The sequence below is a fragment of the Vitis vinifera genome, chromosome 19, assembly GCF_030704535.1.
Source record: "Vitis vinifera cultivar Pinot Noir 40024 chromosome 19, ASM3070453v1".
Lineage (NCBI taxonomy): Eukaryota > Viridiplantae > Streptophyta > Magnoliopsida > Vitales > Vitaceae > Vitis > Vitis vinifera.
In genome coordinates this window covers 1,615,152-1,669,396 of record NC_081823.1, presented here as the reverse complement: position 1 = coordinate 1,669,396, position 54,245 = coordinate 1,615,152, and the positions used below count along the sequence as shown (strand labels likewise).

The window sequence follows — 54,245 nt, the reverse complement described above, 5'->3', positions numbered from 1 at the left end:
TAAGATCCTCTCTCTATGAAAATTTCCTTCAATCCAAACATCTAATATGAGGATTTCAAATTAATTTTTCTTTTTTAATCAAATTCCTCCCCTTTCAAACAAAATGTAAAATGAATTGTTGAGATTCAAAAGATGGTCGTCAACGTTTACCAACTTTCTCCACCAATATTATATCTTAATATTCTAATTAAATATTTTGAATTATTGAATCCTAATTTAAGTCCTCAAATAAATGGACTATTTTTTTTTTTGGAAAATAGCTTATGTCCCAAATAATAATAATAATAATAATAAATCTAAAAATAAGATAAATATTTATATGCAAGAATTTAGTTGTCGATTAATATCGATGATATGACAAGTAAAAGGGGCATTTTAAAGAATAATTAAATAACTCATTAAAGCACGTATTTCAAATTATTTTTAAATAGATGAAAATAATACCGATTTAAAAATTTTAAGGTTCATTTTTTACATATATCTTAAAATTATTGTGAACATTAAAGTTTGGGATTATCAAATACCTTCAAAATTATCATTACAATGAATACATTAGTATCTTTTAGTATTACAAAATTTTAAAAATATATATATTGTATGTCTTATCATACTTCTATATTCCAAAAAAGAAAAAGAAAAATTGATTTTTTCCAAATTTGGTAGCCCTAATTAATCCAAATTGACCTTGAAACCCTAGAGAACCCCATGTCATAACTCAAAAGTCATTATAACTAGTAAAACAAACTACCTAGAGCTGTCAAAGGCAAGGGTAAGGGTTGGGGAAGATGGTGAGGCAACCAACACCAACCCTTTACAGTCAACAGTCTGTTCACCCACAAACCCTTTTGCTTTCTTGCTACTTCTCACAAACCACCCCATTTCCCCAAACACCAAAAAAACTCACCAAGTCAAAGCCCAAAGCCCATTCTCAACATGCATGTGCCTGTAGCCCACTTTGTATGGGAATAACTTGTATGCAAAAACCACGCAAGTTTGGTGTGGTAGCTCATCTTCTCCCTCGCAGCCTTCTTCACATCTCACCCCAAACCTCTCCCTCTCCTTCTCATCTCTCCCATTGTTCTTCTTCTCCTCCATTTCCACCTCTATCTCCATGGAACTGCCAGTGAAGTCACCAGCTTCGCGTGCCCGGAAAGGGTCTTACAGGATAGAAACCAGGAGTTTGTCCTACAAGCTGGGCAGTAGGTATGATGAGGTGAAAAGGGTCTGTTGTGGTTGGGGTTCTGAGGAGGTTCCTGAGTTGATACTGAAGGGTGTGAGTTGTGAAGCTAGGCCTGGTGAGATCACTGCCATTGCTGGTCCTAGTGGGGCTGGGAAGACCACATTGCTTGAAGTTCTTGCTGGGAGGACATGTGGTAGAGTCTGTGGACAGGTGCTTGTGAATGATCAGGCCATGGATGCTGGACTTTTTCGTCGAAAATCGGGGTATGTGACTCAAGATGATGCATTGTTTCCATTGCTGACTGTTGAAGAAACTCTCATGTATAGTGCTCTTTTGAGGCTTCAGGGTGGGAGAAGAGAGGCTGGCAGTAGGGTGAAGGAGCTGATGAGGGAGCTTGGATTGGAACATGTTGCAGGTTCCAGGATTGGTGGGGGAGGATCAAATGGAGGCATTTCAGGTGGGGAGAGAAGAAGAGTTTCCATTGGAGCCGAATTAGTCCATGATCCTGCTGTTATTTTCATCGACGAACCGACTTCAGGGTTGGATTCAGCATCAGCTCTGCATCTGATCTTGCTGCTGAAAGCTACGATGGTTGGTCAAGGAAAGACTGTTGTTTTAACCATTCATCAGCCTGGTTTCCGAATCCTCGAGCTCGTTGACCGTCTCGTTTTGCTCTCAAATGGACTGGTTCTTCACAATGGATCATTGAATCTTCTTGAAGAGAGGCTAAAGTTTGCTGGTCATTGCATTCCTAGGCATGTCAATGTGCTTGAATTCGCCATTGATATTGCAGAAAACTTGGCTGTACAACCTTCAGAAGCTCCCAACAACCACTTGGCTCTAGATGAAAAGGGTTCTAAAGAAAAAAAAGATGCATGCGCCAGCTTATACAGAGAAGAAAAGCCTCCCTTCTACTCGAATTCTCGGTTTGAGGAGGTTTTGATCCTAGGACAAAGATTTTGCAGCATCATATTTAGAACCAAGCAGCTCTTTGCTGCTAGAATCATACAAGCCTTAGTAGCTGGACTGGTACTTGGGACTGTGTTCATTAACACCAACAATGATCAAGGGAAAATGGCCTTACAAGCGCGAATTGGTTTCTTCGCCTTCACTCTCACTTTCTTGCTATCTTCCACAACAGAAGGCCTCCCGATTTTCCTGCAAGAGAGAAGAATTTTGATGAGGGAGACCTCAAGAGGAGCTTATAGAGTATCCTCTTATGTTCTATCAAACACCCTCATCTTTCTTCCTTTCCTTTTGATGGTTTCCCTTCTATACGCCACTCCTGTCTACTGGCTTGTAGGTTTGAGGAGGGATATGGATGGATTCCTCTACTTCTCCCTTGTGGTTTGGCTTGTTGTCTTAATGTCGAATTCATTCGTCGCGTGTTTCAGTGCTCTTGTCCCAAACTTCATCATGGGGACCTCTGTGATTTCAGGGCTCATGGGGTCTTTCTTCCTCTTTTCTGGGTACTTCATAGCCGAGAAAAACATACCCAGTTACTGGATTTTCATGCACTACTTGAGCTTGTTCAAGTACCCATTTGAGTGCTTCATGATAAACGAGTACGGAGGAGAGGAAGGGAAGAAGAGATGTGTGGAAAAAGAGGGAGACCAATGTGGTTTGTTTGGGGATGGTTTCCTAAGACAGCAAGGCCTCGAAGAGCCACAGAAATGGAGCAATTTGGCTGTGATGCTAGGGTTCATCTTGGGATACAGGCTGCTCTGTTTTTTTATTCTGTTGTGTAGATGCTGCAGAAGTACTAGAAACTAGATACAATCCTTACAGTTACAACAGAGGAAGAAAATATATACTTGTTTCTGTTCTTTTCTTCTTTCTATTCAATTGTTTTTTTATCATCTTTATAATGTTTACAATCATTGATTAAAGCTTTCTGTCTGCATTTGTACCTGCTATAAAATCTGCATTGAATCTTCACATACTTAAAATCGGAAAACAGAAGGAAGCCGCAAGAAAGTGCATCAAACACTCAACAGTTCATCGCCTTTTTTCCATTCATTTGACAAGATCAAATACAATATCTAATTGGGAAGTTGTAGAGAGAAAGCATTTCTGAGCTTTGGAAGACTAGTTTGTCTAAAAGAATACACTCCAATAGAGTTAACATGAATTGGAAAATGAAAGAAAAAAAAATATGATGGGTTATACAAAATATACAAGATCAGGAGTCTCACAACAAGGGGAACAGAAGGTAAACAAGGTTGATTCTTTCCCAGGGCAAAACTGGGAATTCTCTCTGAAAAGGAATTGAGTACCTCCAAAACGCTAAAAAGAATGCCTAAGATTTTACCCGCTTCGATCATATATTGAATTGAAGGTCATTGTGGCAATTGAAGTGGGCATTCCTGATGACAATGATGAATTGTCCAGCTTGCCTGAGCCAGATGCTGTATCAGACTTGTATCTCTGGGCACCTCCAACTTTAATGCCCATGAGCTCAGAAATGAGGCCAGGTCTGGATATATTGTCATCCACATCTGCCTCTCCTGTTAGCATGCTGACCACAGTAGACATGGTTGGCCGGGATTTTGGCATGTCTTGGGTGCAGAGCAGACCAATCTTGAGGAATCTGCAAACCTCCTCAATGTCGAAATCCCCATTCAATGATGTGTCCACTGCATCTGCTAGCTCCCTTCTCTCATGAAGCTCCCATACCTGCACCAGAGAACCAATTCGCAGATATGATTATTTTGAATGACCACAAGAGTCCATTATGCAGTCTCCTCACAGAAAATCTGTACAATAATTAGGTGATTGATTGAGCAAAACTGCTCAAACATTTAAGCATTTTGAAGAATTTACATCATAAGCACAATATTTTTGCCTTGTTCTCTTAAAAAGAATCCATAAAAAAAGGTGCAAGACGTTGGGAGTTCAAGCCTCATGTGGGCAAGAATGGACATATGCATCTTGAGATGAGATCCAACAAATCAAAATTGCTCATCAAGCCTACATTTCCATTCCCAGGCACTATATGCTCCATGTAGAACGCAAGGGAAAACAAGCTCCTACAGCAGGAAATTCAATGCCTCTGTGCCTGTTAAAATCTTTGAAAGTAGGCACTTATTTACAGTTCTTAACATCTCAGCTGACAATCTTGGCACTAACTTCTTGTTTCCAGGCCACCCCATTTCATCAAGCACAGGTTAAGGTGTGTTAGACATGCTAAACATAACAACAACTGATTTAGATGATGATTACATGACAGCCTAATGTGAGAAAACCAAACCACAGGGCTCAAACCCCCCCTGCCATCAGAATTTCCCCAAGAAACCAAACCCGCATGAAATGGAGTTTAACACCACACATAAGGGTAATAGAAATATTATTGAGCTTCTTCTGAGATGGGAAATCAGATCTCACATATTGAGAATCAAATGAGTGGACCATATTAATCATCATGTACACTAGTTATAACATGCACAAGTATCAAATATTAAATGATTCCACCGCAATAAAAGCATTGCCGATCATTTCCATGATTCCATTGAGTATACAAGTAGCCTTTTAATGTGTAAAGCCCTCACCCCGAGTGACCATTAATCAAATGGGAATCATTTCCATGACCGATGGTACTGGACCAATATTAGGATTTCACGGAATATAGGTTATGTTCACCCTGCTTGATCTATACGTTCAAAAGCTTCAACAAACACAAGACCATTCAATTCACATTGGGCGTCCAAAGATGCCTTAAATAAAGAATAGTTTCAATATTAACCTGTCTGAACCTAAAATATTCCCGTTATCTTAAACCAACACAGTTTTTGTTTCAACGTTGCTAATTTGGAACATATAGTTTTTAGTTTTCTGGAGGAACAACTTCCATACTAAAATGTTATCCTGGACAACCTAGACAAACAACATTTCAGGATTTAAAACAGATAAAAACTATGAGCGTTCAAGAAATCCATACCATTTCAAGAAGAAAATGTTCCCCATAAGCTAACCGTGTATTCTTGTTGCTTCTCCCACAAACAATTTCCAAGAGGAGAACACCAAAACTGTAAATATCTGCTTTCCTCGTCAGCTGACCTCTTATTGCATACTCAGGGGCCAAATAACCTCTACAAACACCAAAATTGGATTCCCATAAATATAAACATGATGGAAAGAAAATTAAATGAAAAAGATAGATCCCAGGGCACTGCTCACTCATAGGGGCAGCACCTGCCTAATCTTTATCAACGAGTCCTAGCAAGCGTTTGGATTAAAAGTAGGGAAAAGTGGGTTTTGACTCACTAATTTGAAAAAATATAGAAAAAGTAACACCAACTTTTATAAATCAATTTTATCTTCATCTATTTAAAAATATTTTAAAATACATGCACTTTTTCACAATTGAGATAATTATTTCCTGAAATAACCTTTTACTTGTCAAGTCAATAATACCAATTGGCAATTTTGTTTTACCATGAGAACTAATTAAAATAAGAAATTTAAAAAATTAAAAATACAATTAAAATTTTTAAAAAAATTAAAGCTAAAAATATAAATATATAATATTAACTTTCATTTCGCTAAATCAAAATATGGATATCAAGAAAAAACTAAAAATACAATTTGAGTTAATATTTTATTTTATTTTTTAATTTTTAATATTTTTTGTTTTAATTGTATTTAATTTTTAAGTATTTTAGTTTTAATTGTATTTTTAATTTTTAAAATTTCTTATTTTATTGTTGATGTCAGCTAACATAATTTTTATTCAATTTCATTCAAAAAAGATGAAAAGATGAGTGGATTTATATAATATAGGATATAAAATTATTATTAATTAGGGAATTAAAAAAAATTATTTATCAATTGAAGATCCTCGACAATTTTTCCAAAATGATTTGTATTTCATATTATATAATAAAAAAATTAAAATATATTTATTTGAAAGATACTTTTATCAAATTAAAATGATAAATTAATTTTTTGATAATTTTATTTAATATTATCAAGTAAAAGGGTATTTCAATAAATAATTATTTGACTTATATGAAAAACTACATGTATTTTAAAATATTTTTAAATCAATGAAGATAAAATTGATTTATAAAAGTTAGGGTTTCTTTTTCTATATTTTTTCAAATTAGTGAGTCAAAACCCACTTTTCTCTTAAAAGTAAGCATCTAATTCTGGAAAGAAAAAAAAAGAAAAAAAAAAAGTAAGATGGTTAAGATGGTACAATCAGGTACCATCAGGACTATTTTAGTGGAGTAGACCTCTGAAGCAGGACTATTAAATGGCTAACCCAACCTTCCTCTCAATTGTACAACACATGCAAATTGTTGGAGTATTATCAAGAACATGTATTTTACATTCCATTTTTACAATCCCTTAAATAGCAGACTATTGAAAGTCACCATGATTAAATTTATTGATAATGATGAATATTATTGAATAAGATAAAATGAATCTCTGAACTTACGTTGTTCCAGCAACACGTGTACTAACATGAGTCTGGTCTTCTGGAATGAGCTTTGCTAGACCAAAATCAGAGATTTTGGGAGTCAGGTCTTTGTCAAGGAGGATATTGCTTGCTTTGATATCTCTATGAACAATATGCGGATGGACCTCCTCATGAAGAAATGCAAGCCCCCTTGCAACACCAATGCAAATTTTTGTTCGGGTTTTCCAACTAAATTGGATGCCACTGTGTCCTCCATCTATAAGAAAAGAGGATCTAAATTATAATCATGTCTAGATTATTAATGTAATAGGGTTTAATATCAGGAAGGTTCTGTGGGCTTACCCAAAAGAGTTTGTGCAAGGCTATTATTCTCAAGATAGCCATAGACCAAGATTCTTTGATCCTCGTCAACACAACAACCATACAACTCTACAAGGTTTTCATGCTCAATTACTGAGATCACACTTAACTCTGTCAAAAATTCTCGTAATCCTTGCCGTGACTGAGCTGAAAGCACCTTTATGGCCACAACGGTGCCATCTCTGAGTGTTCCCTGTCCATCCAAAAGTAATTTCAAAAGAAAGAATGTTATTGGAAAAGACAAATGGTCCACTCACTGTGCGAGCACGAACGATCACAGATATCTCTCATTCCTTAAAAATACATAGACAAGATCAGACAATGTTCAATTACCTTGTAGACGGAACCAAAACCTCCCTCCCCAATTTTATTAGCCAGACTAAAATCCTGTGTGGCAATTCGCAATTCTCTGTAACTGTACCTATTGACATTCTGGATTCCTGAAACCACTGCACCAATTTGAACTCGGTCAGAAGCTTATACATTTGTATATATGATCCATTTAACCTGTCAGAACTTTGAAGCAATTAAAGGAGACAACAAAACCGGTGTATCAGATGCTGACAGAGATGTTGTCTCAAATAAAACCAAGCAGAAGCAAGAATCACCCAAGATGCAAAGTCTGTGACCCTATGTTTAGTTAGATGATAATGCTGGAAAGTGAAATAGCAACTTTCCTGTAATGTGACAATTTCCCTACATTACAAGTGGCACAAGAGGCACAACTTTGCTAAGGAAGTGCAAGATTATGGAAGTCCTGCATCAAATAATTTCCCACAAATTCCATATGGAACTAAACTTCTAACGGAAACACAACATTTTCAGAGTGTTCCTTAACTGTCAAGTTAACCAAAGAAGCCTAATGGCAGGTTTGATTGTCCATCTATGACAATATAGCAACAAGTGGAGTTTCTAACCTGCAGACCACTTAGTAGAGCTTCAAGCATCTTATGGCTTCATATCGCAGATTTGAAACAAAAGGTTCATAAGATATTATTAGCCTCTTCCAGACCACAAATCCTCCTTGGAATTTGTAAATTCCACTTCTGTACAAACTACTTACATTCCAGTTTAGAAACACATAGGGGAGTTAACCTACTGTCAATATTCTAAATCAGCCATAATAGTTGGTATAACATGTCTGAATAGTAATTTACCATGCCTATACCGACCTTAGCTAATGAATTTCAGTTCTATGATGGAAACACCAAAATAATACTCACGATGATTAGGAAAAAGAGTAAAGAATAAAACTGTTTGGTTATGTACCGTCATCAACTTCTGCTGTTCGTGTAATTGAAGAAGCTACCTTCTTTCTAAAACAGAAAGAGAAACAAGTCATCACCAGCTTGTTTATGCCAATCAATAGCTAAACCAAACTACTGCCCTGTCAAATGAACCATTTAAGACAAACAAGTTATTATGGAAATTCACCAAAATCAGAGTTAGTACCTAACCTCTCTGAAATAAAATCAATTTTACCTTATCACAAGACCTATACCTCCAATCAAAAACTTCTTGAAAGAAAAAAAAGGGAATTAAATTTATTTCCCTCAATGCATCATAATAATAACAATAACAAAGGTAAATACCGATCATAGATTCGTAATCGACTTCAATAACAGCCAAGACAAAAACTGCCCCTCCAATAAATAACAATTAAACACAAAGATGCTATTTTGCAACATTAGTGATATGAGTTCCGATATTAAGTTTTTTTTAAAATTTTGTCCACATATAAGTTCTTCATGAAATGCCATCTGAAATCCTAACCTTAAATTTATTCACAAATGAACCAGAAGGAAGATACTTATGCAATACCTAAACTTTTGTGAAATTTAAATGAAAAGCTAAGGGACCTTTGTTAGCCTCTGATATCGGATTTTCTCGCAAAATAACTAAAGAAAATGGTGTAATCCCACAATATTTCTTCTATAGATCACCCCTTACAAAAATATAAGCTTAGGTTTTGATTGGGGGCCCCTCGGGCCGAAATGAAAATGATATTCTAGAGAACCATTCCCATATCTGAAAATGAAGTGACAAAAAGACAGTTCAACGTTTCATGAAAACTGACCATTTCCAGGTGCTCTTCCAAACCTGTCGCCTTTATTATTTTCACTACCAAATGGGTTACTTTCTTTTTCTTTTTCTTTTCCTTTTTCCCCCACTTTCCCAGAAACCAAACAGAACCTAAAAGTATACTACATCCAACTCAAATTCATGAAAAACCTGATTCTCCTTAATTAAGAGAAAAGAAGTTCTAATGGAAAGAGAAACATAGGAACACACAAATTATAACATGAATTATTATCAAATTCCAATAATGATTTTTGACTAAATCAAAATCCTCATTACTTTTTCCCCATAAAATATATAAAGAAAGTTAAAGACAAGGAAAAATACACAAGATTGAGCTAAAACTCTAACTTTTCCATATCAATCTGCATTGAATTGGTCAATCAAAATAAGAGCACCACTTTAAATCCCAAAAAAGCCACAATTACCATAAAACATTCAAACAAAAGGTGAAAAAATGAATGAAGATCGGAGGAAAAGAAAATCAAACTCTGAAACCGAAAATTTTCTTTATATACAACCAGGTAAAGCTAAAAACCCAGACCCAACTGGGTCTAGCACGCAAAATTGACCCAGTTGAGTTGGGATTTTTCTTTAAAAAAAAAAAATCATTTCTTTTGGAGAGAGGAGCACCAGAAACAAAGACCAACGATCTTGTTTTCTTCACTTTTCCTTCTTTTTCTCGGAAACCAAACAAGTAGATGCATAGCTCACCTGGGATTCTCTAAAACAGCAGAAAAAATCGAGAGAAGTAGAGATGACTAAGAATTGATTCAGCTTTGAAATGTTGTCCAACGTCCGCAGGGACGAGGAAAGACAGTAATGTCTGAGAAAGTCAACATCATTTGCTCATTCTCCCCTGCCGGCTCATTTATCTGCCAATAAATTCTTTTGAAAAATAATATATCTTTTTTAATTTATAAAAACTAATTTAATCCTTAAATATAAAAATTAATTTTTTGAATTATTCTTTATGAAAATGTGGCACGCTTATGTAAAAGTTTTTAAGGTATATTTTATTTTTTAAAATTATTCTTCAAAATAATTTATAAAAAAATAGCTAAAAATGACTCAAATGTATTTTAAAAAAATAATTCATTTTTCAAAATAAATTCTAAAAAACATTAGGAAATGTTTGATAATGGTTTTCCAAAACAGTTTTTGATAATATTTTTTGAAATTTATTTTATGATATTTTATAAAATAACATATTGTTCATAAATGTAAAATGTTTTCAATCTACTTTTAAATATGATTTAAAAATAAATTTATATCTAATGTTTTATTTTTAATCATTTTACATGTTTATATAATTATTTTTTAAAACAACCCTAAAAAAATCAAGTAAAAATAAAATAAAATAACTAAAAGATATTTTCTAAAATGTCCTATTTTTTGGAAAAAAAAATCATTTTTAGTTGTCAAACATTTTTTTTCCTTTTTAAACTGAAAACTATTCCACTTTTCTTTACCAAATAGCTATATATATATAATTATTAAATATATTTTTTAAATAAAAGACCGTTTGTTTTGGAAGTTGGTTGAACATGGTTATGTGAAACCAAAGTTTGGTTAATCTCGGTTTTAATGATAACAAAATAAAATTTGAAACTAATTATTATATTTCAAATATGATTAGACAGAAAAATTCTCAAAGTGGCAATCACAAAGATAAAATCAAGTCAAAGATAAATCAATAACAATAAAAAAATATAAAAAATAAGTGTTTTTCAAAACTTAAGTTTTATATGATATATTTGTAAGGTTGTTAGTGCACTAAATCTTTCATGTACTACATTATTAATTTATACATAAAAACCATCCAAAAGTAATTTTGTTTTAAATCCTTTAAAATTTGATGATTTCATATTTTCAAGTAAAACTTTGTGTCAAATGTTTTTCAAACTTGTTTAAAAGGTTTTAAGTTAAAAAATATGGTTGTTGAGTAAAAAACGGCTCAACTAATTAAACCGGATGATGAACTAGTTAACCTATTCAACTCAATCAATCAAATAGTGTAAAAATCTTCTCTCTCTTTCAAAATGCTTGTTCAACCGGTCGAGGTCCAGTCAAGAGGCGATCGAGGTCCGATCAATGGGAGATCGAGGTTTGGTTGAGGTCCAACGATCATCTGTCAAGTATTAAATGCAAACGATTAATCAACCGGTCAAACCCCCAACAGCTAGTTTGATCATTTTCCTCTATAAAAAGGTTACAATTTTCATTGTTTTAAGAGTTTAAACTTCCTAAACCTTTCTTGAATATATTTGAGCCTTGAAAAAATGTTTTTTAGTGCATCATTATTTTAAATTTTGCATATCATTAGTACACTTTTCAATCCTAGTTTTTCTTGTACATTTGAGTTTAAAGTTTTGTATTAGGATTTTGTAAGATTATTTATTATCTTTTGTAAACCTTTGAGAGGAAAAATCTAAATGTGAGATATCACTTAGGGATGCTCAAGTGTAGGGTATCACTTGAGGGATTGTTTAATCCCATGGTAAGATATAGGATAATATACATATCGATGTATCAAAAATTTATTTTTTATCAATTTTTTATTTTTAAATATACTCATTTTACAAAATATTTTTTATTATAAATTTAATTTATAATTAAAAAACTGAAAAAAAATATTTATAAAATAATATAATATATATAATTTATATTCATGTCATAAATTAAATATGAATATAATATAATATATAACATATCTCATTTGATATTCTACCATAGGATATGTATATTCAAGGATATCTGAAAATCATATCTTATCTAATAAGATATATATCATATCTCACCAACCAAACGTAACATAAAGGTTTAAATAGAAAATGGGTTTGGGACATGTTACCCCATCCCAACCTTGCCCCATTTATTGCAAATAATTTTCATTTCTATTCTATTAAAAAATTTTAAAAATTTAAGCAAAGTAGGGCAAGTATGATTTTTCCATACTCGCCTTGTCAGGTTAACTCTATTTTGAAATTTTTAATTTTAAAAAATATTTAAAACAAAAATTAATTACATCAAAATAAATATATTTTATAAATAAATAAAATATTATAATTTTTATAACTTATTTTATTATTATTATATATTAAAATAGAAAAAAAATCAAATTAAATTATTTTTTAAATTTAATTTTATATATAATCTAGATTGGCCAGACAAGACAATACAATACCCGAACTTGCCCCAAATTAAAATATATAAAAAAATCACAAATCCACCATAAACTTATTTATTCAAATGTCAAACTCGTCCCATTAAGAGTTGGGTGAAATAAGTATTTGAAAAAACTCGTCCCATTGTCATCCCTATAATGGATTAATAATATACATTAAATTTTATTTGAACTATAGTCTAAACAACAATTTTGTATTTGATAAACCTTTCATAATACTAAACTTAGAAAATATTCAACATTTATACCTAAAATTGGATAACAAAAAATTATTTAAAGCAAAGTATTAATTCACTTAAGTACAAAAATCTGATTCTTTACTCAAAAATCAAAATTTTTAAATAAATTATATTTAGAAATTAAATTTATTTATATGGCTTGCATGTGAACTCTCACATGACTTAAGTCCTCCATGTGCTTGAACAAGAAGAGTTCGTTCATACTCAAGGAATACCCTTAAAAGTAGCTTATAAAAGTCAAATAATAAAATATATTATCAACTTTAAAGCATAGGTTAGATTTAGGGTAAATCTTTTTGTCCAAGTAATCCTTTGTTTAATCTTCCTTGAACGTGTATAAAATATAAATATAATAAAGTTATAAAAAGATAATCAAAGATGATGAAATAATTGAAGATCGGAAATATTATAAACATAGATCAATGGTACAATCTAATGTCGGTCCATAAATTTACTTTGAAATTGGAAAAAGTCATAATATTTATAATCATATGATTTATACATATGGGACAATAAGCTTTTATTACATACGACTAGGAACAATTATATCATTTATGTCATATTTTTCTTCTCGTATTCACACCATTCAAGTAATTGTCATACATTTTATCTCTACTATTTTTAAAAGAATATATAAATATTTTTTTAAGTTATATTTTTTTATTTCTATATATAGTTTTGACAATGCTATGATAAGAAGTTAAGAAAGAAAAAAAAGAAAGGATTATTCTTGATGACTTTTGCTGCTTTGCATGATTTTGGATGATTTTTTAATGTTAAAAAATGAGGCATTATGTTTTTTATTTTGTTATAAAAAAAATAAAAAAATAAACCAAACAACCGAAAAAAGAGTATTAGGGCATGATTAGCAATTGTTTTCAACGACGGTTTTTTATTCTTTAGAATAAAAAAACCAAGAAAACAAGTTTAATGACCAAAAACTGTTTTTTATTTTCTATTTAAAAAAAAAAAATCAAACAACCATAAAAAGAGTATTAGGCATGTTTAGCAATTATTTTCAATAACCATTTTTTGTCCCCCACAACAAAAAAAAAAAAACCAGGAAAACAAGTTTGGTAACCAAAAACTATTTTTATTTTATATTTTTAAGAATAAATGAAAACATTTTTTTAGTTAATTTTTAAATTTTTCTAGTTGTATTTTGTTTTAAAAATTAATTATACAAATATATAGAATGATTAAAAATAAAGCACTAAATAGAAATTTTTGTGACCTGGATTCAACATTTGTCCCTATCATTCGTATGAAAGTGGAAAGATTAATGCTTTTTCTTAAAAATGATTTGGGAAACAATTTTTTATTTAATAGAAAATTTTCAAATATCAAAATCATCTTCTTTTAGAAAAAAAAAAAACATCAACGCTTTCATTGGTGTGAAACCCTGTTAAAATATGCTTCAAAATTCATCTTAATAATGAAAATGACAAATTTAAAAGTAATCCATGGAATATGATGGAATGGACATTGAATCCAAGACTTGTTTTTTCCCCACTTTGATATGAACCTTGGAAAAGACTATGTCAACCCACTATCAACATGTTCCCACGTGCAGACTAAAATTCTAAAAGTATTTCAACGACCACTAGTCTAAAAATAAAATAAAATAAAATAAAATAAATCTAAGTATCAAAAATTCACCTTGACCATGGACAAAGCCACACCCATCCCCATGCCATCTAATGCAACTTGAGGGGATCATCCCAAATCCAAATCAAAGCTCGACTTTGATTGAATAATCATTTAACTTTGAATTAATTTTTTTTAATTCAAATCAATTTTGGATTTAACTTTAATTAACGTTCAAGTATCCCAAACTCGATTATAATATTTTTATGAAACCTTATCATATATAATAATATTTATTTTCCAAGATGTGACTGGAAGAAGTTGACCTGTTGGAACCACCTCTACCCCGACATAATCCCACTTGGCCAACATAATCCCATTTAGCACATAAAAATAATAACAAAATAACAAAATATTTAAGAAGTGTTTTTAAAAACAACATATTTTCTGTTTCAAACATGCTCTTCTGTTTTTTTTATTCCAAAAAACAGAAAACTGTTTTTAAAAACAACAACCATGTTTGGTGTGAGTCCCTTTAAAAGAGTTTCCATTAAAAATACTACTCATAGAAACATTGCATTTAAAAGTTACTAAACTAAATTCACCCTGTATTTTAAACTTCATATTAACTTTACAAATAGAGGTGTACTTTTCTCCTTTTTCAAAATGGAGATCTCTCCACTCTGCGGTTGACTTGATGACAGAAAGGAGCTTTCACTAATCAATAGTGGTGAGTGGTAACCAGTAAAGACTCTCATTCTTTATGGAACCTTACCCTCACTTTGAATACAAAGTGGGCGGCTTTGTGGAAACTGGGGTTGACAATGAAAGAAATGAAAATAACAGATGGACTAAAAAATTTGAGGACTTATTCCATAAATTTGGACTCTGAATTGAGTTTAGGGGCAAAACATGGGAAGAAGCTATCGACATCATCATGCTGAGGGACAATCTATCTCTCAACCCATAAACCTTGGTTCTAAGACCAATTCTTGGTTCAGTGTTCAACAGATGTCCAACCCATCCGGGCAAGAGTAGTGAAGCTTCATAAGGTCTTTCAGTTCATGTGCAAGTAGCCTGCATCTTCACAAACATATTTATTTCACCAAGCCTCTCCAAGATATTGCCTAAATCGTTACGTCTTTCATGCAGGTCAAAGCTTACTCAACAAGGAATTTCACTACCTTAGAACCGTTATAATTACAGCCACCATTTACCAGAGCTTCGGTCGTCAATTCCCCTGTCATCAAGTCACCAACTTCCTTGACCTTTTGACAATGGGCAAGCGTATCAGCCCCATATATGGCCTTATGACTTTGCAGAGACCTATGTTTTTGGTAAACTGGATATATGGAATGGACATTGAATCCAAGACTTGTTTTTTCCCCACTCAGCATCCATCATGACACCCATCTCAGGATAAACTGGAAATATCATCAGAATGAGGAGCTACAACTGGGTGGATTAACTATGATCTTCTCTACTATAATATGAAATTATACAAAACCATACATCGAGTTCTGTTATTTGAAGCTCGTTTATTTATAAACAAGACTTCTGCGCATGGCCATGAACTGAACGACATATTCAAATATGCATTCAGATTTTCGTTTCAGTCTTTCTACTAACTTCAGCAGTAGTAGGGGGGAAATACTCTTTACTGGCTTGAGAAAAGCATTACCTTTGCAAGCTCTAGTGCTTTACCGTGGCCAAAGAACTTCTCAATGATTGCCAGTGCAAACTCCATGGAAGTTCCGGGGCCTCTGCTGGTAATGAGGTTGCCATCAACCAGAACCCTGTTCTCGATTTCACTCTGATCGGACAGCTTGCTACATAGTGCAGGAAAAGCTGTGGCCTTCTTGCCCTGGATAAGAGCAGATTATATTTCTCAAGTACAAGCACTGAATATAAGGAATCTAAAGCTGAAGTTCAAGAATTATTCAGTGGAAGGAACAATTTGGAATTCAGAAAATATATGGGACATGGTAAAGCAGAATATTGACAAGAATTTAATAAAAAAATGGGGAATAAATTTGGTGACATATATGAGGAACCCATTAGCATAAATAATGCCTAATTCAAGAATGATGAATATGTTATAAAATCCGGTTCTATAACATTGATGAATTCATGCATAGTTTTTTTTTTTAAATAATAATAATAATAATAATAATAACAACAATAATAATTTGGAGAATTTGGTCCCAATTATGAGAATAATGAATAAAAAAATCAGTAAACGATGCTACCTTGAGTAAGCCATGGGGCTCCAGGACGAGAGCTGGGGATGCACATATTGCTCCATATGGTTTATTTGACTCCCTCTGATTCTTTAGCAAATTCACCAGTTTTTCTGAGCTGGCAAATGCTTGGGCACCACCTAGTCCACCCTGCAAATATTTAGCATAAGATTAAGCTTAATTGGTTGGTAATGACAAATGGGAGATGAAAAACCCAACTTACTGGCAAGACGATTAGGTCATATGAAAGTTTAACAGCTTCATCAAGAAGCACATCTGCCACTAGTTTCACTTTTCGTGAAGCCACAATTTCTAATTTGTCTTCAACAGAGGCCACCACAACATTTGCCTTTGCTCGACGCAGAAAATCAATGATTATAACAGCTTCCATTTCTTCTGTGCCATTAGCAATAGGCACAAGAATCTGAAAGGAAACTAAAGTTAATTATCCACAACTCAAAGAACGGTTGCTTCCAATTAGGTGAAAATATCTGGAGTTATGAGACATATCATAATTATACAGTGGACAACAAGAAGCGGAAGATCAGATTCCATACCATCTCATTATTTAAGAATATCTGCAGTATTAGTATGCAAGTTTCATTTTAGAAATAATGCAAAAGTCACATGAGCCTAAGAAAAGGAAATACAGAACTTAGGCAACTTGTATTTGCATGTAAGCAATATATAAGTACAGTATGAACGCAACAGCTTTAATTCTGCTTAGTCAAACCACACTTGCCTGTGGAGTTGGGAGATATAAAAAATGTAAATTTGGGTGGATGAACAATAAAATATATTAAATTTGTGGTGATATCATCGAACCCGAAATGTAGGCTCTAAATATTGAATTTTATAATGCTGTTTCATTTTAGAGACATTAAGCATGATAATCTTGTGCTCGGAAGGATCCAGAAATTTATAAAATAAAAGGCATCCTAAAAGACTTCAACATCCCCATTCATTTACCTCTTCTTCTCCTTTTTATTTTTATTTTTTTCCATTTCATTTTATTCTACTTTTGTGCAACTAGAAAACTAGAATGTGAAGGAACTAGCGGGTTCCTATGAGACAAATGGAATAAAAACATAAAAAGCAGGAGATAGTGTCCACAACAGAAAACCATATTTAAATTTTAGAGGCCAAGTTGAAGCCCAGTCATAGAAAGAAGCAGAATACAAAGCCCTGGAAAAGTGAAGTAAAGAAGGGAGATATGGTGAGGAACAGTGGAGAATAAAGTGAAAAAAAAGGCCAAAAATATACAGGCAGATATCATGGCAATCAGTGAAACATGACCATGCATATAGCAGAGATGCATGCAGTTTTAAATAGACATCACTAAAACCAAATGCTTGGATAAATCATGCAGCAATAAGATATAACAAGCATAACCTGATGAAGGAGAAGAAGGATAAGAAAAAGAAAAACAAAGAAAGGAAGAGATGCAGAGCTCAAAACATTCATAACTGCACCATCCAAAATCTGCACATTGTATGGCAACTTGAGAGAGAAAAAGGGGGCACAGAAGGTGGGTTTTGGGCAAGTGTGTCGGTTATGGGTGTGCTTGGGGTTGTAGCTGTGAGGCGGGTAGTCAACGGGCCAGAGAATAGGAGAAAAAACAGAAGAAAAGGAGAAAAAACAGAAGCACTAAAAAATTATAACAGAAACTATCGAAATCTCACCTGAGGATTGTCACACTTCCAATCAATCGGATTTAGCTCAGCCATGATGAATTTATCCCCAAGATTGGAACACATCACCTGAATATACCAGGGGGGAAGATGTCTGTTACAACAGAATCTACAGAACAGCAAGAGCTTGAATAACATGAAATGCATATGCAGAAGTGCAACTAACTCGACAGATATGTAAGTCAAAACTATTTGTTGATAGATGTTTCCAGAAATCATGCATTGCAGTTCAACAATAGCAAAAGTTTAGCTTATAAATTGAGTGTTAAGGCAGCAGCTACAGTTTCCAACTATTCAGCATCAAATATCCCATTATGGTGAATGTTAAGATTATCACTCGAGGCTTATGACAGCAGACAGCATCAGAGAGTTCCGGTAATGACATATCACATTAAATTAGGACAGGAGCATACAAGTACATATGAGCACAACACAATATTGCTATTGCTGCCAACTCAATAGAGTAACTTCCTCAACCATGTATGTTTTAGTCAACCACAAGTTCAAACACCATAACCTCACCATATACAGCTACAACCTCTCACTTATCAATCACAGAAGCTAAAGCACTACTTCATTCAAGATGAGGGTCCAAGGGCTGAAACAGGAGTCCTGAACATCAACTTAAGGTAACAACTCAACATGCAACAATGAGCAAGAATAACCTAAACATGTACACATTGTAAGTTTTTCACTTGTCCAACCAGAAAATCTATCAAAACTCTTTCAAGGATTATTACAAAATTTGATAATATGCAAGGTACTGTAAACTATCATCTGGACTCAGGTAAACACCAGAAACTGTTCCCATAAGACAAAATTACCTGAATATAGTCAATGCAACATTATATCAAATTAATAACCACAGATTTGGACTGCAATACAGACAGCAGTGAATCAATTTGGTAGAAACATACTTGGACAGAAATGCAGTTTTGGGGACTCTCCTATTTGGTTAAGAAGAGGGGGGAATGAAATGGATTCCAGAAATCCCCTCATCCACATCTTTTAAAGGTTCTGGAGCCCAAATACAACATCAATGGTAAATAGACTACCAGTTTAATAGAAAGAATGATTCTTTCACATCAGCACAAATCTGAGAGATATTATGAGGCATTAGATCTGAGATGTGCTCTTCATGTGCACCAGTCCAGGGACCATGTTTTCAAGTATAGGTTCAATTAAGTATCAGTTGACCCCAATTCAACTAGATACTAGCAGTTTTGTATGCTTTAACATGCAAAAAATAGTGAAAAATCACAAATACATTTCATATTTTAACAATGGCATGAACTATACATCCAGTCATACAAAAAATAAAATAAAAAATTCAAACAGAATTATCATGCCTGGTTATCCCACTTTTACACAAGCAACCACTAGCAATATCTTGTCAAGCTATCAAGCTTTTGGGTGACTAAGGTGTTAAATATTGGATAGGATCTACATGCGATTACATTATTATATGCTCTTTCAACAGGAAGATAACAAATATTTCAGCGCCATCCTAGAAGTGTTTGTAACCAATATAAAAACTAACATCCATTTCTATGATCTAACATAATTTAGATTTTTTTTTTTGATAAGTACATAAAATTAATATTTAAAAGTGCCAAGAAGGGGATAACGTAATTTATATATCAAATGGTCCTTTGCCACACTCTAGCAAGTTCATAAATGTCTTCTTACCATTTTGCACTCAATGAACAAAAGCTTGATAGCTGGAGAGATTATATCCTCAGGAACTTTATTTTACCAATTTTTCACTTCCTAAAATCTTCATTAGCACCAAGTAAAGCACTGTATCAGTTATTATCATTAATACCCTTCCTAACACTCCCACCAAGTCATTTTGAGAGACAGATTTATTCCTTAGATTCATCAATAATTTTTATCACCCAAACTTAAGAATTTTTATCGGACCAAACTTTCCCAGAAAAGTCCACATATTCTGATGCACATGTAAAATATAATCAATGAAAATAAAGGACAAAAGCAGAAACTAAATACCAGTGGCCCAGAAACTTCATTAGCTTTCTCTTTTCCATATAATTGCTCAACCAAAGAGACTGAGAACTCCATAGTAGTGCCTGGTCCACGACTCGTCACAACTTTGCCATCCTGTTGGACTCTTGATTCAACTGTAGTTGCAGTGGAAGACAATTGCTCCATGAATGATGGATAACAGGTTGCCTATTGAAAACAAACATTGCAGTAACTAAGAAACTCGATGAGGTGAATCTCCAAGTGCTATACAAGGAAGAAAACGAAGAATAAGAAAAATTTTCTGATCTAAGTTATTTAAAGTCAAGTTTAATAGTTATTTGAGTCTTGCCTCTTTCTAGTATATACTTTTCTTTACTTATAAAAAAAAAAAAGGTTATTTGAGTCTTCACTTAAATTTATAGAACTTTCTTTAAAAATTCGCCATTGGAACAAGTTTCAATACTTCAAATTTCCTATTTTCCAAAAGCTATTTTTTTATGGAAAAAAAAAAAAGAATTTTTATTTCTAAAAGTTTCTATTTCATAAAAATTCTAATTTCTAAAAAGTTTCTATTTTGTGGAAAGTGTCATGATTTGAGGGAAAAAATGAGATTCCTAATAAGTTGCAGATAAATGAAGTTTCTGTTTCATGGTCATATTCAATTTTTATGAATTTCTAAAGTCTATAAATATAGCTAATTGCTTTAAAATGAGATTAATTGATGATTGATAAATAATACCAATTTTTCAGCATATTGTGCAATTTCCAATAGTCATGCTCCATTGTTTCTCTTCTGGGTGAGATTCTTAGAAGACCTTAGTGAAACTTTAACTTTTCTATCTTTTTTCCTTTCCTGTCTTTTATTTTCTTTTCCCTCTCTCTCCTTAAATCCTAAAAAAGTGAATCCCTAGCCCACCAATTTCATTTTAGACAACCATCCCCCAAAGTGGTTCTACATCAAAGCTAGTCCGTCATTAACATCCAATCAACAATGACAACAATTATAACAGCAAAAACCCAGAAACAAAATATTGATATGTGACCAATCAAGTGCTTCTTACCTTCAAACCTTTCATCAAGCCCCATGATCCAAGTGCCACAGCAGGTGCCGCACAGATTCCAGCATAGAGCTGCCCATCAGCAGCATGCTTCTTTACCATGCTTTCCAGCATGCCACAATCTCTGAGAGTGGCAGCACCTGGCATTCCTCCCTGTGATGTAAAGCCCCAATTTCAATCTAAAACATTTTAACAGACCAAACTCACAACAAGCACACATACACAGAGAGAGAACATTCATCCAAATGTTCTGAATTCTGATAGCAGTTAAAATAATTTCAATAGCCTATTTCAGGTGTCATAGTTAAGATATCTACCTGAATAGTATAAATATTGTACAATTATGAATGAACAATTTCCTTTCAACTCCAAATGTTCCCATTCAGCCTCACACAAAAAGGAGATGGTACATGTTCCCTCCCCAGACATAAATTACATGACGTTTTTCTAACACAAACATCATCCATAAACTTGCAGAATGGTTGACACAAATAGTTATCATAAAAATTTAACTAGAAATTCTACTATAAAGTTGCCTCCAGAAGCTCTTCTATAAAAGTACCATCCAAACACACCAAAAAATACCAAAACTTTCAATTGAGAGGTAAACTCAAGTTATCAACAACAAGAATAAGCATTGATGAAAGGGAAAGAGTTTCGCTCCACCAAACTCAATAACAAAATCAATCTCATCCCATTTTCCAAATTTGGAAAAAAGTAACGTCCCAGAAACTCATCATTTTCTTTTCTTAAAATTGTCTGCCCTTTCAGAACACCAAAAATAAATAAATAAATAAAAAGGTAGAAGAAAAACAAATAAAGACCTAACATTTCCAATAACACCGCATTTCAGGCCAAAACATCCTACCAACTGATCTTCTGCGTAGTTAACAATTTTTTCTGTTTTCAACAATAATAATAATATGAAAATGTATGTATTAACTAAAACTCTCCCTTTCTGGAAATGAAAATTCAAAACCACGACTTTTTAGTTTTTACCGATTCGGCTACTTTATAACAGACCCAATCCAGTAGAAATATCATATCTTCTCGGATCCCAAATATCCACAAACTCAATACTCGACTTTCAAAATCCCAATTCCTTTTTCCCACCAACCGAACAAAATGCGGGAGATAGACATAGAGATAATACCGGCAGCGAAATGAGATCGAAACCAGTATCAGCGCAGTCAGAAATTAGGGCATCCGCAACAATCTTCACGCCATGGCACGCATCAACTTGAAGCCGCTTCTCCACAGAAGCGACGGTCACATCGGCGCCAGCTCGCCGGAGCACATCGATGATGATCACCGCCTCCATCGGCTCCGAGCCGTGGGCGATCGGAACCAAAACCTATAATAAGGAAACCAGAAAAAGAAAAAAAAAAGCCAAAAAAAATTTATCCAAATTACGAATCTGACGGGCAGAAGCGCTTCTTCTCCAAAGAAGAAATCAGTACCTTACGAGAAGAAGAACCCATGGATGCCGAGACGGAGAGGGAGAAGGGCTTCTGAGTGAAACAACGTCGTGGAGGTATGCGTGTGAAGGGAGAGAGTGGACTCAGTGGAGTGAGGTGGCGTAAAGCCATTTTATAGCGCGCGTGCTGCTGGAAGCATTACAGTGGCAGCTTGCTTGTGGATATGCTTGAAAATGGAAATGGTCTCTCAAAAATAAATAAATTTAAAATAATTCTCAAAAAAAAAATCAAAATATTTCTTAATTATTTCAATATATATTAATTTGGAAACTCATAATAAAAAACATTTTTTTCTAACATATTTTCATAAAAATAAAATGCAAAATTTTTTAAATTGTTTTCATATTTTTTCAAATTATTACTCCAAATGCTATAAAAAATAAAAAATAAAACACCTCAATTTTATTCTTAAAAAATAATTTATTTTTATGACGAAATTTCTAAAGTTTTTTTTTTAAGCAATTTGAGATGTCGTTTGAATTCTTTGTCCGAAGGAAAAGAAGTTCTTGATAACAAGATGACATAAGGAGGAATTGGAATAAGAACAAGGACTTGGTTTTGAAGGAAATTTTTTTTTTAAGATATCCACTAACGGATATAAGAAATTTGCTAAGTAGTCGAATGAGATAAATTCGAATCTTTGATTTCATCACCCCAATAAAAAAACCAAGAATGATCAAAAGGGCAAAAGAAAAAAGATATAGTACAAAGTGTTAATCATATGACTTTGAGTTAAAAATTTGAGAAAACATTTTTGTTTTTAAATGGATAAGATATTCATTACCTAACAAGAGAGATCTTATTGGAGGTCTTCATAATGTTTCAATTTTCTCAAAATTTGATATGAAGTCTGGATTTTGGCAAATTCAATTTCATGAAAATGATAAGTACAAAATTGTATTCACTTTTCATTGGAGCATTATAAATGAATGTGATGTCTTTTGGTTTGAAGAATGTTTATTCAAAATTTCAAAATATAATGAATATCATTTTCAATTCATATACTAACTTCTCTTTAATATAGATTGATGATGTTCTTATATTTTCAAATTTTATTGAACATCACTTCAAACACTTAAACATTTTTCAAAAAATTGTTAAGGAAAATGATTTTGTTGTGTCGGTCCCTAAAATCAAACTATTCCAAACTAGGATTAGATTTGTAGGATTTGAAATCTATCAAGGTATGATGGTATAAATATTGCCAATAGAAAAACCCAAATTTGATTTCAAAAAATAAAAATAGAAAAACATTTTCCAAACTTAAAAGTTATTGATTTAAGTTATCATAAATAAATTTGGGATTAAATGATGGATAACAAGGGAACAAGTTCAGGGCGGGTCACCTCATCCATACCCACCCTACCCAAACCCGTTTAACTTTTTTTTGAAATTATTTTTAATATGTTTTAAATTATTTTAATTACATTCAAATAAATATATTTTATAAATGATTAAAATATTATAATAACTTATTTTAAAAAAAAAGTATCTTATTATTGTATATATATCTATATTAAAAATAGAAAAGTAATAATTTAATTTAATTTTTAAAATTAAAATTTATATATAATTACGGCAGGGTGAGACAAAACAATACCTCAATCCATATGAAATTTGGGTGTTTAAAAAATTTTCAAATCCATTCAAAACTCATTTAAATTTCAAACTTGTTTCGTTAGGTGTAAACGAATATAAAAAAAAATTTGTTTCATTGTCATCCTTAGTTTTGAGGTGGAGACAATTTGTTATATTTTTATTTGAAAATTTGTAAAGAGATAAATTAAAGTCGATTTTTACTTAAATATTATAAAAAAAAGTATGACGTGTGAATCGATCAGTTGTCTTATAAACCATGGATCATTCTTACTAATCACAAATTACCAATTGAAACAAAAGAAATCGGAGTTTTAGTTTTATGATTTTTTTCAAATTACAAGGAAAAATATCATACTTAAATTTAATGTTAATTTATTTATACTCAATTACTAAAATGGAAAATACAATAAAGGTTTTCAAGTAATAGACGTACATTTTCTCTTTTTAAGAATTTACAAATACAACATCACTATGTCTATTTATAAAAAAATAAAAAATAAAAAATATAGGAATTAGGCTAATAAAAAAAAATATATATATATATATATATATATATATATATATATATATATATATATATATATATATATATATATAACAACTTTTTCATTTCCTTCCTTGCAAATAAAAGTATATTAAACAAAAAAAGGACATAGTAATTTTTCATATCCAAATAAGCTTAAAAAAAAGCTTACCAAATATAAATTTACTAAAAATGAAAAATTTATTCAACAAAATTGTTTTAGACATTTCAGGTAGATTTTAAATGGGTAAAAATATATATAAAAATGTTAATTCAAATAAAGTATAAGAAACGGGGCATTAATGACGATGCCAAAGATGATATGGGAGGGAAACCAATTAAATTTGAAAAAAAAAAGAAAAGAAAAACACTATGATCACTTTCTATTTCAATAAAATTCAAATCCTACCAAATTCTAACATTTTGGTAAAAAAAATTAAAGGTTTAAAATCTATTGTAAAATTATATTCAACCTCAACTCTTCATAAATTGCTTTGGCTTTAATGGTAATTATTTAAGATTTCGATTCAATTCACTTATTAAAAAAAAAATCAATTCAATTATTATTTTTTATCTCTTCGTCTAAAACACAATAAATTCATAAAGGGGAAGGCTAAACTGGCTTTATACTATAAATTCTACTACAAAATCGAGCATTAATATCACACAACTATATTTTTTTATTTTAAAATATCGAACTTGCATGTGTTATATTCAACGAGAAGTCGACACAAAAAAAATGCAAGTATTGAATAACTATTTATACATCAAAATGCCTTTTAAAGATAAAGCTGATTGTAGAACATGCATCTCCGTAGTTTAATAAAAAACCACAATTTCTAGGGGTCTTTCATATGTAAGAAAAAGTTATCACAATCAATTTTTTAGAGCAAAATAGGCATAAGAATAGTCATAGAATATTCAATCTAATTATAAAATCAAAACACCATTTTCATAGCCGATCATATACAATTAGATATCATGAATGATTTCTTCTTGTAGGTTTTAAAAAGTGAAAAATTATATTGATCCATAAGTTGATATAGAAAAATTCACATATCAATGTAACGGTTTAGAACAAAGAAACGGTTGATTCTTCATAACTGATTATCCTTGACATATGATTGGACATTTCATTCTTAGCATGCAATCAATCATCAAGTATAATGCTCATTTCAATAGGTTTCAAACATCAAAACCCTATATTTGTCTTATGATTAAGTAAATTCATAATTCAATTATTCATGTAAAACAAAATGGCATATAAAAATTACATCTTTGTTCGCTACTCAACTTGCATTCTCTCATGCAACACTTCGCTTAAATTTCATGCAAATGCCCACGTAGGGCAAACCCCTCCCTAGAAATGACAATGACAATGGTGCTTGGCAAATTAAATAGCCTTGTTGCTAGGCCCCATCAAGTGTGAACTCTTGCTTGAAAAAAGTCACAAAGCCTGTTTTTCCTCCTATTATATGTATGGTCGCCGCATATGAAATTTCAGCATAAGAGACATTGATCACTTTTTTATTAGGTAAAACCGATAATGTATAAATAGCAACTATAACAAAATAAAGACAATTAATCATTAAGTAATTATGTTATGCGTCATGGATCTAACGACGACAATCATATCTCAAAAGACATCAATTACTTTTTAATTAGGTAAATGAGATAGTTTATGAACGTAACTATATTCTAATAGTAATAATTAATCCATTACGTGATTACATTACATGTTGCAAATCTAGAAATGCATTATGAACTAAAAATAACTTGCATTTGTCCCATATATGGAGCAATCCTTTGTTGAGTAATTCATCATTGAATATAGTACATATGATCTGCTCCCTCCCTTGTCTTTTTGATACAACAACAATAAAACAAGAGTAGGGTGTAAACCTTTTTACTTATCATTATTCACATTACATGTTAGCTACCGAAATTAAGCTATTAAACTGGTAATACCATTATCGTTAAAGCGAAAAATCATATATATTTTTTAGTTTAGTTGTTATCACTACTTATTAACGCAAATCGAAAAAACTAATCCAAGCCTTCCAGTGATTAGTTAATCCTCCCCTCCCTCCCCTTCCATGGGACCCCTAACAGGGAAAAAGGAGCCATGTCCTAAGAGTTTCCTTCACACAACTCCATTTCCAACTAACAAAATCCACCACCTTGGAAAAATCCCCACAATGTATATCCACCTAAAACCCTAAAAAAAAAAAAAAGAAAAAAAAAGAAAGAAAAAGTGGGAAAGTTTGAAGGGAATTATTATTTTTAATTAAAATGCAGAGCCATACACAGAAAGAAAAACAAAAGAAGGAAAATTTGAGCGGGTGAGGAAAGGTAAAAAACCAAAATATGAGTAGAGATTATAAACCCTATTTTAAGGGTTTTAGAAAGGATAATTACAAGCACACAAAGAGACAAGGCAAAGTGGAGAGAGAAAGAGAGTGTGTGTAAGAGAGAGAGTGTGTACACTCACCAATGACCTGTACAAACGCAGAGATGGAGAGAGAGTAACATATGGAATGAAATTAACATTTACAGGTGTATAGGGAGAGAGTCAGGGGTGTAAAGAGGGAGATGTAGAGAGAGAGGGGGAGAGGGGGCGCGGGCTGGAGATATAGAGAGAGAAGAATAGAGATGGGGGATTGAAGTACTTGCCATCTGTTGTACTTTGAGAGCTCTTCGGTATTTCCGAAGCCTTTCCCTTCGCCTATATAGTGATGGTGAGGCAGCCAAAGGAGGTACCTTTCGTGCTCTCTGTGGGTTCTCTCTCTCGCTTCTGAGGCAGACCCACGAGCTTCGTCAATGTTGAAACCCTAATTCGGGATTCTAGCCCTAATTTTGTGTGCTGGTTGATCCCAAAATGCACTGTGGAGGTGAGGTTTTCGGTTGGGTTTTTTTTTTGTTTGATTTGCCGGTTTTGATCTCTGAAATGTTGGATTTTTGAGTTGTTATGGGTTTGATTTTTTGTTCTTGTGTGTGTGTGTGTGTTTTTCTTTCATTTCTTGTACATTTCCGAGACTGAGATGAGTTTGATTAATTTTTGTTTTATCTTTATGGGTTTCTTTGGGTTTGTTTTCTTAATGAGTTTTTGTGGTTTCATCATCTTCGATTGCATGCAGTTTATTCTATGAGAATTCATGATTTTTTATCTCTCTGTCTCTATCCATATTTGGGAGCTTTGGATATCAGAATTTCAACGATTTTAGTTGATAATCGTTTGGTTTTTAATCTCTCTCCCTCTTATATATATATAATCCCTTGTTGTGGTTGAGTTATCGGGTTTGGAAATTCACATGGAATTCCTCTTTCCTTGTAGTTGGAGGGAATTTGTTTCTCGGATGTGTCTAATTAAATTCTCTCTCTCTCTCTCTCTCTCTCCTTCTAATTCTGTGGAGAAACTCATCAACCTTTTGTTGGAAAAGTTCAGGCTGAAACAATTGGAGCCTCATTTTAAAACTTATCTTCTGGTTTGCATAGAAATATTTGGCTTGTTTACAGGGAACTAGGAATTCTAGAGTTAAAGTTGATGATGCATGTCTAGAAGGTTCTTACTTTTCTAATTATTAGCCAATGCATCATTTTCTCCTACGCGTGTCTCCTATACTGCAGCTTTTTTTTCTAACAATTGTAGGACGATGTCTGACTCATATCTTGTTTTGAGGTTTGTTGTTTGCCTTGCTTCATGATATTTGAATGAGATCTCTGATTCTCAGTTTCGCTTGACATACTTTGTCAGTTCTAAGTTGTGCAAAGCAAATGAACGTTGAATCTGACTAAAACATGTACTCATAGACAAAATTGATTTCCAAACAAATAGGTTGAGCCATTTGCATGGGAACTCCTCCAACCCCTCCTTCTCTTTCCCCTTTTTCTTGCTAGGTTTACTAAATGGGTATTGATGGAAAATTTTAAAAAAAGTTGTTGTTGTTTGTTCTGTTTAATATTTTTTTTCCTGATTAAACTAGATGCTTTACTTAAAGAATTATATTGTTGTTTGATTTTTAGTGATTTATTCAATCTATTATATCAACTATTTTTATTTAATTGATCCATCTTCAAGTCAGGAGTCAAGTGGTTTTATATCACTATTTCCATTAGAAAATAAAAGGAGTTCAATGCAAGATATTCGTGAACTCTATTTCTATCATGCTGTCGCTCCCTTAAATTTCTGTCATTGTAAGAAATTTGTAACATTGAAGCATGGCAAAAGGTGGTTTGAAGCATTGCATGTTATAATTTATTTTCTCCCATGGGATGAACATAAAACCTGCAAATCTATGTCAAAAGTATATAATCTGTTTTAATGTAATGATCTTACCATACAAGTTATTTGAAGGCTAATTATTAGGTTAAATTGTTTACCTGCCCTTCTTAAGCTAACGGTATTGGTTTGAACCACATTTGATATTATTCATTAGGCTTTGTATGGTTGTACCATAGTCTTACTCAATAGCGTTAAGATGTGCCAGTAGACATGGATGTGATAATAATGCGGTGAAAATTATCATTTATTCTGTCTAAGTGATGTCAGTTGAAAAATGGAATTTGCTAGCTAGAATTTTCTTGTCTTCTGTTTGCTTCTGTATTAATTGAAAGCAGGTTTCTCTAGGCATATATCATTTTGATAGGTTTCTCTAGGCATATCTCATTTTGGTTGGTTTTGCTACATACAACAAATGATGGAGGCAAGTCAATCTGATGAGCTCTCCTTGTAAAATCTTTTTCTCTCTCTCTCTTTCTCACTCCCACTCGCTCTCTCTCTCTTCTGCCCTGCTTCTTCCTGTACCACGTGATTCTGAAAAACTGTTTCTATTTAAAGACATTGTTTGTGTTGGTTATGCTAGGTATCAAGAGGTAGTTTTGTTGTAGACTTTTTATGATATGGTTTAAATCTATCCAGTGTTTTCATATGCTTTCCAAAAGAACTTGCTTGTTCTGTTGCAGTTAAGGGATGTGGGAACACATATTCATGGAAGAGTGTGCAATTAGAGATCGAGTCCTTGTAAATATTCTTGACTATCTTAAAATTTGGAAGAAATCTCTATTGAAAGCAAAATTCTCATGCATTTAATATTGGCTGGTTTTGGTTCATTTTAACACACGATGGACTTGATTTAGTGTGGTAATTGACATTCATCAAAATCCTTCTCTTCTCGCCCATGAAAAGACAAAAAGTAGTGAGATATATACTTCAGAAACCACTTAGCAAATTGATAATTGGGAGGTCTTTCTAGTTGGTATTAGAGATATTTTGGAAGTGAGAACTTGTTTTCCTAAAGTTAAAAGCAGATGGTTTAGAGTATGATTTTGACTTTTCTTGTAGTCCTGAAAAGTGGTATCACCTTATGTGCCACTCCCCTTTTTTTTTTTTTTGTGGGGTGGGGGCCCTGGAAGTTTGGTGTTTACTTGGTATACAATGCCTGTATATGGAATACACTCCATCTAGTGATAGTTGGTCTCCTGTAAAAAACTTGTAGGAATATCTTGCCAATTAAAATATTCAATTTCATCCAAATCTTATCTGGTGTTTTTGCATGGTAAGGTGCAAAGAGATATGGTGGGTCATAGATGGAATACATGCAATACACACATCGTGAATGGCAAATGGAGTAGCTTTAAAATGTTGTTGCAAGTTGCTACCTTTTTTTTTCATCTAAATTTTGTGGTCAAACTAATTACTGTATATTCTTATAAATATAAACAAGTTCCCTAATGGTAACTTGGTTTTATCAAATTATTATATTTTATTTTTTGTTCATTATAGTTTTTCTAAATTGAAGGAATGTAGATATAAATATATTACTTCTTTGTTTCTTGGCGGCCTTTAAATCTGGTTGACTAAAAGTGAACATCATTATTCCATAAAATTTCCTTTTCTTGTTGTGCTCTAACTTCTAACAATTTGTATCAGTTTGGAAACAAGCATGTCTATGATGCATAATGGGAAGCTTGAGTAAAATTATAGCGGTTCAATTATGAACCTTTCTAGAATTGTTTCCCCTGAATAATAATTTTCAGATTGGATGAACTCGAAGTTCTTTTTGTCTTGATGAGCATATATGTTTTTATCTATTGATTTGGCTTCGCAAACCAGTCCAATTATAATGTTTGTATGGAGTTGGTTTTCTGTGGCATACAAGGTGACAATCTTAGGTAGAAGCAAGAATCACATGATGCATTTTCATTTAAACTCTTTAAGATATACTGTTCTCACTTAGTGCATTATTGCCATTTACCAGAGAAAAATATTATTATTATGTTACAATGATTATAATTCTTGTTAATTAATTGATGTTCTTTTTTCTGTTTTTGGCGTGGGGGTGGGTTGTTTATTTAAGAATCTTCAATTCCTTTCTTATTCAGGACAAGACATGTTTATATTCTCTATGCGCTGGTATGAGCTTATATATGTATCTTTTAGGAAAAGGAAAAAAAATATAAGATTGTATATTTTTTAGAAAGTGAACGAATAAAAGAAAGCTATGATATTCACCCTTATGCATGCATCAAAAGTTAAGGTATGTGGAGCACACATGACCTTATTAATGCACATTTTTTTTTTTGATCAGATATTAATGCACATTCTAAATGGCAGAGTAAGAAAGAAGTGTAGTATCTCCCATTTGGTGAGCTTAGGAGCATTATTTGAATTCACAGTGCTGAACTTTTGTATCGTGTTTCTTAATTGGATTTATTAGTTGGATATATTAGGGCAGGGATGAAGCTGTAGGAGTGGTCCTTCTTGCTTTTTGAGATTTGTTTTTTTCTTCATAGCTGATGAAATGAAAGAAACGCAACCGCCTGAAGCATTGGAAAAAAAATCCTCCTTTTTTTTTTATAATTATTATAAGTGCTTATTTCTTCATTTGACAATTTAAAATTGTATTGCTTCAGTAAGTTGAGTATTTTCTCTTTGTGGAATTATTTAATGTACTTATAGAATTGATTGTTGTCAGGAATCACCACTCTCTCTCTCTCTCTCTCTCGTATGCACTGCAAAGATACTGGAAATGGCTTAGTATTTTTTCAATCTTTTCTACATTTTTTTTTGTAGCTTATTAGTTTTTGTCTTGCAGACTTGTAGCAGTATTAAATTATGTCAGCTTGAAGTTCTGCTGGTATTGAGTTTAATATTTTCTTTTCCATGAAAATGATGGTGGTTACATATGAGACAAAGGATTGAAGTTAGTGCAGATTAAGTTTGACTGTGATCAGTAGGTAAAGATGTTATTGAGCAAAGAAATTGAGGATTTGCATGATGATGATTTTGAAGGGTCAAATGATGAGTGCCGTATTTTTAGAGAGGTTTTCTTTAGAAATAACACCGATAGTGCAAGTAAGAGGTTTCTCGTCACTGGATTTATTAACTTTGAATGTGAGGATAATAAGCAGACAGATACATCGCTCTGTTCAAATAGCGAAAACTCAGCAGTAACAAGTCAGTCATCTAAAGATTTGTACATGGGCGATTCTTGTAATGTACCTGAAGATTCTAGAGGAACTTCTGGTCCGGTGTCTTTTTCTGAGAGATTTACTTTGGTGGAAGGGAATGACCATGATGTAAATGTTAAGCGAATGAAGTTGTCAGATGATGAACTTTGTAACTTGAAACCTGATTTTGAGAAGTTTTTTGATTCATCAGCACCCTTGAAAGAAATTGTTTCTGGTATGTCCCCTCCTGCTTCTGAATCTGTTTATAAAAAGGTAAGATGCCATTTAGTTGAATCTTCGGATCAGGGTGTTAAATACCGTTGCTATCTGCTTAAGCGTCATCTGCAAATGGAGAGAGCATGTAGTTTCAGTGACCGGGATGCTATGAAGTGTAGATTATCCAGCTTAGATGGAAGTGATCGGAAGGAAGTTGTTGTAAGTAAAGCTATTGCTTCTCCTGTTTCTCAGGAGAGCTTTGCAACCAAGCTTTTGGTTGCAAGTCCACCCGTCGCTGTTGCTGATAAGTCTGGGCCTCCACTCTTTTCCGAGGACAGACCAAAGAAATCCGTCTTTCTAGAATTGGATGCGCTTTATGCATCTCCAAGTGTAGAATCTCTGAAGGATCCTCGTCCTCTTCTTCATGATCATATCAATCATGTGCTTATTGCAGCGGGTTGGTCTATTGAGAAGCGTAAAAGGAACAGTAGGCCTCATGAAGAGTCAGTTTATAGATCGCCAGAGGGGAGGCCGATTCGTGAATTTCCTAAGGCTTGGAGATTATGTGGTGAGAATTTATTTGCTGATAGATACAGTTTGGTACAGGAAAATGATGCTAAGGAATGGACTGATATCAGTCAATTCTGGTCTAATCTATCTAACGTATTGACATATATAGATAAAAAGATTAATGAAGCAGAAACTGCTATTACATTGGCTCATCGATGGAGTTTGTTAGATCCCTTCATAACTGTTGTGTTTATTGACAAGAAGATTGGTGCACTGAGAAAGGGAAACGCAGTTACAGCGAAAAGAAGTATAGTGGTTGAAAAGAAACAGAAAAATAATGCTGTTTTGGTCATGAAAGATGTGGGTTGCATAAAAAATCAGTTTGCACGGAGAGATCTTCCAGCTGCGATTTCTGATTCTTCTTTGGCCAGTGGAAGTGCATTGACTGTTTTTGAAGGGACTTATCATATGGCTGATGAAAAAGGTGAGCAATTTGGTGATGGAAGGCCCTTGAAATTTGGTCAACATGCACAGAAGGGGGCAGTGAGGACTCTGAAGGGGGTTTCAATATATATGGCTGATGAAAAGGGTACGTGTTCAATAGATACTGTGGATGCAATGGCAAATCAGGGTGGGGGAATGCTAGAGAAAAAAAGAAGCAGTTTGGATCCGAGTTCTTTGCAAGCTTGTGTGTCAGATGGCATGTGTATCCAGTCTGGTAAGGGCCTTTATGATGTTCCCATTACTTCTGAAAATGTTGATGTTATGCGGTCTGAAACTGTCTCCCCTCATCAAGATAGTAACATGAATTCTCCAAGCTGTGATAAACAGATTTTAGATCATAATATGGAATTGTCTGTGGACATTGTTAAAGCTGCATCAAATGATATGTGGGACGAAAAAGATGAATGGCTGGAAGGCCTAGTCACTGATAAGGTGGGGAGCCATCTGCTGCAGTCACTGGAGGACGTTCCAAACTGCACCATAAAGAATGGTCTGGCTCAAGGTGATGACCCAGATAAAACTTATGCTCAGTTGGATTTCTCACTCTGTGGTGATGCGCCAATTTCACATAAAATTGTAATTCCAGGGGTTTTACATCCTTCTGGACATATAAGGAATGAGGGTGGACGAGCTGTTCAAGCTTCAGAATTGAAGACGGATGGTACTTATCTGTCAGCAGATGCGATCTTGAAAAAAAAGATGCGCAGGAAGTCTAAAAAGATATCCGAAATCAAACTGAGCACATTATACAGAAATGAAATTTTAGGTCTGCCCTTGCCTAGTAGAGCTGAACTGCAGAATATCCACGAACATGACCCCGAGTTAGAGTCAGAAGAAATGGAGGAGTCCTTGATGGCCATTGCCAGAAACAATGGTGGTTGCAAAAGGTCCTCATCTCTCAGCTCTTCCCAGTGTCAAAGTGAAAGAAAACGGTCTAAGTTCAAAAAGTTCCACCACAGTGTTGATAGTTCGGGAGGATTGGTTCAAGTGGTTCATGATGGTGATTTTTCAGAGGAGTTCAACATTGAGAATAATACTAATAATGAATCTCTGCATGTAAATATTGGTTCTAAGCCTGAAACCAAATATGGAAATGGACAAAGGAATTCAAGCAGTTGCCAGATTGAAGATGATGATCTTTTGATTGCAGCTATTATACAAAACAGAAATGCCAGCTCCAGCACAAAGCGTCCAAGCTCAAAAATGAAGGTAAAAAAATCAAAAGCGCCGAATAAGCTCAAGAAAAGAAAGGGGAATTGCAAGTTGCTGCCAAGAAGCGTGGGCAAGGGTGGAAGGCAGGCCACAGATGGAAAGTGGACATCCTCAGGAGTAAGAACGGTGTTGTCCTGGTTAATAGATGCTGGTGTTATATCTTCCAATGATGTTATCCAGTACCGTAATCTCAAGGATAATGCTGTGGTGAAGGATGGTTATGTAACCCGTGACGGGATTGTTTGCAAATGTTGCACAGAGCTGTTTTCAGTTTGTAACTTCAAAATTCATGCTGGTTTCAAGTTGAATCGGCCCTGTCGCAACCTATTCATGGAGTCTGGCAAGTCATTCACTTTGTGCCAGCTTCAGGCCTGGTCTACTGAATATAAAGTTAGGAAAGGTGGCATAAAAAATGTACAAATTGATGAAATTGACCAAAATGACGATTCGTGTGGATTATGCGGGGATGGGGGTGAATTGATATGCTGTGATAACTGCCCATCTACTTTTCATCAGGCTTGCTTGTCTGCAAAGGTTTGTCTTTTTCCCCCTAGTTTTAAAGATTTAATGATATTTTGCTTTCTTTAGCTCTTTCTTTATTTATGTTCCTTCCACTAGGCTTTTATAATTTAGTGTGATCTTTAATTTGCTTTTTCATATTTCTAGATGTCTTCAATATGTTGTCTATGTTTCTTAAAAAGAAAAAGAAAACAAATACTTCCTGTGTTGGTTGTATGTTTCTTTGCAACTGCTCTTTACATTTTTTAACATTTCATCAGGGACACCTTTAACTCCATCTGATTGGGTGTGATGTACTACATTATCATGGATGGTTGCATGATTAACTACCTTCTTGATCTTGTAAATATGAACACTTCTATAGGAAATAATTTTGGTCTACTTTTTCAGGACAAAGTGATACTGTATCTATATTTTGAATCTGGAATTAATCAGTCTTATGAATTGTGTCATTCATGGATTACAAGAACCCTATTGAGCGTAGAAGTCATTAGCTTAGGAGCTATATATAAGATAAAAGAGTCTCTGACTCTCTGCACTGTTATAGATGTTAGTTAGCAATTTCCAAATAAACTAGAAGGAAACTAGGTGTACCTCAGGTGCCTAGCAGAGTCTGGAGTGTGCCAGAGGGTTAACGTGTTAGACATGTTAGTCATTAATTGCATGGAAATTTTGTGATGCAATCAAGGAAAAATATTGCAGATGCATTTAATTTGGGTTGGACAATGTCCAACTGAATCTTCTACAATGAAGATACATGGATTATATTTATACTGAATTTGGATTTGTTTGAGTTTGATAAGATGGTAAATCTTTTTATGAGTTCAGTTTGGTTGTAATTGGATCAATTAGGTTCTCAATTTCCTTTCTATAATTCATTGTTGAAGTGGATGATGGATCTGTGTATTCTGACTGTGGTTTGAAATCCCTTAGCTTTAAAAAACCATGGTGAATTGGTGGCAAAAATTGAATTCCCTCATGGAAGATCCGCTGTGAATTATTTGTTCATATTGATGGTATGCAACTATGTTCTTGATGTAGGTCCATTTAAGTTGGCACTGTGCATCTCTTATGCCAAATGCTAGTCATGGCCAGCGGTCTGAATACTCTGCACCATTTATTCATATTTGAAAGTCAAATTGGTGTAGCAAGATATGTTTTCTCTTAACATTGATATATTTCTCATTATGAAAATGATTAAATCTTAATTTTTAAAAACACAATTTTATTTTTACCAGAGGCATTATTTCCTTGTACGTACTGCCTTTTTTGGACTCTTCTTTTCGATCTTTCTACTGATGGCCTTCTTGCAAGGTTATTGAGGGAATTCATAAAACAGTAAAAAGTGTTCAATATTTCCTTATTATTATCATTTATGGTTTTGTTTTTTTGTGTCAAGCATGAAAAACATTATCTTATTTTGGGGTTAGGCCAACATCTTCCTACAACTTTGTTTATCTCCCTTGATCTCTATGCTAATCTAGATTGAGTACTACAAAGATTTTAACGTTCATTGGAATAGTGATCCATGTGGTATTTCAAGTTTATGTGTTAGTGATGTAGTTATGAATTCTTACTCCATTTTAAGATTGATTTGACCATGTGGTGCTATTATTCATTTACATGTGGGTCTTGGGGCTCTAATTTCTTGTTGATTGGCTTGTGTATCAATATTGTATATTCTTTCTGCTTCAGAATATTAGTATTCTTACATTCCCATGCTTGACTAATGATGAATTATTCTCCCAGGTTATTGGGAAAGTTGATTTCTTCATGTTTTTCTTAGTAGTGTTTTTTATTTAAAAAAATTAAAAGAACTAATTATCTACCTGTACTGACCTGATCTTGTTTATTGAATTTAGGAGCTCCCTGAAGGCAATTGGTATTGCCCAAACTGCACTTGCCGGATTTGTGGAGATTTGGTCAAGGACAGAGAGGCATCAAGTTCTTTTCTTGCATTAAAATGTTCCCAGTGCGAGCACAAATGTAAACTGCCCTCTTTTAACTTTAGCTGGATAGTTTTTGTTAAACCTTATACATGTTGGTTGTTTGTGGATAGCATGAAAATAAACATGACATAATGGAATTTGAACTGAAATCTTTTCTTTTCTTTTTTTTTTTTTTAGAAAAAAAATGAGAATTCAGCCTATTGTTTATTGGTATTAGAAACTAGAAGCTGATGTATCATGTGAAGAATTATATTTCATCACACCCCTTTATCTTATTTTTTGCATGCCACATCATACATTATCATTTCTTTCAACTTTTTGAAGAGGAAAAACCTAGGTTATCTTTGTATTTGCTATGCAATAGTAGAGTTTTATCCAGGAAGAACTTTCTAAACCCGAAATGCATACCAATCATATCACAGAAGATTATCTAGCTAGATTCTAGAAAGTTAGTATATAAAACACTGTTGGTAGAATTGGTAATAAAAAACTTTCTCTAACTCAGAACTGTAGGAGCACCATAAAAAAGGGCAAGTTGAGAATTTGAGCTCTGATACAACCTGATCTGCCTTTTTTACCTTGAAATGTTCTTCATTATCATTCCTTTCCATCCATATTGTCCATCAGGTGCAAAAGAGATATTTTCTATACCATACGTCCCTTGATGTCCCATGTGTGACAAAACCACCCCTTAACTGCTTCTTCCATAGATTTAGGAATCTAAAAAAGTAGACCCTCTTTTTTTTTCGGTGGGGGTTAGTGGCTTTGGAGACGGGGTGAGGATGTTGGTTTGGTTTCTTTTTCTGATGTCACTAGGAACTTTTGTTCCCTAACTTGAAACTACAATTATTCCTGAATTAATAGGGTATAAGTAAACATTGGACATATATTTTATTTTTCTTAAAAATTATTGTTCATGCTTATTACTTTAGCAATTTGGATGCTTAATTTGCCTGATATTTGTCATGTTTGTAAATAGATCATATGCCATGCTTGAAAGAAAAGTGTGTAAAAGAAGTGGGTGGTGATGCTCGGTTTTGTGGTGAGAATTGCCAAGAGGTACGCTAATATTTGACTTTTGTTTCCAATAACTTCTTTCTAATTGGCCAGTTTTGGTAGAAGGATCTGTTAGATTTTGAATGAGGAGATATTTATTATTTCATTCTTGCATGCTAGTTTTGAAGATGACATACAACTTGAGATATGTTTGGTTGTTTTATTTTCAACCCAAAAAACTGTGTGGTCATTTTCCCTGCTGCACAACAGTGTATCTTTATCTTTTCCATGATCCAATAAAAGAGTAAAAGAGTAAATGACCCACCCTTTTGGTAGGAATTTTGAAACAATTAATGACATAGTATACACATTCTTGTTGCTTAGAATGGTATTAATTAATTGAACCTTCCAAAACTGGTTCTCCCTCTTTTATGCATTCCAGTTAGATGCAATGGGAGTGTTTAATAGTCTTTCATGATCTTCTCTGATATATTATTACCCTTCATATTAAAATCAAATAGTGATGATAACCTTTTTGTTTTTGAGGCTAAGATTCCGGGGCTTTGTAGAACCCATTAAAAGCCACTGGGAGAGGGCTCAGCTGTTGGCTGGAAGATGGGACTCTACTGTTGTCTTGTCATTGCTTGGTTGATGGAGGGGGTTTTGTGCTGGTAAAGCTATGGTTTGTTAGAGAGAGATCTGTGAGATATTGAAGTTTGAGCCTTCTTGTCCTATCAAAAGAAAAAGAGTGAAGTTTTCTTTTTTGGTTTTGTTTGTGGGGGGGAGAAAGTTGGCAATTGGTGAAAAGAGAAGCCATGCATCTTGTTAAAGTTTGCCTTCTTCCTAGTGTAGTTGCTGTGCTTTGTGACCCGTGTTTGTGAGGTTTATTGTGGCTTGGCTTCCTGGGTAGAGTTTCAGTGTTCTTTTCCTTGTTCCCTGTGGGGAAGTATTCTTCATCCTTCCTCGTCTTTGCAGTTCTTTAATTCTTTAATACAATACTTCTGGTTTATAATAATGTGCGCGCACACACGCATGAAACCCTTAAATTAGAACTGCAGGGCAATAAAAGAAATATGACGTGTTCCTTTTTTTAATTATTTAAAATAAGGTGAATTTATTAGTATGAGTTCAAAGAACAGATACACAAAAGCACTAGGATGTCTCATTTATAATATGTCTATATTAGAAATCAGTTCTAAAAGTCTACTTCCTACCCTGTCCCTGAGGAATGGTGGTCAACGAAGTCTTGCATTCTGCCTGTGGGAAAATGGTGTTTGCTGAGTTACCTGCTACAGCCCCACTGTTAGGGCTCCTAATAGTTGTCTTTTTTTAGTTAGTATATTGCATTGTATCTTCTAATTTGGATGTTTCTAGGTGATCCAAAGTGTTATGGTTTGAACTCTGTCGTACTATTGGTCTCTTGCCTCTGCTATTTTTAACAGATTTTGATTCACTGATGTATGCAGATCTACTCAGGTCTTCAGGGTCTCCTTGGGTTTGTCAACCATATTGCTGATGGCTTCACTTGGACACTCTTGAGATGCATCCATGATGACCAGAAGGTTCATTCTTCCCAAAAGCTTGCTCTGAAGGCCGAATGTAACTCAAAATTAGCTGTTGCTCTGACTATAATGGAGGAGTGCTTTTTGTCCATGGTGGATCCACGAACAGGGATAGACATGATACCCCATGTGTTATACAACCGGGGGTAAGTACTTTTCTCTTGGAAAATTTTTCCCATTTTGTTCTTCTTTATTTTTTTGATAGGTAAATGGTTCTAGTATTAATAAAAAGCGCCAAAAGGGGGGCACCATGGTACACACGGTGTATACATTGACTGCCAAAGAGTGCCAAAAGGTATAGGGAAAACAAAAATACTCTCTCCCTCAATCTAACCTTAACCAAGCAATAGAATTGAGTAAAGATATAGTTGAATTTTCTATAAATAAATTAGACCAAGATAATAAGCTGCACAAAAACAAGAATGTTAGCCTTTGAACAGAGAGCTCCACATTTTCGAAATATTTTCTATTTCTCTCTTTCCATAATGTCTAGAAAAGGCATAAAGGTGCTACTTTCCAAACTTTTTTCCGCTTTCTACCAACAAAGGAGCCATGCCACCCTAAAAGGGTCTCTCTAATTGTAGTGTGGATCACCCAATGCAACCGTAATAGAGAGAACAACATCTCCTACAACACCCTTGCCTTCTCGCAATGCAAGAGGATATGATCAATCGACTCCTCATGTGCATAACAAAGGGAGCATCTATTGGCTAAAACCCATCCCCTCCTTTGTAGTTGGTCTAAAGTCAAAACTTTCCCCCATGATGCCTCCCAAGCAAAGAAGCTTAACTTAGGAGGAACCCACGCATTCCACACTCCATTAGAAGGGAAAGGCTCTACCTTTCCCACCTCAAGAATAGAATAGAGGGACTTAATAGAGAAGGATCCACTCTTTGTTGCTGCCCACAACAACTTGTCCTCCTCTTCCACAACCACTGCCTTATCTTGAAGCCTTGACAAAAAACACTCCACAGTCTCAACCTCCCAGCCATTGAGGGATCTGGAGAAAATTGGAAACCAAGTGCCCCCTTCATTAGAGTGCATCCACAAGTCCGCCACCCAAGCCTCTTTAGAGTTAGATAAGGCAAATAAGGAGGGGAATGAACATAGAGCATGTTATTTTTTCTTCTTTCATATTATAAAATATAACCAATTTGGGTTAAGTACTTTGATTTGATGCCTTTTGGATTGCTTTTCTTTTTTCCTTTGTTTTGATTAGGTTGTATAATCAGGGAAGGATTTCTCATCCTTGTCTTGTTTACTCTTTTGGATATCTCTATTGTTTTGATTTTGCACAACTTTATTTTGTTGTTTTGATATTCTCTGCTAAAATTTCTATTGCTGTTATGTTTCAGTTGTTGTGAATGTTTCATTTTGGATTCATGCAGGTTACTTCGGTTTAATCTTATTTTATTTTTAATACAACTGGTTGATGTTTGATCTGCCCCCTTACTAGAATGTTCCTTAATATTTGCCTTAATGGAGGTGAGGCATGCCCCTGATTTCAATCTGTTTAAGTCCTGCTTACATAATATAAATTTTCCAATTTTGAATTCATAGAATTTTTCATGTCTGTTCTAGACTTTTGGCATAACATTTGTGGGTTGTTTATTTACTCATTTATACAATGAGAGCCATGTTAAACAGTGGAGGCTTGGTAACTTTGAACTGGTTGTTCTGTGAAAGGATTCCTTTCTAAGCCCATCCGAGGAAGGAGCTGTGGAGGTGCTTTTTCAATCATGTTTAGATAAGTATTTATTATCCTAGAGAGAAGTTAATTGGAAGCCACACCATTTTTCCAATAAGAGGTTTTAGGAGATATATTTTGGTTTAGGGAGATAAAGCCATATGGACGTATTATTTATTTGTGATAGATAAAATGAGATATGAGAGGTGTTTTGGACTGTCATGAAGGGATTTCTTCATCAAATCAGATAACATAGATACATTCTTTTTGTTTCTTCTTGGTAGATTGCTTTCCCTCTTGATGAGCAAACATTATACTGCAGTTTGCACATCAATGTTTGGTCTGCAGTAGAATTCAGATATCACATGCAGAGTAGATATGGAAAAAGCATATAGTAATATGAAATGGAATTTTGATGATAAAGGTTAACTGGAATTTCCTTGTGTATGTGCCAAGAGGATTGGTTTGAACTTTTGATTGATTTTGTTGATTGGCTGGGGTCTTCTTTAGAGTGAGGGTGCTTTTTTGTATCTACTCTCTTGAGGTCTTTCTTTTAGGTGCCTCATGTATATGTCCTGTGTACTTCTGTGTGTTTTTTCTGTTATTATATATATATTTTTGTATGTAAATAAGGAGAATATATTAAAAGCGCTTGCAGAAACTTTTTCTGTTATTATATTAAATGTACCTTTTTTGCTAACCACAAAAAAAAAAAAAAAAAAAAAAACAAAAAAACAAAAAAACGAGTGTTAGTGCAATTGATGATCTCTCACTCTTCATACAAAATGGAACTTTTAAATGTTGGAAACCTAGTAATGCAATTGGCTTGTTAGTAATCTGTGGTACCATTCTATTATAGTGTGTACCAAATCTTAAGTTATTAGGAGAAGGCATTATACACTTTTACAGGCTCATATGTTTATTGGTCAACATGGATATAAGGTGTCATTGACACAGCAACCTCCAAGAATTTGAGTGGAGTGGCATTGGGTTAGGATTTGAAGTTATTATTATTGCCTCTTGCTGTACAAAATATATTACATTAATCTGTTATGAGTAATGAAAATGCTTTTCAGTTGAATCGCTTTATTTGTTTTCTTTGGTTTCTACTTGATCCTCAGGTCAGATTTTGCACGTCTGAACTTTAATGGGTTTTACACAGTGGTTTTGGAGAAAGATGATGCGCTGGTATCTGTAGCATCTATCAGGTAGTTTTGGATATTTAATTGCCTGCTGGTACTGGAGTTTCCTGAATCTTCTCTAAGAACTTTTTGCAGTTTCAGTGTTGTTTTGTGATATTTTTATAATCTTAAGTTTAGTTTTATAAAAAATATGTTAAGATTTTGATCTCCAGGTTATGTTCTCATTAATATGCCTTTTGATGTTGCTTCTTCCATGCTTGGAGTTTGCATTGATAAGTTCTGTTTGTAAACAGCTGCCAAGGTTAATATTATAGATTCTCTGCTAAAAATTTCAATATGATCGCAAGTGAAGTTATGCCTTACACTTCTCAAAATAAAAAATAAGTAACCATGATTATTTGTTTGATACTACGTTTGGAGATACATTTAAGGCACAAAACAATTTTAATCTCATGCAACAGATATGTTTAGCTGACATATTTCTAGCAATTTTATGTTTATACAGTTGACAATTGCCCAGTGCAGCACATGACTTGCTTTTGGTTTAATACATCCATGGTTTTCTTTGTTGTGTTATTGTTTTGTGATATAACTACTTAGCTAATGTGCCTCACATCAACTGTAGTTGGATTTGTGGAAATGTGTTTTTTAATTGAAATGGTGAAAATATCTAAATTATAAGAGTATTTTAATGGACCTATGTAATGGAATATCCAATTTTGACGTAGATCCAAACACAACATGTCAGAGACCTAAAAGAGAATTTACCAACTCTTGAGAAACCCTGAGAAATCTAATCATGCATGTGTTCCTACATGCAAGCATTCCATACTTGCATGTTCTTAATACATACATACTTCTACATATGCATGATGCATCTTTATGTACATACACCCATACACACGTAACATCAAGAAGGGTGGGAATGAACATTGCTTGTTTATATCTCCTCTTCCACTTGATTATATACTCTTTTGCATATAAACATGTGTGTGTGTAGTTCTTTTTAGAATTTGTTAAAAATTTATGAAACAGGATATGAAAAATATAGAAAACACTTACAGAGACCCTGATTCGACAACCATGATCTTTGGGCCTCCTAGAACTTACTGGTGGTGGGAGCATTGTTAAAATGAGTTTGATCAAATGCTCAAACATGGTTATTTTGGAGCAAGGACCTAGTTGGGCCTAGGTGAAGCCTTCTTATTTGTCAAAGATTCTTTCACTAACTGTGGAACGTATTTATAAGAACATGGTGCTGGATATTGTATACTTGAACACTGTTGATGAAATATGCTTAATGTTAATGGGTATAAATAAACCTTGATTTTCTTGCAGGGTACATGGAGTGACAGTTGCAGAGATGCCCCTGATTGCAACTTACGAAAAATTTCGTAGCAAGGGGATGTGTCGACTACTTATGAATGCCATTGAAAAGGTTTATTATTAGTAAAATAACATTCAAATGTTCTATTTTTATTGGAATACTGTGGTTGTGTTGATATCTGTATCTTGTTCAATGGTGACTTCAAAATATTACATGTTGAGGACATACGAGCGACTGATCCAGTATTGTGCTGATGTAAATAACTATTCCAAATGCTATGTGAATCACATTAGAATACTATGTTTGTGGGAGGTGTTGAAGCTTGAATCAGAATGAACCGTAAGTTAGTGTAATGAGAAGAACATGATTCCATGGTTTGGAAAGTTTGTTCCACATTCTCTAGTTTGCACGAGGCTTGCTCATCTTATTTTGATCAGAAATGCTTCTGGTATTTTCTTGGACTTTACAGGTTTAGTCGGAATGGCTTTCACTTATATATATACACTCGTCTTTATTTCCATTATAAGACCTCATTTCTGGTACTTTTCTTGTTTCCTTTTCAACTTCTCTCTACAAGCTTTATGTCCGAATTCTCTGAGGTTATATTGTGTTGTATCTTCTATGCACCTTTACCTAGCCCATATTCTCTTTTAAATCATATGTCAATCATGTCTTTTCTCACTGCATGGACCTGTGTCTAGGTGTTCCATCTAGTTTTTCATGACTGCATATCATTTATAATTTTCATTCTCTTTTAAGTATTTTTCTCTTGCCACTCATCCATCTTGACATGTTCATTTCTGCTGTAATTTTTTATGGACATTTTCTCTTACGGAAGAGAGAACAAAGCGCATGCTAGATCAAATTTGTTCCCCCTAAACAACTCGCACATGGAAGACATGTGATTGAAAGTTACACAGTTTGAGTTCCTCACTTGTTTATCTTCTAAGAGATCCATCTCTGACATTACCTTTTATATATTTTTATTCGTGCCTCTAGATGCTAAAATCTGTCAAGGTCGAAAAGATTGTGGTTGCTGCTATTCCAAGTTTGGTGGAGACGTGGACTCTGGGTTTTGGCTTCAAACCCGTGGAGGATGATGAAAAAGCAAGTCTGAAGAAAATCAACTTGATGGTGTTTCCTGGAACAATACTGCTGAAAAAGTCTTTGTATGAGAACCAAGAAACAGATAAACAAGCAGGTGAATCCTCTCTGACTCTCCTAATGAATGAACCTGTTTTCCTGTTTTTTGTTCTTCAATTTTCTAAGAAATTAACAGAATTTCTTTGGCATTGCAGGAACAGATTGTGCGTTACCCTTAGAAGCGGCAAAACTGACTAAGTTGGATGCTAGTATCAAAGAAGAGTTAGTCATCGAGTCTGCACAACTATCTAATGCGAACTGTTGTGTTGAAGGAGGTGCTGAAATGGAGATTGGATGCCCCGACTCCCAGAATCTGCAAGTAGGTGAGTCTTATGAAGAACTGGCTTCAACAATAGTGGACAGCCAACTTGAACTGGCTCCCAATGTTGAATCTGAAAGTGTGTATGATGTGAGACAACTTTCTCCGATGGAACAGTCGCAGAAAGCCGATATGTTGGATGAGCAGCAGTAATAAAATCATAGATGTTAGAAAAGCTTGACTTCTTGGATTTTGCATCCCGGTAAACGGGCCGTTTTTTTCCTTAAATTTTCTTTTCATTTTTCCCCCTTATGAACCAAAAATAAGGAGTTGATATTTTGGACAAGGAAACAAAGACAGAAAGAGCCAAAGCAATAAAGAATAAAGCCAATCAAGAACAATAGGTTTTCCCCAGAAACATTTTAAAGGGAATTGACCTTGGACAGGGGGGAGTAGGCAAATCAGAAACATAGAATGGGTTATAACCCTAATGTTGCCTTTTTTTTCTTGATGATTCCTTCCATCTTGGGATACAGATGATGAGGGAGTGGATCAAGACAAAACCCTCAATAAAACTTTGTTATTGTTTTTCTGGGTGATGTGATGATGTGTGAATGTTCTTCCGGCGGAATATCAACTGAGTAGTAATGCATGTGGTCTACTATGGTCTGAACTCTGAAGCAGAGGCTTTAATGGATGCCATGGCCAAAAGCAGTCAGTCAGACCACCACCAGGGAAATCCTTTACCTTGGGTTTTATTGCATGCTGTGTACTATAGTCTGAATCAGAATTTTAATGCATACAGTTTATGATTATGATCTGAAGCAGGTTGAAGAAGCTGCATAATAAAAGCAGATCAAATCTATGATTATTTTAGGTTTTCTTTCTGCTTAGGACTTTGTTGGATGGAGGAGATTAGGCTTTTGATGCTGGTAGATTCTTCATGAAAAGACCCTCATATATGATCTCTAATGTTGAGAAAAGTAGTGTAAATGAGATTGGTCCCTGAGATTTTAGCACAGAAAGATGATGATCAGAGGTTGATCTCTGCCATTTGTTTCTTTGATTACTTCATTTTTATGGTGGTATTGTATTAAGTTCTTGGATTGTGACTTTGATGCAAAGAATGTGATTAAGGTACAAAAAATATGGTTAAGAGCTGAGAATGAGATGAAAGAATGTGATTAAGATAAAAAAAAACATGCGATTGGCCACATTTGGAGTAAAAATATGACTAAGATACGAAAAATGTGATAAGGGTAAGAATAAAATGATAGGAATGAAACCCTAATAACATAAACCATATGCTAAAATTTGATGGTAATATTAAAACTTCTATATCTCCTTAGATTTCTAAGAATTTAAGAAAGCTATGAGGAGCTGGGGAAAACAACAGTGGAAAAGGAAACTAACAGTGAAAAAAAGATAAGAAATGCAGAGAAGTAATAATGTGATAAGAACAATGAATGTTGATATTATGGTGTGCAGAGAGAAGTAGGAGAAAAAAGATTTCAACATTTTCAAATAAATTATGAATTTAGGTGTAGTCAATTAACTTATATTTTCTTCTCAGTGGTATTAAGATTTGTGATGTGTCAGAGAGAGGGGACCATATGTTTATCTATATATATATATATATTCAATTTTTAAAGTTTAATAATAATTATTTTATTCATATTTGAAGAATTTTTTACTTATAAGCAAATAAGGAAATTAAAATAATGTTATTTTTTTAAAAAACTTTTAATATGTAAACTGGGGAATATCATGTTCCATTAGATAATAAATTCGTATTTAAGGATATTTTTGAATATTATATCCAATAAATATGAAATCTCAAGATAATATATAAAATTGAATATGTTATGTTATACTTATATTTAATTTGTAAATTGAATAAAAATAAAATGATTTTAACTAAGTTTAAAATAAAAATTATATTGCACTTTAGTATTTATTATTAAAAAAATGAAATTTGTTTAATAATATTTATGATTAAAATATTTAAAATTTACAAATAATTTTGAATATTATTTTATTTATTATATAATATATATATATGAAATAATACAAATAGTTTTTTCAAATGGAGTTGTATTAAAATTTAATTTATAATATTAAAATAGGAAATAAAAGGAGAAAAAAAGAAAAAGAAAAAGAAAAACAATAACGAACATAAACGGTAACTTAGCTGAGACTCAATGGAGGTTAGCTGTCCCTCTCTCTGATCTCTGAGAGAAGCCATAGTTTCAGTTTCTGTTCTCTCATCTCTTTCTCTCTCTTTCGATTATAAATAGTATGAACCATCATCATCTCTCAGATTCTCAACTCGAAACCCTAAGATTGCTAGGGTTTTGAGCCATGCCTTCCTTTCCCAAATTCTTCCATGCCCGTCAACCTCCCTCGCGCAGTAAATTCACGTTCTTCATCCTCCTCTGCCTCGTCACCGGCTTCGGCGGGTTCCTTTTTGGGATCCTTGCCTTCCTCCGTCCAGGTTCAGGGTACAGTTGCATTGGCGGCGGCGGCCCGGTCAGATCGGTGTCTGTGGTTTGGGATAAAAGTGGCGGTGGAGGGGGCGGGGGTTCCGGTGATGGTGGTGGTGGGGATGGGGGCGGGAAGAGGTATAAGGTGATGGGGTTTGTGGGGATTCAGACTGGGTTCGGGTCTGTCGGGCGGCGGCGGTCGCTGAGGAAGTCGTGGATGCCCGCGGATCGGCAAGGGCTGCAGCGGTATTGGTTCTTCTCTGGTCTTTTTTATTTTTATTTTTTGGATTTCGAATTTCGTATGTTGGTTATTGAGATTACCTGTTTGGGATAATTTGCATTTGCGCTCAATTTAATGTTTTCAAAATGTTGAGATTTCTGTCTGTATTTAGTCCAAATGAAACCCTAGTTTTTGTCATTATTGATACTCCTTGAGAATCGATGGCCTGGAGATATTGAGAATCTTGAAGAGATGTAGTGTTACTGAGAGTTTTCATGCAGAATGCATGGCATATATACTATACATGGGCTGTCCACTCTTTATAGTGTCAAGGGAGGACAAAGGCACTAGTATATATTTTGGTTTTTAAGGATTTACCTCAGAAACAATTCGTTCATAATATTGATAAATGTTTGAAGATATCAATAAGCATGTTGATCATTTTATCAATGCATTGGACCTATTGGTATTTGGTAGCATGTGGTGAATATTGTCCTGATATTTTGGTCACTAGATATAAATGCTGATGTAGATGCATGTGCCTGTGTAGATACATTTCATAAGTTTGTATATTGAGATATTAGAAATATTATTCCTTAATAATCTAATACATATTTAATTTTGTTGATACCTTTTATAGATTTCCAGCCTTTTCTTTTTTAATGTTGGAGAATTTTTGTTTAGGGTGTAATTGCTGAGATTTATTGAATATGATGGAGAGACGAGTGAAAAAATAAGAGAGGAAGTATGTGGTAAAAAGGGTAGAGAAAAATGAACCAATTCAGAAGATGGGCAATGTGCATGGGGAAAAGATAAGGTCTGGATAGGAATTCCTTGAAGAAAAAGGTGGCATTTGTCTGGGAGATAAAGAAGTGGGATGTGCTGGCTGTAGCAGGAAAGGAAAAAAGGTATGGGTGGTCAGCTTGCAGCAAAATATGGGAGGAAGGTTATGGGAAGGTGAGTTTTTGGCTGCATAGGAGGATGAGGGAATGGGCAAACTCTGTTTGAGACATGCCCAAGAAACGATCTATAGGACAAACATGAGGCTACAAATGCTGGCAAGGGTCCAATAATGAGGCGAAGACATCTGAAATTGCTGGTAACATGAGTACCAGAAGCTTGAGAAGCTGCAGTTGTGTGAATAAAAGATTTTCACAAAGCAAATTGTCACTAAAAGGTTAGCATTGGATAAGATGCTATAAAAGATACAAGGAACATGTGACAGAACACTGGTGATCATGGTTACCTATCAAAAAAAAAAAAAACACTGGTGATCATGGGAAAAGAAAAGGAGAAAATTCTCTCATGGAAAGAGTTATCTTCTGCTGTCAAGTAGTATGGGGCTATATGCTCCAATAGATGACCCTAAAACAAGGTGGTTAGGAAGGTCCTACTTCAAAAGGGATAGCAGGAAGAAGTTATTAACTGTTTTGATGAATGATTTCCATTAGATGTTCAAGAATTATATATATAGAGGAATAAATTTAGGCAATGATTTCAAACAGGCATATGTTAGTCATAGTTTATTGGGAGGATCTGTTAGCATTGCTATTTTTCGGTCTGGACTTGCTGTATGCAGGAAAAAATGGTTTGGATATGGTTCATTATGATTGCATTGTTTTTATGATCTACAACTGTGAGTACATTGTACACTTGTGCATGTGCACATATATACACATTGAAAAGACTGCTGTTACATAAAATTCCTTCCCCTAGTTTGTGCTGTTTTGCTATTCCTGTTTCTTGAGTCACTTTTGAATTGGAACAATGGCTTGCAGCCTGGAAGACGCTACTGGTTTGGCATTCAGGTTTGTTATTGGTAGAACCAACGATAGAGCAAAGATGGCAGAACTCAGAAAGGAGGTTGCACAATATGATGATTTCATGTTATTAGATATTGAGGAGGAGTACAGTAAGCTCCCATACAAAACGTTAGTTCTGGTGATTGTCAAATAGTTGTCTTCTGTGTCCAATGTTCTTGTAGATGTGCACTGATCGGTGTCTCTATTGCAGGCTAGCTTTCTTCAAAGCTGCCTATGCACTTTTTGACTCTGAGTTCTATGTTAAAGCTGATGATGACATATACTTGAGGCCAGGTGACTAGAATCACAAAGTTTTTCCATGCTCTTATGCCGAGTGCTAAGGATTTCCTTTGCTTTTGCATTTTCATGCAATTATTTGCCTGTTTTGCTGTATTGGTTGTAGATCGCCTGTCACTGCTCTTGGCAAAAGAGCGTTCACACTCTCAAACTTACCTTGGATGCATGAAGAAGGGTCCGGTTTTCACTGACCCAAAGCTGAAATGGTTAGTTCTGGGATGTTTTTTTTTAGTGTTTTGTTTCTGTGATTTTCATGTGATGACTTTACGTCTTGCTTCAGCTTATGACTGTTCTCTCTTTGCTTGACGCCAATGAATCTCTGCTATTGGACAAAGGATGAAAGACTGGATTAACATGCCTTGTTAGCTTGATGATGTTAATTTATTAAGAAAGAAAGGAATAAAAAGGAAGAGTGAATCATGGAATTACTTCTGGATGGATGAAAAATGTGAATGTTCTTGTTTGAAACTAACTACTGATAGATATTGTACACATGAAATTGAAGAATCTAAGCAAATATATGAGTATATGAAATTAATGGTACATTTATAGAATGATACAGTCATGCAGATACGTAGGTAATTCACCTCTTGAAGAGCTAATTATAAACTGCTTTTCCTATATGTTTTCATTGGTATATATCCATGGTATTTTGTGCATTCAGATTTGTTGATAAAGTACTAGCAAACCTTTATAAAGTCCGAAACTTTTGAAGAATCAGAATCTACTGTAACTATCTAGACTTATCTGCAGAAATATGATCTGATGATCAGTCTCATGGTTGAAAAGAAACACCATAGCAAAATGAGATCCAAATCCAGAACTTCTGCTCTGAAGTAGTTAAGTAATCATACTTCTAGTAGAAGGTTTGAAAGTTTTCTTTTTCCTTTTTTGTCATTTGACACTGTAGAAGATATTGGAGAGGGTACACTTTTAATTAGTTTTTTTTTAAACTAAATTTTTTATCTAACTTGAAGACTCTGAAGGACCAAAACAGAAAAAATAGGTATGCAACTCAGGAAAGTTTTAATCTGTTGTAATCATGTTGGAAACTGTGAAAATATAGGGAATTGTCAATCAAATTTAGCCATAGGGGTTTATATGCATTGTTTTTCTTCTGTTTAGAGGAATGAGGCCATCCATAGTGGCAATATATTATTACCATGTAATGTTTAATGATTGCAGGAAATTAGGGCCAATTATGTATTTATGATGTAACCGGGTCAATGAAATTGATGCAGGTATGAGCCACTCTCCTACATGCTTGGGAATGAGTATTTTCTCCATGCTTATGGTCCAATATATGCTCTTTCTGCTGATGTTGTTGCAAGCTTGGTTGCTCTTAGAAACAACAGGCAAGTTCATCCTTTCAATGACTTAAATTAGTGGAGAACTCAATCTATTAATTATAGCTTAAAGTGTTTTTCTGATTTAACTTCCTATTACATCCATTATCAAATTATATTCTCATAGCTTAACTCCAATGAAGTAACATCATTTAATTTGGGATTTACTGGTATTTTGCTGTTTAGTTGACTTTGAAAAAACTTAATGGAATTTTATAATTGTTGGCACCTTGATACCTACTATGATGTAAAGGTTACTGATCATCTGCAGGTCGTTTTGGAGGTCACATTGAAAAAAGATTAAAATCTGCCATATACAAAGGTTGTCTTGTAAAGATGGGGACTGATTTTTGATTGAAAAATAATAAGATTTTATAAACAAGAGCCAAAGAAACGGTGCACCAAGTACATAGGACATATAAAATGTGCACTCATAGGGTAATCTGGTGTTTTAAGATTGTTGAAACTACAATAAGACGAGAATGCATTCTAAGCTATGTGATCCTTGCTGAGTTGCACCACTATGCTGCATTTTCACTGATAAAGGGTGTTCTCATTAGAGAGAGGAATTCCTCCAAAAAAAAAATCTCTAGTCTCTTTCCTTTTTTCTCAAACCAGAAGTGAGCACTTCTTGTCTCTCCCATGCCCATGTCACCTTGACCCAGTTGCGACGAGTTCCTCTCGGTCTCAGGTATATTACAAGGTAGAAAATAAAGTTGACTTACCCTTGAGGCCTGGTTCAAGTGGCAAGGGGCTGGGTTGGGATGTAGGAGGTCTGAAGTATGATTCCCAATGGGGACAAAAGTAGGTGATGTATTCCAAAAGGAAAAAGAAAAATGACTGCTAAGCTCTTTAATGTTTTAATTTTGAAGAGCTGTTAAACATCACACTCCCCTCCTCCCCAACCCCCAAATTTCAATACAATTTTATCATATTGAAAAGATGCCTTTGCCATTTTTTTTTATGCAATGAAAATGTCTTCTATATGCTGTGAGAAATTCGGTGGGCACTTATTTGGCTTTCACAGATTAATTATTAAAACTTCTCATAGTCGCACAGTGCCCTTTTTTGAATCTTTCTCTTAACATGCATATAATATGTTCCATTTGTTTGATATTTCAGTTTCCGGATGTTCAGCAATGAGGATGTTACAATTGGGGCATGGATGCTGGCGATGAATGTCAACCACGAAGATAATCGAGCACTGTGTTCACCAGAGTGTACATCATCATCAATTGCTGTGTGGGATATTCCCAAATGTTCAGGTTGGTATCTCTTCAAGCCTTAATAAACAACAGACATGAATTGGTGGAGAGAATAATTCCATTTAGTAATTTCAAATCACCCCTTAAGGCCTGACTCAAGTGAAAGGATTATAGTGGGGATGTGGGAGGTTCCAAGTTCAAGTATTAGGGAGGACAAACCAAAGAAATTTTTTTACCCATAACAAAAATTACTTCTATCGATCGATTATACTTAAAGCTAATTTGAAAAAAGGTGGTCTCCCTCATTTATTATGTTTGATAATGCAGTAAAAATTAAATTCTACTTGATTAAATTTGTAAAATAGATTGGTTTTAGGATTTGATTATTATTGTTATTATTTACTTATCAAACATTTTTGTTAAATCCAGCACTCAGATTCTGTATGATGCCAAAGGCCAAACAGTTCAATTACATTCATCACTCAAATTTCATATGATGAGCACTTAATTTGGCATTTAGGATTTTGACATTTGTAATTCAAACACTAAAAATTTAAGCACTTAATTTTTTGTTTTATCAACATCCCTTTACGCTAGAGACCTGATGCTCAAGTTTATTACTCCATATGCCCTCAAAGTTGAAGAACTCTTGCACATCACATGGGTGATGTACTGTTTCAAGTCTTTGCCATACCCTTTTCAGGTACATATTTATCCTTCAAATGAAATTCATATTCCAACAGAAGTGAACCATTGCAAAAAATTAGAGTCACCGTAGAAACTAGTCATAAAATTTAACTGGTGCCTGCCTTTAATATCCTAAATATATTAGGAATATGCAACAGTGGGATTCGTTTTTGTTTCAAATGTTGTTAAGACTCATAAAATTTACGTTCTTAGGCTTCCTAATACTTTCTTAGTGAACAAATAATAAAGCTATTAGAGTGTTAGTTCTGCTCAGGAAAAGATGTACTTTAGTTATAAATCCTCACAGGCAAGTTATTCATAGTATTATAATAACACTAATCTTATGATGCAGGTCTTTGTAATCCAGAGAAGAGGCTATTGGAACTCCATCAAAAAGAGATCTGCTCAAACACCCCAACTTTGGTATCTGATGATTAGCATTCTTCCTGCTATCAATTATGTCTGATTCTAACCATCCTTCTTTCCGTTTTCTGTGTAATTTTGTCCCTTTTTACAATGATATAAATTCAAATACAATTTTGTCACAGCATCACAATTTTCCTTTTATGTCAAGAGTGAAAAAATCTAGGAAAATGGGTAGTTATTATGTTGCCCATGCTAACTCACATTTCTTTCAACAAACAGCATCTTGTATGTATCTACGAGCTACATAATTATGTTAAAGAGGTTTTTAGCTGCTTGATCTCAATAAATAAATAAATCGATAATGATGGAACATGGGTACATGGCTATGTGTTGCTAGTACATATGTTTTTTACCATCTTAAGTTTGGTTCATCTATGAAAAACATGCATGAAGTGTTCTTTGGCAAGGTATATGACGATTATATGAGTGGAATAGCTAAAATTAATTGGTCAAGTCAGGCTGATAAGTTGAGTCGTTCTTCTTGGAATTAAAGCCTCCTGCCTGTGAATTAAAGTCAGGCAAGGACCATTGAATGTTGGGTGCTCAACCCCTTGCTGGTCACTATTCCTATCCGTACACTGACTTGAAGTTACTTGCTGGGTTTCAGAGTTCAAACAACTACCATTAAACTTTCACAAATTCTCATGTGGTATCAAGACTGATATTGTCGTTATA

The 54,245-nt window shown here is 33.9% G+C and overlaps 5 protein-coding genes across 8 annotated transcripts; 3 read left to right on the top strand and 2 right to left on the bottom strand.

Annotated features, from left to right (window-relative positions):
• The first annotated feature begins 845 nt into the window (after positions 1 to 845).
• Positions 846 to 3,006, top strand: LOC100243490 (ABC transporter G family member 10). Its single transcript, XM_002285345.4, has one exon. The coding sequence runs from the start codon at positions 1,112 to 1,114 to the stop codon at positions 2,951 to 2,953; it is 1,842 nt and encodes a 613-aa protein (XP_002285381.1). The 5' UTR covers positions 846 to 1,111; the 3' UTR covers positions 2,954 to 3,006.
• Positions 3,007 to 3,158: 152 nt separating this feature from the next.
• LOC100260593 (cold-responsive protein kinase 1) lies at positions 3,159 to 9,917 on the bottom strand. Of its 2 annotated transcripts, none has more exons than XM_002285355.4 (7): positions 9,756 to 9,917; positions 8,232 to 8,349; positions 7,296 to 7,411; positions 6,945 to 7,155; positions 6,621 to 6,858; positions 5,118 to 5,268; positions 3,159 to 3,856 (listed from the first exon to the last, which is right to left on the bottom strand). In XM_002285355.4, exons 2-7 carry the CDS (start codon positions 8,302 to 8,304, stop codon positions 3,488 to 3,490), a joined length of 1,158 nt encoding a protein of 385 aa, XP_002285391.1. In that variant the 5' UTR covers positions 8,305 to 8,349; positions 9,756 to 9,917; the 3' UTR covers positions 3,159 to 3,487. The 2 variants fall into 2 exon arrangements, with proteins under 2 accessions (XP_002285391.1, XP_019072410.1); XM_019216865.2 differs by lacking the exon at positions 9,756 to 9,917 and adding an exon at positions 9,675 to 9,742.
• Positions 9,918 to 15,514: 5,597 nt separating this feature from the next.
• LOC100253735 (protein DJ-1 homolog B) lies at positions 15,515 to 22,678 on the bottom strand. The gene is made up of 8 exons (XM_010645827.3): positions 22,490 to 22,678; positions 22,183 to 22,383; positions 21,033 to 21,182; positions 19,996 to 20,178; positions 17,977 to 18,054; positions 16,518 to 16,718; positions 16,304 to 16,444; positions 15,515 to 15,918 (listed from the first exon to the last, which is right to left on the bottom strand). Exons 1-8 carry the CDS (start codon positions 22,616 to 22,618, stop codon positions 15,712 to 15,714), a joined length of 1,290 nt encoding a protein of 429 aa, XP_010644129.1. The 5' UTR covers positions 22,619 to 22,678; the 3' UTR covers positions 15,515 to 15,711.
• A 4,364-nt stretch (positions 22,679 to 27,042) lies between these two features.
• LOC100248637 (increased DNA methylation 1) lies at positions 27,043 to 45,339 on the top strand. Of its 2 annotated transcripts, XM_002283035.4 has the most exons (9): positions 27,043 to 27,520; positions 31,724 to 35,054; positions 36,902 to 37,025; positions 37,968 to 38,047; positions 39,451 to 39,692; positions 42,355 to 42,441; positions 43,714 to 43,813; positions 44,702 to 44,903; positions 45,001 to 45,339. In XM_002283035.4, the coding sequence occupies exons 2-9, from the start codon at positions 31,872 to 31,874 to the stop codon at positions 45,315 to 45,317; spliced, it is 4,335 nt and encodes a 1,444-aa protein (XP_002283071.1). In that variant the 5' UTR covers positions 27,043 to 27,520; positions 31,724 to 31,871; the 3' UTR covers positions 45,318 to 45,339. The 2 variants fall into 2 exon arrangements, with proteins under 2 accessions (XP_002283071.1, XP_019072704.1); XM_019217159.2 differs by lacking the exon at positions 42,355 to 42,441.
• A 1,922-nt stretch (positions 45,340 to 47,261) lies between these two features.
• Positions 47,262 to 53,766, top strand: LOC100265820 (probable beta-1,3-galactosyltransferase 14). Of its 2 annotated transcripts, XM_002283045.4 has the most exons (7): positions 47,275 to 47,833; positions 49,586 to 49,738; positions 49,821 to 49,903; positions 50,013 to 50,112; positions 51,148 to 51,261; positions 52,375 to 52,517; positions 53,497 to 53,766. In XM_002283045.4, the coding sequence occupies exons 1-7, from the start codon at positions 47,466 to 47,468 to the stop codon at positions 53,580 to 53,582; spliced, it is 1,047 nt and encodes a 348-aa protein (XP_002283081.1). In that variant the 5' UTR covers positions 47,275 to 47,465; the 3' UTR covers positions 53,583 to 53,766. The 2 variants fall into 2 exon arrangements, with proteins under 2 accessions (XP_019072415.1, XP_002283081.1); XM_019216870.2 differs by lacking the exon at positions 49,586 to 49,738 and having other exon boundaries at positions 47,262 to 47,833.
• Positions 53,767 to 54,245: the final 479 nt, after the last annotated feature.

What these genes read in the sequence shown, in the direction of transcription:
- LOC100265820 (XM_002283045.4), top strand. Translation starts at nt 47,466, where the DNA reads ATGCCTTCCTTTCCCAAATTCTTCCATGCCCGTCAACCTCCCTCGCGC. An exon ending in GATCGGCAAGGGCTGCAGCG is followed by an intron (nt 47,834 to 49,585) that starts GTATTGGTTCTT and finishes AATGGCTTGCAG; the next exon opens with CCTGGAAGACGCTACTGGTT. An exon ending in TGACATATACTTGAGGCCAG is followed by an intron (nt 49,904 to 50,012) that starts GTGACTAGAATC and finishes TATTGGTTGTAG; the next exon opens with ATCGCCTGTCACTGCTCTTG.
- LOC100253735 (XM_010645827.3), bottom strand. Translation starts at nt 22,618, where the DNA reads ATGGCTTTACGCCACCTCACTCCACTGAGTCCACTCTCTCCCTTCACA. An exon ending in TCGATCTCATTTCGCTGCCG is followed by an intron (nt 21,183 to 22,182) that starts GTATTATCTCTA and finishes TTTACATCACAG; the next exon opens with GGAGGAATGCCAGGTGCTGC. An exon ending in GGAAGTGTGACAATCCTCAG is followed by an intron (nt 16,719 to 17,976) that starts GTGAGATTTCGA and finishes GTTTCCTTTCAG; the next exon opens with ATTCTTGTGCCTATTGCTAA.
- LOC100243490 (XM_002285345.4), top strand. Translation starts at nt 1,112, where the DNA reads ATGGAACTGCCAGTGAAGTCACCAGCTTCGCGTGCCCGGAAAGGGTCT.
- LOC100260593 (XM_002285355.4), bottom strand. Translation starts at nt 8,304, where the DNA reads ATGACTTGTTTCTCTTTCTGTTTTAGAAAGAAGGTAGCTTCTTCAATT. An exon ending in GTTTTGGTTCCGTCTACAAG is followed by an intron (nt 7,156 to 7,295) that starts GTAATTGAACAT and finishes TTGGATGGACAG; the next exon opens with GGAACACTCAGAGATGGCAC. An exon ending in AACATTTTCTTCTTGAAATG is followed by an intron (nt 3,857 to 5,117) that starts GTATGGATTTCT and finishes TCTCTGGTGCAG; the next exon opens with GTATGGGAGCTTCATGAGAG.
- LOC100248637 (XM_002283035.4), top strand. Translation starts at nt 31,872, where the DNA reads ATGTTATTGAGCAAAGAAATTGAGGATTTGCATGATGATGATTTTGAA. An exon ending in AGGCTTGCTTGTCTGCAAAG is followed by an intron (nt 35,055 to 36,901) that starts GTTTGTCTTTTT and finishes TATTGAATTTAG; the next exon opens with GAGCTCCCTGAAGGCAATTG. An exon ending in GTATCTGTAGCATCTATCAG is followed by an intron (nt 42,442 to 43,713) that starts GTAGTTTTGGAT and finishes ATTTTCTTGCAG; the next exon opens with GGTACATGGAGTGACAGTTG.